This window comes from Periplaneta americana, chromosome 3 (assembly GCF_040183065.1).
Source record: "Periplaneta americana isolate PAMFEO1 chromosome 3, P.americana_PAMFEO1_priV1, whole genome shotgun sequence".
In the NCBI taxonomy this organism is placed as follows: Eukaryota; Metazoa; Arthropoda; class Insecta; order Blattodea; family Blattidae; genus Periplaneta; species Periplaneta americana.
Genome location: NC_091119.1, coordinates 172,184,864 through 172,256,952, shown reverse-complemented (window position 1 = coordinate 172,256,952; position 72,089 = coordinate 172,184,864).

Genomic DNA, 72,089 nt, shown 5'->3' with positions numbered 1-72,089 from the left:
ATTCAACGGTTTTCCCGGTAGATCTAGCGTTTTTCAGTGTTAGTTTAGCGGGTAAAATTTATGAAATTTGTATTGTTGATACAGGGATTTAGCGGGTATTTTAGCACTCACACAGTGGCAAAATAATCTAAATTTTACATTGACAATATAGCAATTTAGCTGTTTCTGCACGGTTTCATGGCGAGTTTTTAAGAAGCGAGTTGGCAACACTGCTCTTGACCCATTGGCTATTGTTGACATAGATTAGTACGATAATTGCCACTGTTGAATAAGCAGGACTTGACTGGTTATTATGATGTCATTTGTCTGTATACAGTTTCACTTAACAACAATCTGGCCACCCTGATCTGTAATTCTGTGTATTGTATTAAATTTTTCACTATACCTAGTTACTATTTGTTTTTGTTTTTTGCTACAATTCGCAAAATAGTATTTGTCGCAATGTCCAGGTCTGAACACTACTTATGACTTCGTTATTCCTGTGTCCTAAATATTTTACCAACTTTACCAACATTTGTATGATCATCAATCTATTCCAATTGTGTATTGTTCGGCAATGATTGTAATTAATATTAAAATACTAAAATAAAGATTGTGAGTTTTTAAAAAATGTTTTTGAATTTCTTTGTTAATAAAACATGTTTGCAGATACATGTATTTCTTATTTTCGTAGCCTTCTTTGTCTATGCCAGGTCTATGTAAATGTGTTCATGTTTTTTTTTTCTATATTTGTAATTTGAATAGGTGTCTTCACGAGATAATTGGGCTGGTACAATTTTGTTGTTGTTGTTTTCTAATGCCAGGCGTCATAAAGTCATTTAACCTCTTGTACTCCAATATTTTTCAAATATATTATTATGGTCAGTCACTGAAGCACAGATTTTGAGGTGTTCCGAATCCATTTCTTGGTTCGAGTTGCACAATGGGCAGTTAGGGGACTGATATATTCCAATTCTATGCAGGTGTTTGGCCAAACAATCATGGCCTGTTGCCAATCTAAATGCAGCTACAGACGATTTTCGTGGTAAATAGGGAATTAACTGTGGATTTTGATGCAGAGAGTTCCATTTTTTCCCTTGGGATTGAGTTATCAAATTTTGTTTGTTGAAGTCTAAGTATGTAGATTTAATAAATCTCTTCACACAGTAATACGTAGATTTAGTAACAGGTCTGTAAGTAGCAGTGCTGCCCTTCTTTGCTGAAGCATCCGCATTCTCGTTGCCCAGGATTCCACAATGGGATGGTATCCATTGGTATACAATTCTTTTATTGAGTGATATTAATTGAGAGAGAATTTTAGTTATTTCTGCTGTTTGAGATGAAGGTGTGTGTTTAGAGACTATTGATAGAATAGCTGCTTTGGAGTCTGACAATATAACTACATTCTTAAATTCATTGATGAAAGGTACAATTTTGTTACAGTATAGAAAAAATCTGTACAATCTGGTGCAATTTTTAGAGAAATTTGGTACATTTTATTTTCGGGCAGTGGCAACACTGCCTTAAGTTACAATAAAGTTTACAGTGAAGAAAGTTCCAGACACAATATTTTAGTTACCGGTACTGTTATTTTTTTTTCATAAAACATTTAAATAAAATTACTCCGCTACTCTAATCCAACATTTCTTTCTTTCTTTATAGAAGTTCCAAGGAGGAGATGATGCTCTGAGATTCAATTAGTGTTTTGTTCTTGTTTTCTACTTTTCTAATTGTTAAAAATTAAGTCAAATATAACATCAAGACATGGGACGTTACAGGAATTATGATTGGGGCTAGAGGCACAATCCCACGGGAGTCCTTAGAAGTCTTCCGAAAATTAAAAGTTCCTGACAGCACCCTGGACATGATATCCTCCACTGCACTGAAGTCTCGATTAGCATAATTAATCATCACTTATATTCTTTATAAAATGTAATTTGTCTTGTAGCCTAAATCGTTTGTTGCATTTCCAATAAATTTCTCAATGATAGTCTACCTACTGTACTCCAACCACGAGAAAGTCTTCGGGGACTGAGACGAAGCGGGACAATGCTGTGAATGAATGTTAATGTCATAAGATGTCATAAGGACACACACGTGGGTACTCTTATCTCTATTGGCTAGCTCTCACAGCACAAATCATAACATTGATCACACATATTGATACTACCCTAGTTACAAAATTAGATCACGGTTAATCTCCTGGTCTTTTAATCTCTCCATACAGGAAATAACATATGGAGGAGAGCGCATGATTTTTAAACTGACGTTATAACGGTAATATCGTCTATCTACTTCGTTCTAATAGATGACGCAATAGTAAGCAAATTCCTTTCACGATTGATCTCCTGGATGGAGAACAATAACTAGGGTTTCTATTAAAGAAAAAATTGAATTAAATATAAATATTCATTTAGAATTGATTAGGAGGCCGATTATTATACCCTGGTTGGGACGACTATCAAATATCTAGCTATCTGCCTACTAATTCAATAAACTTTACTCTATAACTTTTGTACAGTAGTTTAATATAAACAGTCATTAATTAAAATTAAAATTCCAATTTTTTAGATCATTTTTGTAATTATTAGGTAATTTTCATTAAATTTTAGAGTCATTCTATAAGTCATTTTTCAAGAATTTTTAGGTCATCAAATCCGGGCCCTGATAATTAGACTGTAATATAAACTATTTGAAATTATTAACAGAATTAAATTTATATAGAAACTAGTGGCTTGTGCAGCAAATGCTGCAAACTAAGATCATTAGACGTTCAAATAAACATTTTTCAGATTTATTTTCAATGAAGAATACCAGACATCCTGAAAGATATTTGCTTCTATAATAATGAAAGATACTCTCTCTCGAGCCAATACTGAAGAGAACCACGCATATAAATATCTACACCACACCGCCATTAAATATATGAAAAAGACCCAACCCCACTTGATTAATAATTATAAAAATATTTGATTTTTAATAATATTATTATCTTACGTAAGTTTTATAGCTTTCAGTAACATATACTATATATACTATATAGCCGCCACTCAGTAAAATATAGAAATCAAAATCTAATTTAAGTTATTCTCTACATCTACTTATATAACCTCAAAACGTTTCACTTTCATATCATCAATATAGCAATAATATGTATAATTAACGAAAATAGTCACATCATGGCATTAACTACAATAATATTTCATTTCTAATGGTAATAATGTCATCAAACCACCTCAAGTTTTGTAGTTTTTAATATCCAATACACAGTGGTACCCAGAAAATTACACACCACAGAATCGAACCTGTAAATTATTTTTAGTAAGTTAAGTTTTTAATAACCAATTTAATTTGAGCTCTAAATATGTCAGCATTCTTGCAGATCATGGCCTTCGTGTAATATGTTTACTGTAGTGTGTGTTTTGTTTTATTCTGAAATGCAATTAACTAGTTCTCAAAACTGACGACAGATGAATTTTGGAAAATAGGAAAATTGTGTTGAAAAATTGACATTTCACTGAAAACTGCTATTTTTTCGAAAAACTTTGAGTTCTAAGCTTCAAAATGAGAGGTCATTTATTAAAATCCGTCCAGCCGTTTTCCCGTAATTTCCATTACCAGTTCAAATTATATAGATTCTTATATAAAACTTCAGTGGGGATGCTTTTGTTGTTATGCTCATCATCGCTTCAATTAACTAGCTAGTCTAACCACTTATATTACCAACTGAATCTCCTAATCGCATAATTAAATCCAGTCACCCGTGGAATACATTCCACATACAGCCGGCATCACATTCTGCTCGTTGCTGTGAGTGTTCCATAACCGAGGGAACAGACAAATGCTCTTCATTTGAGTAAATGAAGCTTACTGTTGTGGTGGTGGGCCTCGCAAGAAGTATCACGACGGTTTTAACCCATATTCGCCACGTATTGAAATTTACTGTGAATAATGGAGCTGGATTATAGAATAGCCCGGACTTCTCTCTTAGCAAGCCGGCATGGGAAAATTTAATCATACTGGAGGCTTCATGATCACTCTGTTGGAGCTCCTGCTGCAGGCTTTTTTTTTATTCTCGCCAGGGTTGCCAGATGATTCCAGACCAATGTTGCCAACTATACATCAACAAGGCGCCAGAAAGTAGCCAATTATCTCTGAAGTTGATAGTGAAAGGAGTAATAAACTTAAAAAAGAAATTCTACAGTGTAATCGTGAACATAACCATTTATATTCATTCATAAATTTGTAATAATTTTATTGTTAATACTAGCCGTACCCGTGCGCTCCGCTGCACCTGTTAGAAATGAATATAAAGTAATTACATAATTAAAATAGGACGGTTGATCCAGGGAACAACTTTTACAACAGCGCAAGATAATCTGCTACGCTCATTACCCAATTTTTTTGTATTGCGTTTATTGCATATATATTTTATGTATTTTAACACGATTCAAATCAGCATAGTTAAAATTTGAATTATAAAATAATGGATTGCTAAGCTAACGTACTATTACTGCATATTAAATCAATACACTCTCGTTGTTCGTTAATTCTCTGAGATTAAAATGAGTGTACATAAACAAATAATAAAAGTGGTCACTCTTTCAGGGCAAAGAAGATCCCTTTTCAACTTCAATTTTTACTTCGATTTCATTCTTATTATGTGTTGATATGTATTTCTATGTTTTCTTGCTATGAATATTAGACGGAATTACTATGTTTGAAGTCTTGTAACAATAAATGAGAATTTCATTTGACTTTAATGAATTTTTCCACAATTCTTCTACCTCTCACGAAATTATCAATGCAATATCACGAAATTACCAAGGTTATCACGAAATAACCAACCTTTCAGCTTAAGTTGTAAAAGTGGTTTTTGGCACATATTCAAGAACGTATCCAATCTTTTATGTCTCCAGATTTGTACAGCAAATTATCGTCTTTTAGATGAAAAAATCGGAATAAGGATATATTTACACATTTGCATTTTAAATTAGTTTTCATGAAATTATCACGAAATTACCAATGTTTACCCTATACCCCTTTATAATCACGGAGGTTCTTTGTGGACACTCTGTATTAAGGGTGTCAATTTTTATTTCCAAAGAACATAGATTCTGATGAGGAAATTGTTGAAATATAGTACCGAGAGATGTATCTCCTTCCTTGCAACATTCCTAAATGATTAAATTTTAAAATGTCAAGCTTTAACTCTTAAATTGACAAAGTATCCTATAGGATACAACAGGTTAATAGGCTATTATGCTATAATCTTAATAGAACAATAGAAAGAAATATTGGTAGGAAAATTAAAATTTCACAATACATATAAAATAAGGACATTGCGATAGTTGTTTTCTTTACGGTCCGGCAAGGTTTAATAAACTAGTATGAGAAATGAAGCTTTGCCAATTTAAGGGTTAAAATGTGGTGAGATTATAATTGCAACATTTTTTGCATTTTCAGTTTAATTAGTAGATAATTTATAATGATTCTTTCTATGCATTCACATACATTCCTCTTGAGAAAGCCACAACAATGCGATACTAACATGTATTTAGAAATGTTAGTAACACAGGGCGGGAAATTCAGAGTTGCCAGATGTGGTTACTTGTCGCCATTCTGACGTCTTTTATGTTCCTTGTGGCGACGAAAATTTCCACTTATCGACCTGGCTACTTTTCTGGCGCCTTTACTATTAAAATTATAAAAATAATTTAATTAAAACATTTTTTTTTTCACAAGACAGTGATCCACAGTATATGTAATATTCTTCAGAACGTAAATATTCGTCAGTTATTATAGTTATGTTAATTTTCAATATATGGCAGTTGCGTACGAAACTTCCCCAGACTTTGACACAGGTATCTCCAACGTCTCCAACGGGAGACCTCGGTGGCCACTTGCAGAAGACGTCTTGATCTTAAATTATCCCAGTACACCGTCCTGCCAGTTGTTTGTTAAGACGTTCTCGAACATTTGCTACAATGCAATAATAACAAATTGGTGGAGTAATTTGTTTACCTGATAACACAAAAAGGACTTAAGATATTTTAACGAAACTTTGCATATGTGTATAGTTCTCACATGTGGACAAGAATGTAGAGTTTATTTTTTAATAATGTTGATATACTTTTTAAATGTATTATGAAAGCAATATTTTTTTAATTAATCCCATACATTTTGCGACTGATTCCTAACCTAATGGAAGATGCAATATTAAAGATAACTAATCAACGTTTAGGCTATAAAAATAAAAAAATACTGACCGAAGAATTGCCTTTTCAATTCATTTATAAAACTATTTTTAGTAGGTTATTTTACGACGTCCCGCACCATGGCGTCATGTCTAAGGCATCTTGCCTAGAAGTCGCGTTGCGGAATGCGCGCTGGTTCGAGTTCTCGTGGGGGAAGAAATTTTATCATGAAATTTCGGCCAGTGTATGGGATCGGTGCCCACCCAGCATCGTGATGCACTTTGGGAGCTACGATAGGTAGCGAAATCCGGTTGAAAATACCAGCTATAACGGCTGGGGGGATCATCGTGCTAACCACAAGATATCTCCATTCTGGTTGGACGATAGTCCACCTCTGCTTCGGCATGTGGGAGTGAGGCCAGCAGCCGGCTGGTCGGTCTAGGCCCTTCACGGGCTGTAGCACCACGGATTATTTATTTTACGATGCTGTATCAACATCTTAGGTTATTTAGCGTCTGAATGCTATGAAGGTAATAATGCCGGTGAAATGAGTCCGGGGTCCAGCACCGATAGTTACCCAGCATTTGCTCATCTTGGGTTGAGGGAAAACCCCGGAAAAAACCTCAACCATGTAACTTGCACCGACCGGGATTCGAACCCGGGCCACCTGGTTTTGCGGCCAAATGCGCTAACCGTTACTCCACAGGTGTGGACTTTATACAATGAGTCTGATATCCTTTATCTTTTAGGATTTTCAATAATTTTGGACGTAAGACCTTAGCAAATGTCTTTAAGTAATCCAGCAACAGCATAAGAGTTTCTTGGTTATAATTAATTAGGCTACAAAAATCAGGGAGGCTATACGTTGAGTATATTTTAAAGTGCAACTACTATTTGTCACAAGCGATGCAGTTGTCTCAAGAAGTAGAAGGCAGCAGGTGTAGTAAATACCTGGTGATAAGGTTTGATTCACCTTCGCTCAACACCAGGTCACATACAAGTTATAATTGGGTGGCACATGTTGGCAGCCGTGTAAAGATGTTGAGTCACGGTAGTGCACCATGCTGCACAATTATAGCATACCACGGGGAAAGGTTCCCGAGCTTTCCCATCAAGCCGTAATTCATTCCAGACGTTTGGGCGCATGGTCGCAACATTCCGGACATGAGCGATATCTCAGCCATCAGCAATAAAACTCCCATAACCTTTTAATAGCTCAGCTAGCAAGAAGTGGCTACTGTTTCGCGTCAAGAATCTTGTGGTTTGTCTCTCTGATACATAACAGATGAACATTGTTCTGTATTCATCTCGTTCAAAGAAAGGGTCTCGGATGTTTTCGATACACAGAAGTATCAAATAAGATACATTATTATACTCGATGTTTTGGTGTACTGACTACATTTTTGGATAATTTTTCGAGTTTTTCCTGAATGCGCAATGTTCGGCATATGTCACGTAGTCCCATCGCTATCTCTCGAGGCATTTCGCCATAATACCATCTTTCTGTAATCGATGTCAACACGATATAATACGGTTCACGAAAGATTAGTTCCTTTGAAGCTAATATGGCCGTCTTTTCAATGTTGCCAACTATTACCAGAAAACACTAGATAAGATAAAATCACAATTATATGTACTGAGACAAAATAGTAAATATTAGTAATTGATTAACTAGCGGACTTACTCGTGTTAATTATGTAAGTTTGTGCGGCTTACAGCTGTTTCGGTGCTTCATCACACCATCCTCAGAATCTACTAGATCTCGGCGTCATCTCGAACTTCTCTGCCTGTTATGTGGGTGCCTTTGATTGTTGAAAGGTGTTGAAGAGTAGAGGCAAATAGTGTGTGTGTACTGAAATTGATCTGTGTGTTGAGAATTTGATCAGGGTGTGTTTTAGTGTGTTTGTATATTTCGTATTGCTCTAGTGTTTTGAGTTTTTGGTTCTTGGGTTGTATGTGTAGGATTTCCATGTCCTCATTTATGTTACTGTATGTATGGTTAGCATTGGTTATGTGATCGGCGTATGTAGATGTATTGTGTTCTCCGGTTATTGCTTTAATGTGTTTTTATAGCGTGTTTGGAATGATCTGCCTGTCTGTCCAATGTAGAACTTGTCGCAACTATTACATGTCAGTTTGTATACACCTGTGTGGTCGTATTTATTTGTTTGTGTTTTTTGTGTGTTAAGATGTCTTTGTAGTGTGTTTTCTGTTCTGTATGCTATGTTGTATTTCTGCTTTCTGAATGCAGATGCGATCTTATGTGTGCTTTTGTTTTCATATGTTACTGTGATGTATTTCTTGTGTTCTTGTGTTTGTGTTGTGTTTTGCGTGTTTTTGTGTTTGTTAAGTTTTTGTTTTGTCTTTCTTATGATGTTGTCTATTATGTTTGGATTGTAACCGTTTTCTTGTACGCAAGATTAAAAATGGATAATAAATATTATTTGAGTCCTCTAGAATCGTAACTCACAATGTCCAAAAACTTGATTTTCGGCAATTAAGCAAAAACTTACATCTCATTAGTTACCATTTGGCAGAATTATTTTAAATATAACAGCCATCGTAATTCTAAATAGTAATGACTGTTTGGTGGGGGGGGGGGGACAAAAACTAATTGGGGTTTCCCGATTTCTGATCGGTTCAAAAACGCTGATAGAACTGATATTTAACCCTTGCGGTTAATTTTGGTGAAGTTCGGAGGGCCTAATTAGTCAAATCCACTCTCCTCACCTCCACGCTGGGCCCCCATGGAATCTTTTAAGATGCGAAAGAGACTGTTGTAGTGTGCGGAAAACGATGGGAAAACAATGGGTGAAGAAAGTATAATGCTGAAACTGATCAGGGAGAGAAAAAGGAATTGGCTGAAAGAAGAAGTAATTGCCTAATGAAGGTTGTACTGGAAGGAATGGTGAGCGGGAGAAGAATTCGGAGCAAAAAAAGTTGTCAGATGATAGACGACATTAAGATATATGGATCATATGCAGAGACTTAGAGGAAGGCAGAAAATTGGAAAGACTGGGAAATGCTGGGTTTACAGTGAAAGACTTGCCCTTGGGTAGAATACTATGAATGAAGGATTGAATGTTTTAAAGTAAAATCGTTTGTTTTATATAAGTTTATGAATTATTAAATAGTAAGTAATTTTAAGAATATTGTGAGTTATGTCTCTAGAGGACTCCCTTGTTTATTTATTTATTTATGACTGATATAATAATAAAATTTATTGTGTCTGGTATCATGAAATTAACTGGTTTGACGAAAAAGATTATGACTCACGAGACCTAACCTAAATAGGTATTTTGTTTGATCACATGAAATAATTAGTAGGCTACTAATTCCGAAAACCGAATATCACTTTAAATGTACAGTATGTGCACTGTTAATTAATAAATTAATTATTGTTGTATCATTTATTAATATTATTAATTATTAATACGTTCAAATTTCGCTGATACTTTCGTTTCATGAATTTTGATAACTTCTCCAAAGGCAAACAATGCTGTCAACATAACAGTTAGAAAGTAACTGCGAGCTGTGTAGTACTTGTCAGCACTTAAATTCTAAATAAAGTTGGCAAAAGAAAATTCAACCTGACAACTAGAACACCACTATAATTCACTAGCATATGTAGTAAAAGGGAGGAATTTGATAGGTTTTCATTCTTAGGGCATACATGGGCACAATTTTCGGTTACATGAGGCACTCGATTTGAAATAGTTTGTGTACTAGGAGAAGAGACTGCAGAGTAGGATGGGAAATATAAACTGCTGTGACCTGCGTCACCTTATCGTAATCGCTAAGGCGGTCAGTGGCGAATTATTAGGAAAGCGCTTGGTTAACGTGAGAGACTCGAACACTTTTATTCAATTTGACAAATTAATTCGGCAGCTTTAATCATAAACCTCTTTACTATTTCTCCATCATTGAATTGATTTAAATCACAGGCGAGAAATTGCGTAACTAGCCAATAATATTCCATCACGTTGTCTACGTTTATTTTATTGAATATTCTGGCGTTTATCAAGATTACTTAATAGATTTGCACGTTTCGACCTAAAATAATTTCAGAAAATCATATTTCGTTTTCTACGCACATTTGATATTTTTTTATAAATTTCTTTTGGAAATAATACGTACAAACAACATTTAATTCCTCGTACCTTTTAATGCAGCGCGTTTAAGTTATAATGTCGTATTTAGTATACTATGCAAATGTTAAGATCATAAATTTTCTTTGGAATAGCACGAAAAAATAGCATTTAATTTGTCTTACCTTTTAATTCAGCATGTTCTTTATGACGTAAGGAGTAATGTCGTTGTATATTAAATTTATTAATGCCTAATAGGATTTTCGAGCATAATATACATCGTATGTTCTCCCCTTCTAAATAGCAAAAAATCTCTTCCTCCCTTTTCTCATGAAATAATCGTTTTCTAACGCGTACACACTGCTTTGATATGCCATTATGCCACCACTGATATTGCTTATGAAACTGATATAGAACCTGCCCACGCCTAGGAGCTACGTGAGGGAAGAACGGGGACTGTGAAGATGATGTCACTCAGAGCGATAAGCTCTGTGAAAGTCAGTGAGGCACTAATTCTCAAGTGAGGCACGACGCTCATGTTTGTCTTAGGGTATAAAATAAGATGACCTGGACTATAGATTAAGCGTTCCTAAGGACATATGTCAGAGTTTGCCAAGTGTTCCGTATATTTTAATTTACCTCAGAATAAACTGAATTTTCTGTATGTTGATACAGTAGTCACTTTCAGACTATAATATATTATCTTAACTGCACACACGACCGATCGATCTCGCAACTTACAACCACAGAGATGAGATGACATCTCTACATGTAATTAGGCATAGAGTGTCCACGACTGACCCGGACGTACTTCTACGTTGAACTCAAGAGCAGATTATCTTGCCAACCTCCGTCACTGCCCTGCAAGTCAGATCCCATCATTCCAGTAATTGGAATCTAAAATTATCACCTCACTGTCAGGGTATGCTGAGTTGGCCTTCCAGTTTTCTCAGAAAGCTACTTCCGAGCGTCGTCAGTGTGTATTAATATGGTGTGTAGCACGCTAAGTGATTGACATCACTTAATTAGTTGTGGTAGAGAATAGGTGAACAGAAAAAGCCTAAGCCCGATTGCAGATACTTCTGGAGTTTTATATTTAGGCTTAAAACTTCATATACAGAAAGGTTAAGTTGTAGCTTTAATTCTGGGTGAAAGACCTCGGTTATTGGTTAGAAAACAGATGTTTATTAGTTACCAATGTCTTGTTTCATCTTAAGCGAAAGTATGAAATCGTAAATCTAGTTCAAATGGTTTAGGAGGGGAAATATTTTAGCATTGAAATATTCATTTCACGTCACTGGAAAAAGAATTCTCTTCGAACAACTCTTAAATCTATTGTTTGTCGACTTAAGAAAGGCGTATTACAGAGTGCCATGAGACAAATTATGGGGAAATTTGAAACACTATAAAATATGCAGTATCATTATGCAAGCTATTAAAAACCTTGGTAAGTTATATGATTGTATACAAAAATTAAAATGCACACTTTACTGGAAACATATCTTTAAATGCTCTCGCAGTTTGAAAAAAAAGATCGCAAATGAGATTATTACTAACCGATGACAATATAATGTATTCAATGTTATTTGCTGATGATCAATTGGTAATTACAGAAGGATATGAAGATATGGAGTATATGATAAGGAACTTATTGGAGGAATATGGGAAATGGGGTCTGAATATAAATCTCAAGAAAACACATTACATGACAATGGGTGTAGATTCAAAGGATTTGTCAAACTAGTTGGCGAGTTGGTATAGCGCTGGCCTTCTATGCCCAAGGTTGCGATTTGGATCCCGGGCCAGGTCGATGGCATTTAAATGTGCTTAAATGCGACAGACTCATGTCAGTAGATTTACTGGCATTTAAAAGAACTCCTGCGGGACAAAATTCCGGCACATCCGGCGGCGCTGATATAACCTCTGCAGTTGCGAGCGTCGTTAAATAAAACATAACTTTAACTTCAAAAGATTTAATTTCGGAAAACGGAAAAGGAAACATAAATCATTATGATGATATATAAAATATATTGGAGCCAACGAAACTAAAAATGCAAATCACGAAGACAGCACTAATAGGAGAATTAACATACACAGTTGAGCAATTTCAAAATCAAATAGCATTCTATGGAATAAAAACGAACGGTGTTTCAGAAATACTTTGACAAACCTTGAGGGCATGTTCCTCACACCAAAACAAGAAAAAAATTTCATATAAACATATGTACGAAAATCCTTAGTTTTTTAGTTATTAATGAAAGAACATAATAAAACATCTGTTAGATATTGTCAGCTTGGTAGCAAGTGTTGCAACTTTAATCAATTCAGAAAATCATAGCAAAAGTTCAAAATGTTCTCCTCTTGCTTCCACTTTCATTGTTATGAGTTTCTGAATTGATTAAAGTTGCAACACTTGCAACCTAGCTGACAATATCTAACGGATGTTTCATTATATTCTTTCATTAATAACTAAGAAAACTAATGATTTTCGGACATATGTTTATATGAATTTTTTTCTTTTGATGTGAGGAACATGCCCCCAAGGTTTGTCAAAGTATTTCTGAAACACTCTGTATGACACAATTGTTAAAACCACAATATCATAGGGCTCAGGAACATGGCATTTGAAGTCAAGGACAGTAGCAAAACTACATTCCACAGAGATGGATTTCTGGCGAAGATCTGCAATACACAATTAGAAATAACGTTATAAGAGAAAGAATGAAAGTGTGAGGATCGCTTGTAGAATCTATCAAGGCAATTCAGATGATTTGGTCATATGAAGAAGATCACTGGAGATAGACTGGCGAAGAAGATATGTGAATGGATTCCAACGGAAAAAAAGGAAGAGGGAAGACCGAAACTGATATGAACACAAGGAATAATAATTAGAACGAGAGAAATAGGATTCGAAGATGGGGCATGGGGGAATAGACAAGAGAAGAAAGGCTACAGAATCATGAAAATGGGTATACGAAAATGTCTTAGGACATTGTAAAACGTATTAATAATAAAAAATAAAATATTTATATCATAACTTGGCAAAATTTTCTTCATATTGTACTGTCTGCATATAACTATTTCACTAAGGGATTGGAAGATGGGGCATGGGAGAATAGAGAAGAAAGGAGAGAGGCTGTAGAATCCTGAAAATGGGTATAGGAATTTGTCTTAGTAACATTGTAAAAACTGGTAATAAATAAATAAAATATTTATTTCATATTTTGGCAAAATTTTCTTCATATTGTACTGTCTGCGTATAACTACTTCACTAGGGGATCGGAAGATGGGGCATGGGGGAACAGTGAAGAATGAAGAAAGGCTATAGAATCCTGAAAATGGGTATAAGAAGGTGTTTTACCTGACTTTTACACGTTTACTACGTCATAATACTTTTTACCAATAAAACGGCACGAAAGGACGTTTTTCAAGCAATCATGGCTACTTATCGCACAATTTTGTCGCTTCACTAGCATTTGTTTAATTTTATCGCTTCCCTAGCATTCGTTAGTTTTTATCACTATCCTAGCATTTGCTTCTTTATTTGCCAACATTTCAAACTGAAAATTCTTTACGGTACTATAAAACATGCTTTGCGATCGTAATTTGTTTCCCGCATAGATAGTGGACTGAAAATGGCGGCTCCGTGCAAACATTTTGGTGGAGGTAACATTAGTGAAATAGAATTTCAGTAACTCAGTATCTATTTTATCGTATTGGCGTACTTTATTTCTTCTAATCTTTATATTTTTTCTTCTATCTTATCACCTCCTTACCATTTGTTTCTTTATTTGCCAACATTTCAAACTGCAAAACTCTTTACGGTGTCGGTACTATAAAACATGCTTTGCGATCGTCATTTGTTTACAGCATAGACAGTCAACTGAAAATGGCGGCTCCGTTCAAACGTTTTGGTGAAGCTAACATTAGTGAAATAGAATTTTAGTAAATAAATTAAATTTCATTGTATTAGAGTAGGCCTACTTTACTTGTTTCAATCTTTATATACTTTCTTCTAATCGTGTAATAGTCAATTAAATCTCACTCGAGTTTTGATTTTCTCTAGATAAATCAAATCCTCTAGTGAGATTACTGCTGATAAAATAAATAATATATTTACTATATTTAACAAAATTTTCTTCATATTGCACCGGACTCCGTATAACTACTTCACTTTAATTTTCGCCATCAAGAATGAAGTCAGAATCCGTTACCATTGAATCAGTGCAGCGGGTGTGAATATGAGGGATAATCGCAAAGGTGGACCGGAGTTTAAACGGCTACATAAGTGCACTTTATGGGACTGAAAGCTATTGGAATGGCTCCAACCAAAGCGAGCGGCTGTGCTCGATGAAAAAGAACTAAATAAATTTGAAATAGTTGGAAGCTACTCAAACTTTTAAGACCAATGTTAGGAGTAACATCGCTGCCAGGTAAATTACCCACCTCGAATACATCGCGAGGATTATCCACGCATCGCACGTTCATGCTTTTGACTTTCAGTGCATATTCACAGAGGAGAGAGTACAGGTCAGCCTGCAAAGATTGATTTCACAAATTATGTATACTGCTGAAACGCATCTACAAGTCTTATCATTATCATTGTTGTAGTAGGCCAAATTGCCTATTTCTTTTATTCTTATTTTTCTTGAACAACAACCTAGTCGATAAAAAATTTAACAGGGATTTGATGAAATCTCTATCGATTTCGTGTAATGTCTACAGGAAATGATTATGATGATATGAGTCCATATAATCCCTGAAAGGCAAGGCCTTCTATATAGGGTGTTTCCGGGCTAGTGTTACAAACTTTCAGGGATGATGGTGAAGGGCACATGTATCAATTTGAGATAAGGAACCCTGGTCTGGAAATGACTGAGTCGAAAGTTATGAGCAAAGATAGTTGTGTGGAAATGGAATTGTAATTTCGCATCACGTGCCTTCCTACCCTTAACATTTGGAACAGACGTGGAAAGATGGTATGGGCCGGATGTATCCTACGTGGGTACTTGTCCCGATACAAGCTGTGAGCTTGTCTACTGTTCCCATTGGCTCATCCGTATTCGAAAATCAGGTCTGCATATTCCGCTCTCGTGTACTCCATTTCACTAGGACTGATCGACTGGACACTGCAACTTGTACACATACAGGTACACTGCTGTCTACAGACGTGCATATCAGGACCGACCATATCCGTTACACATTACGCTATCTGCATTGCTTTAGTGTAGTTTCCTGTCCCCACCCCTCAGACAGCGCACTGAACGGAATACTGTAGGTAGACAACGTAAAAAACGTCAGATGAATACAGTATGTGTAAGATGTAGGCCTACAGACAAATACACATAAATAAGGTGTACAGAGGAATAAAATTATTTAATTTCGACACAATTATTCTTGCTTGTAACTTTCGACTCAGTCATTTCCGGACCAGGGTTACTTATCTCAAATTGGTACATGTGCCCTTCCCCATCATCCCTGAAAGTTTTTAACACTAGCCCATAGGCTACCTTCTTTAGAGTATCTACAAGAACCCAAGTAAATCACCCAATTGCATATCGATTTTGTAATTCACTGAAACAGAAGATAGTTACGCAGTGAGATAAAAGAAATGACAGAATTGAAACTGATCCATTCCCGTTATACGTTTTGCAACATCAGGATTTTTTTATAATGTTAATAATAGGTCTAACAGTCTTCATTAAACACAAAATTCACAACTTTGTGTCATTTTTATTTGTACTGCGGGCCTGGTTTCGGGACCTTGCATAGTAACGAGGAAAAACGAGAGAACTTTGAGAAAAGACCTAGACGAGCGCATTGCCCACCACAAATTCTTTCCTGGTCCAGACGGGAATCGAACCTTGGTCGCCACGGTGTAAGGCAGAAATGCTAACTTCTCGATCACAGGCGTCATATATAATGATTATTAGAGAAGAAAAATTCGCTCCGGCGTCGGGGATTGAACCCGGGTCCTTGGTTCTACGTACCAAGTGCTCTAATCACTGAGCTACGTCGAAGTTCAATCCACAGCACAGGATCAAACACCTCTCCTCTAATGTTTTTCCCTTTGTGGCTTGACTCCAAATTCGACATATGTTGACATTTAGGCCTATATTAAGTAATGAATAGTACAAATAAATTACATTAGTTATTCTTCTTCTGCCAATACACAGTTTTGGGTTATTTCCCGTCTGTGAACTACGAATGGAATTGGTCCGTCCAACGTCGGTGAGATCTGCATAAATCTCTTCGTCCTCGTGGATGGCAATACAATAGTCTCTTTGGTAAACGATGTTCAGGCATCCTAAGAAGGTGGTTCCTCCATTTACGTTGATAATGTTGGACGTCTGCGGTCATCTCCTCAACTTCCCACTGATATCCTATGTCTTCGCTCCTAATGCGGTCTCGCAAGGTAACTCCTGTCAGTGTTCGTAGAAATATCATTTGTGATGAGTAATATCTAATTACATTAGGTGATTTATACCAGCGTTTCTCAAACTTTTTTGAAGTGGGGACCACTTTTTTTAAGTCAGAACAGTTCCGCGGACCACCTTACTCTTGTTCCCTTCAAAAGCAAATTTAACCATTTTTGTAGCATATTTTAGTACCAGTATACTTATATTTTAAAATAGAATTAATTAATTCAAATAAATTAAATTAAATTAATTTTACATTATTATGAACTAATAAGCTAATGTTAATAGAAGAAAATCCACTTTTGTTTCTTTAATAATTCAAGGTTATTAGAGTTTGGATAATCTTTAACTTATTAAATAAAAAAAAATAAATAAATGTTGGTACTCATATTAATGATATGGATGAGCCTACCGATTCTTACATAGTTCTATATTTGGATTGTGTTGGTAAGCTTAAGTCGGAGATTGTCAGATACATCGAGTCGATTTCGGTAGCCTACTGTGTTTTTATTACAGTTAATGACGAAAAGCCTTTCTCACACAGATACGTAGAAGCAAACTGAAATATAATCTGTGAAGAGGTCCAGAAATTAACCATACCTTCCGCTTGGAATTTCATTTTAAGTCCAGTCTTATTCGAGAGTTCAATTAACTGTTCTCTTTCACTCAATGGAAGTTTGTTAGTTTCAATGTAACAATGAAAGTGATCACGAACTCATGAAAATCGTCATATTTACTTGGAAAATAAGTTTCAAATTGTGACATCAGTGTTGTATTATTGGTGTACCACGTACAGTACGTGACCATTTCAATGTGCAGACAATGTGGGCAAAAATATTAAGAAAACCATAAATACATGAAAAGGTTCGGTCCTCTGTTATGAATTCGAGTGGTCCCTGCTGGGTTACAGGGGTGGCGCCAGATGTGCAGGGAAAAGATGGCGAGAAACATCACATTCATAGACCTTTAAATTCTTCTTTAGTTGTTGAGAGTGGAGTGGGAAATCGGTAGACGGATGGGGTAATAAATTTCATAAAATATCATTACTGGGAGAAAAAGTGAAAGGCGATTGCCATGTGTCATTTCAAAACTCTGAGATTTTCAGCTATAGAGTGATACGAAATTCGTTTGAATTTTATTTTTTCCTCTGCCTTTTTTGAAGGACCACAAGGCAGACCATAGTTTGGGAAACGCTGATTTATACAATTGAAAAACATGACAAGCGCTTTCGCCAAATTAATGGCATCATCAGGTCAAAAGACAAATGATAGTGATACTGTGAGCATAAAGAGAAGAATACTATTGCAAAACAGTAAGATTTTATAAAATGCATAGTAATCTATACTACTAATAAATCTGTAGCCGAAATGTTTCTGGAAATTTTCGATTTTCCAAAAATAATTGGTCCTAACATATATAATTAACCACCCTGAAACCGAAAATCGCTTTTTTGACATTTTTGCTTGTATGTCTGTCTAGATGTTTGTTACCTTTTCACGCGATAATGGCTGAACAGGTTTATATGAAAATTGGAATATAAATTAAGTTCGTTGTAACTTAGATTTTAAGCTATATGGTATTCAAAATACTTTATTTAAAAGGGGGATTATAAGGTGGCCTGAATTAAATAAATCGAAATATCTCGTTTATTATTGATTTTTGTAAAAAATGTTACATAACAAAAGTTTCTTTAAAAATGATTTCCGACAAGGTTTATTCCTTAGAAAATTTTGATAGGACTGATATTTAATGAGATAAATGAGTTTTAAAATTAAAATAACGTCATACACCTGTGGAGTAACGGTCAGCGCGTCTGGCTGCAAAACCAGGTGGCCCGGGTTCGAGTCCCGGTCGGGGCAAGTTACCTCGTTGAGGTTTTTTCCGGGGTTTTCCCTCAACCCAATACGAGCAAATGCTGGGTAACTTTCGGTGTTGGACCCGGACTCATTTCACCGGCATTATCACCTTCATATCATTCAGGCGCTAAATAACCTAGATGTTGATACAGCGTCGTAAAATAACCCAATAAAATAAAAAAAATAAAGACGGTGCAATGAAATAAGAACAAATGACTTCGTCTATAAGGGGCTTTGGAAAACAACAATACAATACATTTTCACCGCCGTCTCAGATTGTAGCGTTGTTGTTCCTACAGTAATTCCTATGTGCAAAATATAAAATTTTTGAGTAGGAAGGAAAAACACATTTATTCATTCCGGGGCAATGGTAAATAGGAGATCGTGAATTCTTACATTTTCGAAAGAAAGAAATATAATTACATATCACTGTTTATGCTGTATCACTATTTAAGTTATTTGAAGGGTTCAGAACCATAGTGGGCTAAGCGCCTTTTACTGAAGACGTAGAAAACAATGGTTAAAATTAAGTTATTACCATAATTCAATGGAACCATATAGCAAGTAATAAAAAGTTTACACATTAAAAGTAAATGATATGTCAATCTTCATTAAACTATGGTTGCATGTAATAACAAATAAGAAACGTGTTAAAGGAATTGTCATTGCACCAAATGAGTGCCTCTGGACCAAAATGATCGGATTTTAATTATTTAAATACAATTTCAATTAAGTAACATATTAAACGATTTATCCTTCTAACAAACACGAATGTTCCCTGGATCAAACGTCCTATTTTAATTATGTGATTACTTTATATTTATTTCTAATGGGTGCAGCGGAGCGCACGGGTACGGCTAGTCGTAAATATAAAGATGATGGGTTAAAACATATTACATAAAATGACTGTACGAAAATATTCCTTAGGTTAAATAAGACAGTTATTTGAAGGATCTCTATACTTATTTTATTAATTAAAACTACAAGGGATAAATCATTCCTCATCAGTTTCTTTAATAATATGAGTAAAAATTAGAATTGTATGCATAGCACTTATCGAGTAAAACAGTGTTAAAATTTAGTTCAAAATTATTCTTTTCTCAGAAGAGTATTCATTTGGGACTGACATGGTATTAGAATTTTTATTGTTGTACTCTATCGAAGTAATAAACAGTTAAAATCTTCCACCCTGTATAATTAAAACATATACAATATGGTCTTACAAATAAAAACTCTATATACAGACGTTTAACTGTCTTATATTTATCCAATGAGTAGCTCTTTTATAAGTCGTGTGTAAATTCCTTACTAATAATCACTACATACGTCGTGTATAACAGTATAACTATTACACAGCTATGTCATAGTTTCGTCATTACTTCGTTACGAAAGGTAATAGAATATCTGAGGTTCTCTATTGCATCCGGCAGAACGCTCTAGTGTGGCGTGTTAAATATCGATAGTACAACTGGCTCTAATCGATTACCTCACTACATTTTGGTCAAAGAGTACAAGCTACAGCAATATTATCACAGTCTACTATATACAGTCGCGAAGCTTGAGGTGATTTTTTTGCAAATCTCGTGATAAAGCGCTCCAAGCGGTTAGCAACTAGAAACAATAGACTGTCCACGGTCGACTTTGGACTGAATCGTATTTCCATCGAGTGCTAGCTAGTTGCGTATTTCACATTGATGCTTGTGAAATTTTCGTTATTGGTTGTAATGAAAATGTTAATGGCTAAAATACAATAATTGTAATAATTATATTTTACTAGAGACGTATAAAAATTAAGTTTGTTTTAATGAAATTTATTGATCACGTTTTATTTTCAATTCTGGTGGGATTATTATTGCTTAGCCCTACTTTTTTTTTTCAAAGGATATGTTTTTAATTATAGCTGTTAATTTTGTTATTTTTATTTGTTACTTTATTTGAGACGTAGAAAAAAGTCTGTTACAATAAAATTTATTAATCACGTTTTATTCCCAATTCTGGTGTGATTATTATTGCTTAACCTCAACTACGTAAGCCTATAGTAAAAGTACCGGTACACGTACATAAGTTAATCCATTAATTCATATTTCCATTATTATTGTTGTAAAGGGAAATGCAAGTTAATATTTATTGGTTTCATAGTTAATTATCGCTATAATCTTGAATGAGTGAAGCGATTATAGTAAATTTCAGTTCGTTTTGTACAAACAAAAATAATATTAACCTATTTCTTGCAGGTATCTTCGAGTTTATGGTGGAATTTAATATACTTCATTAAAATAATAAATTAACTTTATGCATTTAATATTTCAATAATGGAAACACTACAACGAAAGTGTAACATATTTTGTCGGCTGCTAGGAGAGAGATCTGCGATGATGAGGCGATAGTAGCGATCCTAGTGGTGGGCAACTATCCATGATTGCATTTTCACTACATATTGAGCTTCGCGAGTGTATATAGTAGACTGTGATATTATTCTAATAATTCTATGATCTTTGGTTTGTTCTTCTGTGGTTACAAGGTAACCATCATCATAAAATTACAGTCGATACGAACAGCTGTTAGAGGGGCGGCCATATTTTCTCTATATACAACGCTTAAACAAGAGTTTCTGTGTATATAACTACTGCAAAGCAATTCCCATTGTATAGTTACAGTCTGTTTATACGTCCATAGCTTATTCACGGTTTATTAGTAACGTTTTCTGTCTCAACTCTGCATAAGTCTCGTATGAAACTATACAGGATTTATTAGTAAGACTGATACAATACAATACAATGCAGCACGATAAAATACATATACTTTTAAACCAGGGGCGTATACTGGTTAAAGGGTTTGGGCTACCGCTGACCCTATTATTACACAAAATATATCTAACAATTACTTTAATTTTAATTACTATGGTAAAACTAATAATACAAAATTATTACAGTATGTTATATTATAAACTTTTTCTTTTGTAATTTCCTTGGGCTACCGCCGGTAGCCCGCAAAATACGCCCCTGTTTTAAACAGATTTTTTTAATCAGAAATAGAGAATAGAATGCTTGGAAATTGTGCATTACAAAACCCATATCGAGGCTGGTGGGTGTCGAAGTAGCTGGTAACGCTGCTCGCTAAGTGAGATGCCGAGGAAAGAATTCACTTTCTTCGCATGGCGCGACGAATTCTTGAAATTCTAAACATTTTTAACGGACGATAAATTGTAACGGAACATTCCATCTGCGTCTGAAACAATTTTACTTCATCCAACTCTGCATCCGCGGAACACAATTATCATTGTTTTCTCTACCAGTTCATCATATTTCTCCCACGTTATGTGTTTCTTAATTAAACAACGCAACCTTAAGGGAATACAAAACCAGCTTCAATCTTTGAGAAAAATTCATTATTAACACTTCCATTGCCTTTAATAATTTTGTAACATCTCTGTTTGATGAGAATAAAGCTGTGTTTTCTTTTTTATGGAGATATGGTTTTAATTTTTCAGTACAAAAAATATAAAGACAAACAATTGATGGGTTCAGAACCATAGTGGGCCAAGCGCCATTTACTAAAACCGTAGAAAACAAGGGTTAAAATGAAGTTATTGCCATAATTCAATGGAAACATATAGCAAGTAATATAAAGTATACACATTAAAACTAAATGATATGTCAATCTTCATTAAATTATGGTATTCACTTAACTTTAACCCTTGCTTTCTCCGTTTTTAATAAATGGCGCTTGGCCCACTATGGCTCTGAACCCCACAATTGTGATCCTGGAAAATGTCCATTCATTACCCAACCGAAATGTTGTTTAAACATTTCAAAGTTTTCAACATTAAACAAATGTATTATTTTATTTTATTAAAATATTTTCATAGAAATTTTAATAACTTTGAAAGGTATATACATAAATATAGAACTAAAAATATGAATTCTCTGCGTTTGTCTGAACCAAAATGTAAAACCAATGCAGCTTTTTATCATAGCATGAGTCAAGGTCCCAGATTATTAAACAAATTTTATTCCAATAATATTTCAACCACGAATCCTCTCCAAATTAATAATAAAAAAAATTGTATTGGATTTATAGTTTGGGTTTAAACATATTAAACACTATTTAATCTGTATTCACTCTCAATTTTAATTTTATTTTTGTCTGTATTATAATCCCCTCCTGAGCACGAGTCTTACTCATTCAGGAGTGGGCTAAATTATCTGTCATTGTATTTTTTAATTTGTATTCATTTCAAACTTACTAGCAACAATAAATAAATAAATTCCAAGATGCTATATTGTTTGTCTTTCTTAGTGTTTTAAATGTCATTTTCCTAGAGTAATTAATATTTATTTTTAAAATGTATTAATATGTTGAAGTGCAATGCATTTTTGACAACATTAAAGAAATGATTCTGAGAAAAGATCTGATTTAATTTGGTAAATTATTCCATCTTTTCTCTTATTTAAAGCATGTGCTACCTAAAAAAAAGTAATAAAATTGCATATTGTAATCAAACTGCACTTGTTTAGAGTCAAATTGCATTTTATTCACAGCTATACAGCAAAGTGAACTTTTCCTAACAAAAAAATCGCTTAAACATTTTCTGTGTATCAAGGAAATAGGAGTTTTTGCACTTTAAGTACACTTTTGAAGCTTGTACTTTAGATTGGATATATATGAATTTAATTTCTTTAAAAAGGTCTTAAATCATAATTTTTTACATTTTCATTTTTATCGTAGTTTTGAAAGTACACGGATAAACCCATCGTTTTTTGCTTGAAAGGGCGCCAATAACATTGTTCGTTGGCTTGTTAGAGGCAAGTTAAAAATCACACTTTGGTTTAAATGGACAGTAATCAATGACATGCACCGTTTTAAAATTGTTCAATTGGCAGTAGTGATTGAGTGGGAACAGCTGAAAGCAGAAGAAATCTTACAAAAGACTGCTGTTTCTGAAGAAAGAAGGAACAAACAAAAAAATGAGATAATCAATTTTGCAATCTGTACCTTATTCCAATTTGAGTAGGTATACACATGACAGAGTTGGATATATCAAAGTATCTAGCAGTATCAATGAATTAGTAAGCCACTCATTCTTCATGGCACTTCTGGGAGAATCCATTCCTCCACCAGCAAATATAGCCTACCCAGCAGGAAAAGTGTCAATAAAACAGAAATAAGTGCAAGACTTGGAAAAAATGAAGCAATACATCCCAAATGAGCATAAGGCACTTTATGAAGAACTTTTCAGCTGGCCTAAAGACCGTAATGCAAGTACGATGACTGGAAAACACTACAGCCCAAGTGAAAAGATTGATTTCTCTTCATCATTCTTGATATTTCCTAATAAAATTATTATGGGGTAAAGATTGGTACAGCTCGCGCAAGAAACGATTACCGAAAACCAATGGTGGCGTTGCTGTCTGTTTTGACGTGTGTATGTAGGAACGCCTGGGGGGGGGGGGGGGAGGTGAGAGCCGATGGAAGCACTGTCTCTTCCAAGAAGATGAACAAATGAGGACATCGCTGTGGAAATGAAGAACGTAGCAAGAGAAAAATTCGAAGCTAATCAAACGCACAACACATGTTTACGAATGAAATAATAATACCGTGCGATACAAGACACGCATTTCACACGCAATGGAACAAACTAAAGTCGTAATGTAACTATGACAACGCAAGACTGATTCTATCGATGTCATTTCTCTTCCGACTGTACTCTTGAATATCATTCAAGTTATCTCGTGACCTTTCCTCTCGCCCTCTCTTCCTCATCGCAGTGTTTGATTCGCATTCCTTCCGTCGGTAATCCGTGCTTGCGAGACCTATAATATTGTGATACTAATAATAATATGAGAGTTCTTTTTGAGAATTTTTTACAATTTTACTGAGCGAGAGAAAGATCGTTTTTTTGCGTCAACGTATCAAGGAAATGTTCGTGAACAAGTTACTGTACAAAACCGGTCCTTCTCTCGCTCAGTAAAATTGTAAAAAATTATCAAAAATTACTATCATAATATTATTAATATCACAATATTACCAACCTTTACCCTACATTCTGTTTGTTGATTTTGTATGATTCCCAGTAAAGTAATTCAAGAATAGCACGAAACTATCTAAAAATAACAACATTTTATTTTATTTTACTTGTTATAAAATTGATTTTTTTTAAACGACGGTTTTTTTTCATACTTTAAATCACACTGAAACCTTAAGCATACGCATATTGTGCATAATTACTTTAAAACCCAACAACTTTAATCTAGACTATCATCCCACATGTCCGGAATTGTATATTTCCAGATAGTTTTCCTCTAACATAGTTTTTTTTTTCAATTTTCCACAAATTTACTTTTCCTGAATTACGTCGTTTTTTAAGTCAATTTATTTCTTTTTTCCAATAACTTTCAGACAAGATCGAATTAGTTTCTCGTCTTTCCTGAAAAATCGGATGTTTGGATAAAGTACAGTTTGATTTTAAACGAATCAATATGCACTTTTAGCTCATCAACGCAGTTGTTACCAGTATAGTTGTTAAGCGGTGTTGCGAGCTTTTGTTATAACTCTAAAAGCGAAAACTCATTTAAGGATGATGGAAGAATTAGGAGTTCGTTTGACGTCAATTATAACTTATGAATGATCATACTTTCAACGCGTTCCCCCTCCCCCCGTATTTAAGCTATTTTCTCTTGTAAATGTTGTACACTTTTTAAATGCAGTTTAGTATTGTAATCTGTGTTATTGAACAACATGATGTGCAGTATTACCACATATGTTCATTGATAATGAACAAGCCATCAGCAAGCTAATATTCAATTTTTGTTTTAGATTATCCGCTCTCTGTGTTTAATGACACATTTACAGTTTTTACATTAGGCTTTAAACCGATTACTAACAAAACATAATATATTACGTAATTAAAGTGCATACACAAATACACACCGGGATAGATACGCTCATTATATAAGTAAAAAGTACATACATGAATAAAAACGTAATTATTACAATGATATAATTATGAGCATCAGAGTCGTACATTATAGGCGCTATGTCGAGTATGGTGAAGTTCGATATTCGCTGATGTTCGCTCTGCAGAAGTCGCGTATCTTGTATGCTCCACCTTGTTGTTGTTTAGCGAACTGTCTGAAAACAGGTCTGAGCCTCACAAGTGATGCCAAGAAGGCATCACTTATGAGGAAACTAGGCCAGAAGATAATGGAGTAGGGTGGCCAGTTCCTTTCCCCCTCCATTGCATACGTCGCCGACCAGCTACATAATATTACACTAGTCAGACTTCAGATGCATACAAACAATTATTTTTCCTCTGACACATACCGTCAAGTGAGATATACTGCCTGATAATAGATGTAGCCTACAGTAGTGGCAAAAAAAAAAACCGGACCGACCCTTATAGCTGATATTTCAGAGCCTTGTTCACTCCAGAGCACGCTAGACTGGTAACTAAGACTTTCGTGGTTCGAATCCTGCCTGGGAAGGAAACTTTTTTTTTTTTTTTGTTCCTTATTCAAATTTATTCCCAATACTTTTCGATTGCTGGTAAAATTCATGTTCTGGGAATAGTAAGTTAATTAAGTAGTAAAATATCGCTCTGGAGTGAACAAGGCTTTGAAATCAGCTACAAGGGTCGGTCCGTTTTTTTTTTTTGGCACTACTGTACATATCAGCCAGAGCATCAATTAGAGGACTGTTTCACTTTGTTATAAAGATATTCACTGTCCTCCACTCCCACCCCTTCATTTTTAACCGCTTAAGGATTTTAGCACAGATCTTATGATTAGTTTTTCATACGAAATAAGACGAAGTAATGTAATGTCTTACTTACCTCTCTTATGTTCGAACATTGCAGGACATTAATAAGCACAGTACATGCATACATAGATACACAAATACATTTTTAAATTGGTTATTTAACAGCGCTACATCAACTACGAGGTTATTTAGCATCGATAGTATTGTTGATAGCGAGATGAGGCTGAGGATTCGCCATAGATTACCTGACATTTGCCTTACGGTTGGGGAAAACCTCGGAAAAAACCCAACCAGGTAATCGGCACAAGCACCGAACCCACGCCCGAGAACAACTCCGAATCGGCAGGCAACCGCCTCAGCCGACTGAGCTACGCCGGTGGGTCACACACACATACATACATACATACATACATACATTGCTCATAACCAGGGAAAGGATTTATATGTAAATACATATTTACTTATAAAGCTAATATAATTTATATTTTGCATTATCTTTATGTTTCACAATGTGTAGGGTTGAAAAATCCTACTTTTATTTTCCATATTTTTCCATATTTTAGAGTTTAGTACATATTTTCGTTAATTTCCATATATTTTCCATATTTCATATAAAACAGTCCATATTATATTAGGTTTAACAATAAAACAAAACAAAATTCCATTAACTTTTAAAAATACATTTCAACAATAGAGATTTAAACACATGTTCAGTAATCCCTTTAACATCAGAGTTATTTGAAAATTAGCAGTCCTATCAACAATGGGAAAGTAAGTTACAAAACTGTATTAATTTAATTTAAAATTTTTAACAGACTTCAGTTGTGCAGCTCAACAGTTAAATGCCAGTCAGAGTACACATAGGTTCAGTTTTGTAAATCATACTATAAAGACGGTAAATATGCCAAAAGTACGTCATTCAGTCAATTTAAAATCAAAACTAACAAGTTACATTTCAGAATTTAAAGAAGATGGTTTATCAACTGACAATAAAATATTATTTTGTAATTTGTGTCAGTGTGCAGTATCATCTACACAAAAGTTCCTGGTGCAACAACACATTACAACTAGTAAACATCAGGCCAACAAACAACTAAATTCCAAGCAGAGACAATTGTTTTTAACACAACCAACAACATCGAATGTAAGATCTGAGTTTAACATCGACCTGTGCCGTTCTCTCATCTCTGCTGATATTCCTCTCTACAAACTAAAGAATAAGGTCTTCAGGGAATTCCTTGAAAAATATACTCAGCATACAATCCCGGATGAGTCAACACTTAGGAAGACGTATGCTCCATCCATCTACGATGAGACAATACAGAAGATAAGAGATGAAATTAAAGATAGTTCAATTTGGGTTTCCATTGATGAGACTCCCGACAAAGAAGGTAGACTTGTTGGTAATGTAGTTATCGGTTTGTTAAGTGAACAATATTCTGAACGAATTCTTTTACATTGTGATGTTCTAGAAAAGTGCAATAACAAAACTATAGTTAAACTGTTCAACGAAGCTATGGGTATCCTGTGGCCAAAGGGTATTATGTACGATAATGTGTTATTCTTTATTAGCGATGCTGCCCCTTATATGGTCAAAGCTGGACAAGCATTATCTGTTGTATATCCTAAATTGACTCATTTTACTTGTGTGGCGCATGCATTTCATCGTGTGGCAGAAGTGGTCAGAGACAATTTCCCTAAAGTAGATTTGTTGATTTCATCAGTGAAAAAAGTATTTCTCAAAGCTCCCAGTAGAGTTAACGTGTTGAAAGAAATGTACCCTGAAATTCCATTGCCACCAAAGCCAATTTTAACTAGATGGGGTACATGGCTAGAAGCAGTTGAATATTATGCCGAACATATAGACTCTATTAACAATGTTCTCCTTGCATTGGACTCTGAAGATGCAGTCTCAATTGATACTGCGAAAACAGTTACCTGTGACATAAGTGTGAAGAATGACTTAGCTCACATTCAGCATACATTTTCATGCATCATAAAAACGCTCAAAAGTCTCCAAAATAGGCACCTTTCACTATCTGAAAGTTTTGAAATTATAAATAGTACTGTGGAACAACTGAATCGTGGTAGAGGTAAAGTTGCAGATGCAGTAAGAGCTAAGGTGGACACTGTACTTTCAAAAAACCCTGGATATGAAGAACTACAAAAGGTTGTTGCTGTGATGAGTGGTGAATCAACAGTGAAGATTAACTTGGACTTATCCCCAGCAGACATTGTGAAATTGAATTATGTACCAGTTACTTCTTGTGACGTCGAACGCTCTTTTAGTCAGTATAAATCTATCCTCAGAGACAATAGAAGAAGATTCACTTTTCAGCACTTGAAAGAAATGTTTGTAACCTATTGTTATGGTAACAGACAATAAAAATTGTGTTTTGTTGAAACTACATTGGAAGATAAGGTACGTCCATTATATTTTTTGTTTAGTTTGATTAAAATGTACCAATATTTAACGTACATAGTCATTTTTTTATAATTTTAAGTCCATATTTTATTCCATATTTTGGTAAAAATCCATATTTAATTCCATATTTTGGTAAAAATAACTACATATATATTTACATATTTCATATATTTTTAGTCCATATAAATCCGTTCCCTGCTCATAACATTTCATTTGAGACCATTTTGTAAATTATATATATATATATATATATATATATACTCAATTAACTTGTAGATACACAATAATGGAACCAATTATAAAATAATATGATAAACAAATTGTAAATATAGAATATAAGAAAACAGATGGTTAAGCAGATATAAAATTCAGGTAGTCGGTCTTACAAACAAATATAATCTAAGGGTAAAAATGATAAAATTATACATACGGTTCGCTTTAGGTATAAAATAAATATTTGAAGGTTTTAGGTACGCTATATGATAAAAATTGACTAAGATAAGATGTATTTTATTTTCATATTATGGAAACATATAAGATAATCATCAGGAATAGTTATTATAAACAAAGTATGGCACAATATTGTAATATTAAATGTAAATTAACCAAGGCATGTATATAGACATTTCAAGCTTATAAGTATAGGATTAAAATTAGTTAAGGTGATGTGTAAATTCAACTCTCATATTATTATGAAAAAGCAAATTGTAGCATAATATTGTAATTACACACGTAAATTATTCAGCATAATGCATGTAATATTACTATGTAATGGGGCATGCAGTTGATGTTCTCAAAAAAAATACATACATTACATACATAGGCTACACACATACATACATACATACATAGGCCACACACATACATAGGCTACACACATACATACATACATACATACATACATACATACATACACACATGCATACATGCATACACATACACACATGCATATATACATACATAGGTCTACATACAAACAAACATACACACATACATACATACATAGGCTACACACATACATACATACATACACACATACATACATACATACAAACAAACAAACATACATACATACATACATACATACATACATACATAGGCTACACACATACATACACACATGCATACATATATACACATACATACATACATACATACATACATAGTCAAACCTAAGAGATCGGCACTTCTGCCGTCCCTACACACTACTGTTTGGCAAGCAGATCACCAGCTCTCGCGGATAACGTTCTTGCCTCTCTCGGCACTGCAGTTTGGCAAGTGATCTTTTGCGTGACTAATGAATCAGTTATTTACCGAAATGGAGAGAAGCTTACGTTTTGCTTACATGACGATAATACATAGCTTCCTCCGGGACATAAACTAAGCCGTGAGTCTCATGTCGCATAATAACAATATGTAAAATAACTCTGTTCATGATGGAGAGCTTTAGCAAAATCTGTCGACTATTTCTCTTCCACGTTGAATTTTGAATCTGAATAACTCTCCAGTTGAAAAAGTCGTTAAATAAAATACTAACTTACACCTACCTAACAAGAAATTCACCCCAACTTTCCCCTGCAATTGTAGATAAAATATGAGCGGATCAACTCTACTAACACTTGCATAAGATAATCCATATATTCCTTCATTAATTCATATTTCAGTGTTGAAAAGTTTAATTTTTAGACAGCCATTCTTAAAAGCATATCTTTTAACACTAGGCAAGCGTGTTAGAAATTGAATATTGTACTGTAGCGTGCGAAATAGAGATGAACAAAACTAACTGCCGCTCTCGCTCGCTGTGTTCGGTGCATTTGTCTTTCGAGTCTCATCTCGCCTCGTCTTTCTCGTGCGCTTCTAGTCAAGCTCATCATTCTCGAAATAACATTTGGTCTGGGCGGAAAGATTTCGTAACTTTGAATAACACACAGCATTGAAATAAATAACATTATAAATGTTTAAATGAGACAAAAAGTCAAAACAGAACAGCATTTTAGTTATCAAAATGTTCTGGTTCTATTATATGATATTATCTAGGTTATATAAATAGAAAAAAAAACGAATTATCAAATAAATTTGCATTTCTAAAAAACATAAAACATAAAATTAACATGTTTTTACTTGAGATTGCATACTTGATCTTAAACATATGAAAATAAATTTCCTAGCCTTTTAATAAGGGCCTTGTAATTAGATAAAGACTGGGGAACGGATTATTATACACTGAAAGGTAGAGATGTTTCAAATAGGCTACTTGATTGTTTATACATATATAACAGTTGCCAAAGCAGATAAAAGTTCAGTCAAGTATAAACAACTGTGGCGATTTAAGGCTGCTTGACTTCGGGACTTCGAGAGTCATCAATCTCGAGTCTCGGAACACTCACAACCAGTCTTTACGTCAAGGACGCGACGTAATACAACATTGTCGTGCGGGTTTTGGACTTTCCGGGCACTGTTATAGTCTGGCTTTCTCGATCGTTGTTCATCTCTAGTGCGAAAGTAGTTTTAACACCCTTTGCGCCGAATGTCAATTGTTTCCCACCTCATATTACAATGTATCAATCGAAAACGATCAATAAAGCGAACGTGTTTTTTTTTCTTTTTTTTTTTTTGTTAGGTTAAGAAACGTGGAGAGTGTTAGTAGAATAGTAGAAAGAAAAGGGAATACTCTAGAAAAAAAAAACTGCAATGTCTGCTTTTTTCACCACAAACTCAATCACCTGGTCGGGAACTGAGCTAGGGCCTTTTGGATGAAGACCAACGGGTTGCCATTTGAGCCACACACGCTGACAAGCACCTAAAAGAAAATTAGTCTAAAGAAAGACAATTTTAACGATATATAAACCTGTTGCATTTTTGCCGGTAGTTCCCTGTCATATCTGTATTAGTAGGAACGGAAATGCGTAAAACGTTACATCCCGCACATCAAAATTCATGCAGCCATAAAGTCACGCTAATGGGCTCGGATATGAAGCTGATCCGTAATCAGCTTGTCCACCTGTCGCTGGAGCAGGAGGCTGTAACCAATTCCCCGGGGCGAGGCACGGCTGCGAAATCCGATAGATAGAAAGAATGATAGATATAGAGACCGCAACCAAGATGACGAGTCACTCTCACGCTGCAACAGTGGCTCAAAGAGCCTGGATAAACGCTTTTCAGTACTTTTCCTTGAAATAATACAGTGCCATCAGTTATGTTTCGCCCTTGGCGGGCAGTTTCAACACCTCATTTCATAATTTGATAAGTAATGAGTCTCTTAAATTTGTTTGTGTGTTGTTGTATGGATGGTTTGTTTTAATGTTTTACCCTCCTGCTAATCACCGAGACCCGGCTAACTGGCCAACGAGCCCATAGGCAAAACATTCCTGCGGAAAGTAAAACTGATCGCATTGTACTACAGAATGAAGATTTCCACAGATTACCTGAAGTTCATACTTCATTTTCGCGGAATTCTTAAAATGTTTTGCATTAATTTAGGCCGATAAACATGTTCTACATATTAACTATTTGGATAATATAAGAAATTATAGATATTTAAAAATTTAATTGCGAGAAAAGGAGAACAAGTAAACTACAAGGAGAACAAGGGGACTACAAGGAGAACAAGGGGACTACAAGGAGAACAAGGGAACTACATGGAGAACAAAGGAACTACATGGAGAACAAGTAAACTATAAAGAGAACAAAGGGACTACAAGGAGAACAAGGGACTACAAGGAGAACAAGGGGACTACAAGGAGAACAAGGGAACTACATGGAGAACAAAGGAACTACATGGAGAACAAGTAAACTATAAAGAGAACAAAGGGACTACAAGGAGAACAAGGGGACTACAAGGAGAACAAGGGAACTACATGGAGAACAAAGGAACTACATTGAGAACAAGTAAACTATAAAGAGAACAAAGGGACTACAAGGAGAACAAGGGACTACAAGGAGAACAAGGGAACTACAAGGAGAACAAGGGGACTACGAGAACAAGGGAACTACAAGGAGAACAAGGGGAGTACAAGGAGAAGAAGGGGGCTACAAGGAGAACAAGGGGCTACAAGGAGAACAAAGGAACTACAAGGAGAACAAGGGGACTACAAGGAGAACAAGGGGACTACAAGTAGAACAAGGGAATTACAAGGAGAACAAGGGGACTACAAGGAGAACAAGGGGACTACAAGGAGAACAAGGGGAGTAAAAGGAGAACAAGGGGACTACAAGGAGAACAAGGGACAACAAGGAGAACAAGGGGAATACAAGGAGAACAAGGGAACTACAAGGAGAACAAGGGGACTACAAGGAGAACAAGGGACTACAAGGGGAACAAGGGGACTGCAAGGAGAAACAGGGGACTACAAGGAGAACAAAGGGACTACAAGGAGAACAAGGGGACTGCAAGGAGAACAAGGGGAATATAAGGAGAACAAGGGGACTACAAGGAGAACAAAGGGACTACAAGGAGAACTAGGGGACTACAAAGAGAACAAAGGGACTACAAGGAGAACAAGGGGACTACAAGGAGAACAAGGGACAACAAGGAGAACAAGGGGAATACAAGGAGAACAAGGGAACTACAAGGAGAACAAGGGGACTACAAGGAGAACAAGGGGACTAGAAGGGGAACAAGGGGACTGCAAGGAGAAATAGGGGACTACAAGGAGAACAAGGGGACTACAAGGAGAACAAGGGAACTACAAGGAGAACAAGGGGACTGCAAGGAGAATAAGGAACTACAAGGAGAACAAAGGGACTACAAAGAGAACAAGGGGACTGCAAGGAGAACAAGGGGAATATAAGGAGAACAAGGGGACTACAAGTAGAACAAAGGGACTACAAGGAGAACTAGGGGACTACAAAGAGAACAAAGGGACTACAAGGAGAACAAGGGGACTACAAGGAGAACAGGGGACAACAAGGAGAACAAGGGGAATACAAGGAGAACAAGGGGAATACAAGGAGAACAAGGGGACTACAAGGAGAACAAGGGAACTACAAGGAGAACAAGGAGACCACAAGGAGAACAAGGGGACTATAAGGACAACAAGGGAATTACAAGGAAAACAAGGGAACTACAAGGAGAACAAGGGGACTACAAGGAGAACAAGGGGACTACAAGGAGAACAAGGGGACTACAAGGAGAACAAGGGGACTACAAGGAGAACAAGGGGACTACAAGGAGAATAAGGAGAGTACAAGGAGAACAAGGGCTACAAGGATAACAAGGGATCTACAAGAGAACAAGGGAACTACAAGGAGAACAAGTAAACTACAAAGAGAACAAGGGGAATACAAGGAGAATAAGAGAAATACAAGACTAAGAACAGGATTACAAGGTGAAAAAAGAGAATAGAAGAAGAAGAAAAAGAAAGGAATGCAAGGAGAACAAGGGGAATACAATATAAGTAAGGGGAATATAAGTAGAACCAATTAATACAAGGAGAGCAAGGAGGAATATAAGAAGAACAAGGAAATAAAAGAGCATAACCGGCAGCTGCCATTCGTATCTCGTTTGATTCTGTATTAATACCTCTCTTCAAGGGTATTTCTAGTATCTCTCCGCGTCTCTTGATGATTTGCGAGCAGTAGCTGCGAGATTGGGTTGCATTTTTATGTGACAATAAATTCCCAAGCTCCCTCCGTCTTCGCCAGTATTTCTCTTATGCTCCTTGTATTCCCTTGTTCTCTTTTTAGTTTACTTCTTCTCCTTGTAGTCCCCTTGTTCTACTTGTAGTTTTTTTGTTATCCTTGTAGTTTTTTTGTTATCCTTGTAGTCCTCTTGTTCTCCTTGTAGTCCCCTTGTTCCCCTTGTAGTCCCCTTGGTCTCCTTGTAGTCCCCATGTTCTCCTTGTAGTCCCCTTGTTCTCTTTGCAGTTCCCATGTTCTCCTTGCAGTCCCCTTGTTCTCCTTGTAATTCCCTTGTTCTCCTTGCAGTCCCCTAGTTCTCCTTGTAATTCCCTTGCTCTCCTTGTAATCCCCTTGTTCTCCTTGTAGTCCCCTTGTTCTCCTAGTAGTCCCCTTTTTCTCCTTGTAATCCCCTTGTTCCCCTTGTAGTCTCATTGTTCTCCTTGTAGTCTCATTGTTCTCCTTGTAGTCCCCTTGTTCTCCTTGTAGTCCCCTTGTTCTCCTTGCAGTCTCCTAGTTATCCTTGTAGTACCCTTGCTCTCCTTGTATCCTCTTGTTCTCCTTGTAGTCCCCTTGTTCTCCTTGTAGTCCCCTTGTTCTCTTTGTAGTCCCTATGTTCTCCTTGTAGTCCCCTTGTTCTCCTTGTAATTCCCTTGTTCTCCTTATAGTCCCCTTGTTCTCCTTGCAGTCCCCTAGTTCTCCTTGTAATTCCCTTGCTCTCCTTGTAATCCCCTTGTTCTCCTTGTAGTCCCCTTGTTCTCCTAGTAGTCCCCTTTTTCTCCTTGTAATCCCCTTGTTCCCCTTGTAGTCTCATTGTTCTCCTTGTAGTCCCCTTGTTCTCCTTGCAGTCTCCTAGTTATCCTTGTAGTACCCTTGTTCTCCTTGTACCCTCTTGTTCTCCTTGTACCCTCTTGTTCTCCTTGTAGTCCCCTTGTTCTCCTAGTAGTCCCCTTTTTCTCCTTGTAATCCCCTTGTTCCCCTTGTAGTCCCATTGTTCTCCTTGTAGTCCCCTTGTTCTCCTTGTAGTCCCCTTGTTCTCCTTGCAGTCTCCTAGTTATCCTTGTAGTACCCTTGTTCCCCTTGTAGTCCCATTGTTCTCCTTGTGGTCCCCTTGTTCTCTTTGTGCTCCCCTTGTTCTCCTTGCAGTCTCCTAGTTATCCTTGTAGTACCCTTGTTCTCCTTGTATCCCCTTGGTCTCCTTGTAGTCCCCATGTTCTCCTTGTAGTCCCCTTGTTCTCTTTGCAGTTCCCATGTTCTCCTTGCAGTCCCCTTGTTCTCTTTGTAATTCCCTTGTTCTCCTTGCAGTCCCCTAGTTCTCCTTGTAATTCCCTTGCTCTCCTTGTAATCCCCTTGTTCTCCTTGTAGTCCCCTTGTTCTCCTAGTAGTCCCCTTTTTCTCCTTGTAATCCCCTTGTTCCCCTTGTAGTCTCATTGTTCTCCTTGTAGTCTCATTGTTCTCCTTGTAGTCCCCTTGTTCTCCTTGTAGTCCCCTTATTCTCTTTGTAGTACTTTGTTCTCCTTGTAGTCCTCTTGTTCTCTTTGTAGTCCCCTTGTTCTCCTTGTAGTCCCCTTGTTCTCCTTGCAGTCTGCTAGTTATCCTTCTAGTACCCTTGTTCTCCTTGTATCCCCTTGTTCTCCTTGTAGTCCCCTTGTTCTCCTTGTAGTCCCCTTATCCTCCTTGTAGTCCCCTTGTTCTCCTTGTAGTCCCCTTGTTCTCCTTGTAATCCCCTTGTTCTCCTTGTAGTCTCCTTGTAGTCCCCTTGTTCTCCTTAGTCCCCTTGTTCTCCTTAGTCCCCTTGTTCTCCTTGTTCTCCTTGTAGCCCCGTATTCTCCTTGTAGCCCTTTGTTCTCCTTGTAGTTCCCCAGTTCAGACACAGTTCTACGTGAATAACAAACACTTAGGTGAAATTTTGTAAACAAACTTCTTAATTATTCTTCAGATCAGGACGTGGTAAAGCACAAAACTCTGGACACGTTGGGCATAGCACCGATTGCAGATTACAGCGAAAAGCCAATACTTCCTTTGTGAACAGGAACAACGGCTGTACGTAGCGCGGCCGGAAGACGAATTTCGCCCGCTCTTTCTGGGGCGACTTCTGCAACACAACACCTGCCTCTGTGTGAACTCTGGAGGACCTTTTTAAGGAAACATTAATAATGGAGACAGCCTTAAGACTTCCCCTATCGCAAACATTACAGCTATCTCCAAGCTATCGATTTTAAAGTACAGTCGTTGCTTGGACTCAAAACTTATGTTCTTATCTCCTTCGATATTCTGTGTATATGCTTACCACGGAAGATTAACTTCAAACTTGTTGAAATTACGTTGCAATCTAGATAAAATACAGAGATAGGACAGAACATTCCGCTTGTTTATGTTGTAAATTTAAATGGAAATCTGGAAAGGATACAAAACGTCTCAAAGATTTATAGCATAGAGGTCTGTTCAATATAAATGGGACGAACATTTTCAGTGTTCTGAAACACATTTCTGACTTCACAATCGAGGAAATAGAACCATTGCAAGTACAATATCAGCTTGAGGAAGACGCTTACTTAATTGAATCGAGTGTATCAAGTTAGCTTCGATCTCCTGGCTAATTTGTCAGCTGGATTTCTTTCTCTTTAAACAGAATTGAATTTTTATTCCAATCTGATATGAAGAAAGGAAATTCTGGCGTTATATCTTAAAGTAATGTATATTGCATATTCATGGCTGAAGATATGATATGGCAGCAGAGGAACGGACGTACAATTAAAGCTGCAAAAGAAATATACGTTCACGAATAAACCATAACCGTTCTTGTGCTACAGATCTTTTTATGTGAAACCCGTTAGCAGGTTAATCAATGGGCGACCCACTTAGGGGGACTGGGTAGTCTGAGCGCTTAGCTTTTGTGTGTAACTGAAATAAGTGAAGAAATTGTGCTATTATTCTTCAAATTTGTAATCTATCAATTTACCATTTTTACAGTATACACATAATATTTGCAGGCACATTTAGATTTTTAGATTACCTTTCTACCTCATATACCTGATTTTATAAAAAAAATTGAAGCTGAAAAATATTAATTAAATTTAAGTTAAAAACGTGGGTATTTTAGGAACATATTTTTCAGAAATTACTGGGACTAGGAGGCTGAAATTTTGCATACTCCTATTTCATATGATAGTGAAGAAGCATGGCCACTTTCACTTAATTATGAAAATTAATATGGATTTTACAGCCACATAAGTATTTAAAAATGGATTTTTTTTTTCAGGATGGAATATAGTTTTTTTTCCTATTGAACGAATATTCATATTGTAATGAATTTGGCGGTAATTATAGTCATCTGCATTGAAAATATGCTTGAATTTCTAGGAATCTGTACTGCAAAGAGTTTCTGAGAAACAAGTTCCTAAAATACCTATGTTTTTAACTTAAATTTAAGTAATATTTTTCAGGTTTAAAAATGTTTATAAAACCAAGTATACTGTATAAGGTAGAAAGGTAATCTAAAAAACAAAATATGCGGGAAAAACGTAATACGGCGAACGCAAAGCTCCGCCCACGTCCCCTTTCCACTTTTCCCCTACAAGCTCACCACACACTCTAGCGGGAAAGAGTGGAAATAGGGGTTTAGGGTGGGGTGACATCTAGTGTAGGAAAGTGGAACAAAAAGAGCAACGACATCTACGAAGCAAAAGAGGAACTTCGTCCTGTCAGTCTCTCTCTCTCTCTCTCTCCAGCCTCTCCTTCTCTGTTCCTTGCTTCATGTCTCTCTCTTTTTTTTTCTTACGACTTCGCAGGAGGGGAGATTCGATCCGAGAAAGTTCGTAACTAAACCTAAACGCACGCTTTTTGTTCACGCTTTAGACCTCTCGGCTACCGAGGCGAGTTGGGGGTAGAAGGGAAAATGAATCTATTTATGTTTAAGGGAACTGCCATAACGTATTGTAGAAGGGGACAATGACCGAATAGCGTGGGTAGAAACTGGTGGGCTTGTGAATGTCGCTTGGTAGGGGTTGACTACGGGGGTGGCATAAGTGTTAACGCTCGGAGCTTCATTGTGTCCGTGTCCAACTTCGTGTACAGACGTAACCACGTGTAGTGATGATCCGTACCGAAGACGTTTACTTCTTCCTGAAAATGTCCAGGGAGAATTTGAAGGCGGATAAGGTAAGGTACTGTGAGGAGCATGGACTACTTGCTAGTCATTACGAGTGTCCAACCTGTGGGAAAAAAAGACTATTGTGTTACTTCGAGGATGTGCAAAGTTAACAGGTGAGTGTTGTTTAATGAAAACCACATTACATTGTATTGTGTTGTGTTGTGTCAGTACATGTTGTGGACAGTTGTCTAATGCGTATTGTCTAATGCGTATTGCATTGTGGTTGTGGTTGTGGACAGTTGTCTAATGCGTATTACATTGTGGTAGGCAGTGATCCATCGAAGCGGGACAGATAGTAAAGAGAGACAGTAGAGACACAGTGTAGAGAACATACAGTAAAGACAGCTAAGCCATTTCGTGGGAACAAATTCTGAGTGCGCATGTCACGAAACCGGGTGTATTATCTGGAATCTCCACCAGATGGATCTCCATCTACGACAGGCTGGCATAATTTAATATCAACTGAAAACATTCATTACTCATCTTTTAACAATTTTAAAGACATGAGGCAAAGGAATGGCACTATAACCATAATAATAATTACTTCCGTATGCAATCATCATGAAAATATTCACTAATTGACGCTAACGTTCAAGTCACTGTTTGAGTCTTATGTTGGTAAAATTGATCCAAGTACAACAGAATACATCATGGCGTCCGTTGCGGTGAAGTGCGAACATGAACGTCAACAATGGATATAAGTATTTTGACTTCCTAGCGACATAATATTAATGATAGATAATATACATACAAGATTATTCGTATTACTGACCAATAAAATAAAGAAATAAATATTTTACTAATATTTTGATGGTGGTTTGATACTAGCGACATAGTTGGATTCATTGAAAACTAGACCTTACTGAGCTTGAATTTAGTACCAACAATATCAAAGGTGCCGACAAGAGTTGTCCCTACTGATTCTTCTTATACTGTGGTAGAGAGAGAGAGAGAGAGAGAGAGCATGAGAGCATGAGAGCGAGGTGCCGAGCGGCGCGGGTGGGGATAACTTCCCCCACTGGCGTTCGCCGTAATACGTTTTTGCCGAATATGCCTGCAAATAGTGTGCGTATGCTGTAAAAATTGTAAATTAATAGATTCAAAAGTTAAAGAGTAATAGCAAAATTTCTTCACTCATACACAACAGCCATACGCTCAGACTACACAGTCCCCTTAAGTAGATAGGATAAATAGCACATTTATACCTTTACAAACTTGTTAATATAAACCAGTAGCAGTGAGAAATCAAAGAATAGTCGGCCATTTTATGAATTCGCACCTTGGTACAACTCAACCTGGCAGTGAAGAAGCAATCCGAGGGCTTGAGCCTGCAGTTCTACTTCCAAGAACCCAAGTTCCCCGCGTTCTCTCTCGTTTTAGTTTTATTGATGCCATGGCGTTCCCCTTAAAAGCAAGAAGTATGCAAAGAATGAATGTCGACATGTGCATATGCAACGTACATTCTTTACGACCTAAGAATACAAAATGGTCTCAGCTTTCAAGTATATTAAACGGGTATATTACTGTTGTATGACTCATACATCATAGGGATATTATGAGTTATTATGAGATGGCAAAATATAAATATTTATATATTATTAGACGGACAGTAGATAGCATATCTGAGTAAATTTATCTGTGTGCAGCGGGCAGAAATTTTTTTATTATTATTTTTTTATTTATTTGACAATTTTTGTACATTAGTACTATCAACTGTGCTTAAATAATTAACGTTACAATAATATGAGACTTGTGGAGAGGGTGACGTCCATTAACATTCCTCAAAGCATCAATGTGTCTTTTCTTCTTGAGGCGACGACCAGGCTGTGCAGGGGGCAAGTTCCGAGGAATCTGGTTGATTAAGTTGTTAGAATGTGTTGACAATGTTGCAAATAATCCTTTATAGGAAGAATGAAGTACAATTTCTATTTTGGCTAGATCTAGATCTAAATGAAGTGTTTCATTTCTGATGTACCATGGTGCTGATTATCCTTAGTACACGATTTTGGAATGTTTGAATACACTTGATTTGGCTTATACAAGCCGATCCCAATAATGAATATCCATAGAGCCAAATAGGTTTAAGAAGCATTACATATATTAACCTTTTGTTGGAAAGGGAAAGACAAGAGCTGGAAAGTATTGCTTTCAATCGATGAAGTCTGTATCTTAATCTCTGGAGGGTGTAAGCGAGATGTTTATTCCAGGTCAAGCGACTGTCTAGGATGAGTCCAAGATATCGTACTTCTTCATGCTGTGGTAATGGTGAACAGTTGAGGTATAATGGAAGTACTTTTTCTTTTTTGAGGTATGTGAATGATACTGTTGATGACTTATTTGTGTTCATGACTGTTCTCCATTTTTTGTTCCATATTTTAATTTCTTGAAGAAAGTTTTGTAGAATGGTTGTCACTTGTTCACCAGTATCTCCTTTGCTAAGGACAGCAATGTCATCAGCGAACTGAGCTACAGTTAGAGAATCTGATTTAGGTGTTCGCATATCATGAGTGTAAATTAAATAGAGAAAAGGAGCTAGAATACTCCCTTGAGGTACACCTGCAGATAAGTATATATCTAATCTGAGATTGTACACCTACGTACGTATATTACTGAATAAGTTCGTCTTCTAAGAAATGATTGAATTAAACGGTAGTATGTGTCAGGAAGATGGTTTTTTAGTTTGAATAAGAGACCATTACGCCACACTTTATCGAACGCCTTTTCTGTATCAAGGAAAAGGCCTAAACAGATTTGTTTCTTTTCATAGGTGTCAAGAATTATGTCAATAATCCTGTGTAATTGTTGCGGACAGGAATGCATTTTTCTGAATCCAAATTGAGTATTTGGTAACAATGATTCTAGATGCGTTAATAGTCTTGGTAATAAAAGACGCTCAAATATTTTTGAAAAGAGATGCAGAAGACTTATAGGTCTGTAGTTAAATGGATCAGAACGAATTTTATTCGGTTTAGGAATCATCACAATATTAGCGGGCAGAAGTGAAGACTAAATTCACAGTACCTAAGGTACTCTGTTATAGAGTACGTATAGAATTATTACAACATGAGTTACTGGTACGAAAGACGAAACCGAGAATTGGAATTAGGTACAACAGGCTGTAGTGTGATAATATGCACAAAATAACTGAAGCCTCTATCGAAATGAACAGCCACCATTTTTAAGAATTTGTTTAAGTATCCAGATTTCGATTATTTTTTAATTTTAATGCACTCTCTATATGTAACGTATGTGCTACAAGACAGTATAATATACACTGCATAATGAATACGTTCGCATGGATAGTTCAATTCGTAAGTAAAAACACGTATTGTTAATACAGTATTGTACTTTTATTAAATAAAAACCTAACGAAAATGATCAAACTAAAAAACGTAACATTTCCAAATTTAGATACGTAACTGGATGCACTAATTTTCTTTCCTCCTATACCTAGAAAAGGGATTTATTTGTGTTTTACACCAGTATCATCAAACTTCGGTCGTGGAAGGAGGTAATAAGCAGTGTTTCCGGTTCTCAGCCGTTAATCCAAAGATATAGTCAGATTAATATTAGAAATGTTAGTGAAAACATAATGATGCCCTGTATAACTAAAGCCTGTGTGATGTATCTTGTCTCACTGTGAAAAGAGAGAGAAAGAAGATAAGTCTTACTTCGTCTGTGTTGTTATGGCGAGGGGGGAGTGGAGCGGTGCCGTCCATCCATCCAGTGGCGGAAGGGACTAGTTGATACATTCTGTAGCGCAAAATAAAATAACAAAATATCTCTCTTCGTACTGTGTAGTTCCGTCACTGAACTCGTCTTTCAAGAAAGTGAGTTCCGGTAGCCTGTACAATAACAAGATTTTGAAAAGAATCCTGAAAATTTACAACCCTCCTGTAATCTCCACCCTCATTTGAAGGGACTTGGTTTTATTGCCACTGAGACAAGATAAACCTTACCAGGTATAAAAACAGAAAACTTCAAATATTTAATGCAATAATAAAAGGCATTTTGATTTAATCTGAAGAAGTTTGGCAAATCCCAAACACACTTGAGAATTGAAACAAACAGAAATGGACTTTCCAACGAGATCTTAGGAATATCTAGAGCAGTGGTCGTCAGCACTCGCTGAAATGTGCAAAGGGTAAGCGGTGCCGTCCCGTGTGCACCGTCGTGTAGCAGGAAGAGATAGAGAGTTTACCCGCTAGCAGCTACCAGTGCACCATGGTGCACTGCGTTTTCCGCGGGTAATAGACGCTAGCCCCAGGGTGCTCTGCGCTGACAAGAGGGAAAGTGGGCGTGCTAAATAAAAAGGGCGTCGTAGAAGAAATAGAGATCAAAGAGCTGAAATTGTATGGATATGTTCTTCGTATGATAGATTGCCATTTTGGTTTTCTTACTTCTTTACGCAATACTAGTCTATTAACGTAATTAACAGGTGCAGAACACTGAAGCGTCACTTGTGACACTTTTGCATTGCCCACTGGCGAGCGGATGTGCTTCGCTCTGGGAAATGGAATAAGTGAAAAAAGAAGGCGGGACGTGAGATATTGGAGCAGGTAGGAGAGCAAGGGGTGCCACATCTACGCGATCCGGAATCAGGTCTATTGTTCGCAGGCTCAGGAAAATAGCATCTCATTTTGACATTTCACTCCCAAAGACGTCTCAAAGGGACACGCTCGTTGTTGCTTTATCAAGCTGCATTGCAGGATTAAGGACAGAGCAAAGGTCGCCGTCACTGTAATACAATGTAGAGAGAGAGAGAGAGAGAGAGTAGCGATAATAGAGCAATGAATAGAAAAAGGAAAAAGTAGAAGAAACATTGTGCAAAAAAAAATAAAAAGATCGAACACTGAGGAGATAAGAAAAGTTTAACAAAGAAAGAGGAGATAAATAAAAAGAAAACACAAGAAAATAAATAAAAAGAAACAAGGGAAAAGAAAAAGAAAATAAAGTAGATGAAGGTAAGAGAATGCAGACTAAAAATTTGATAGAAAGAAAAGAAAGGGGACTGAAGCCGGATGATCTATGGCGAGTCCTTGGCATCAACCCCTTTGATTAGATTACCCCCCTTTGATTTGATTATCTGGTTGGTTTTTTCCGAGGTTTTCCCCAACCAAAAGTCAAATGCCGGGTAATATTTTGGCGTATCCTAGGACCTCACCTCATCTCACTACATCTCGCCAAGAAAATTGCACAAATTGTAAAAATTGTAGAAAATTACGAAATTGTAAAACTTAAAATTTGTAAAAATTGTAATTGTAATATTGTAAAATTTTGACTTGTTCTACATCTTAAAGCTTCATTGCTCATGTAAGATCTATGGAATAAAATAAATAAATGAAAAAAATAAAATAAAATAAAGGGTATGAAAACAATGTAAAGGAAGAGAAATAAAAGCTTAAAGAGAACAAAAGAGATATCGGTAAAGTTACTACAATGAAAATAAATAATAAACATAAGAATGCTATATATAGCCTTCTAGTGAAAATTGAAAGCAAAACACAGGAAGAAGGGCAAGATGAAGAAAGAAAATAAGATAAAATTACATAAAAAATAAACTAGATAGATTTATCGAGTAATATTATACATACAGATGTTATATTATCACAATTTTCTCTAAAATCCAATGCACGGGTCTTCTGACCGTACTGTATTCCAACCACGAGAAAGACTTCCGGGACTGAGACGAAGCGGGATAATGCTGTGAATGAATGTTGATGTCATAAGATGTCATAAGGTCACACACGTGGGTACTCTTATCTCTATTGGCTAGCTCTCACAGCACAAACCATAACATTGATCACACATATTGATACTACCCTAGTTACAAAATTAGATCACGGTTAATCTCCTGGTCTTTTAATCTCTCCATACAGGAAATAACATATGGAGGAGAGCGCATGGTTTTTACACAGACGTTATAACGGTAATATCGTCTATCTACTTCGTTCCAATAGATGACGCAATAGTAAGCACATTCCTTTCACGGTTGATCTCCTGGTTGGAGAACAGTACGTGCTTTATACCTGAAACAAGTCCTACTTTGTAGGTTTCACTCCCCTCACCTATGATTATATCCAGCCAATCTCTAAAAAAACACACATATTAAAATGAAAATGGCACAACAAAACACATTGTATAATATATCCTAACCTAAAACAGACATAAAAGTGTATAATTGGGTAGATACCATTATCCCTTCGTCAGTTCGTATCACAAAATTCAACAGCTGAAGTTCTAATCTGTCTCGCCTTCAAGAGGAACGATCCAGTATTTTGTTCGTATTCTCTATTCCCCATGATGTTAAGACATGCAAGCGAACTCCTATTCTGACTTAGCATCGAGGGTGGTAGATATTTTCTCCGTACATGTTCCAATTCGACACACTGTAATAAAATATGTCTATAGGAGTCCTTTTCTCTGCACAGTGGACAAAGGCGCTCTCCTTCTTCGTTGGCAATTTTATTACACTTCCATGCCCCCAATCTTCGCCTCGCTAAACCTGCTCTACTGTCTTTGTTACAAGAGTTTATGTAGTCACACCTGCCCCCGTTAAACGTGAGATCTGATTGTAGATGTAGTGAGGACTTTTCCGAACATTGGAGCTCAATCTCTTGTCTCTTGATATCAATAATCAAGAAAGAAGAAAAAGTAGATGGGAAAGGAAGAAAATATGAAAGAAAATAAAAAAAATAGAATTAATGAAGAAAAACGAAGGACGATAAGGAACGAAAAACAAGGAAAAGAAAAAAATAAAGAAAGGAGTAAAGAAGTAATGAAGAAAATCAAAGAAATGGCGGGCTTATGAGAGGACGGCAATGAACCTCGGAGTTCCTTAAAAGCCATAAGTAAGTAAGTACAGTGGAAGCTCTTAAGTTCCACAGAAAACAAGTTTGACATCCTATAGTTCGACTGCTTACTTAGGAGAATTAGACACGCCCCTATACGGGCACAGAAATGGGTTTGCCATTTGAATGGGAATTGGTTCTGTGTCTTGTAATGATACTTTTGTTAAAGGAAAACAGAATATTTTATTGATTAAGACATCCATATTTAATCACTGAGTTTAAATGAACAAACTCTTCTCTTTCTATTTGAGAATTGTGCCGTTTTTGAGACGTAACTGTCGAAACCCACTGTGGTACTAGAAGCGCATACCCAAGTCTCGTGGCGGGCAAGAAATGCGAGTACAGTACTGTATTCGTTGATGGATAACCAATAAGAATTTGTATTCATTTCACCTGCCACACCCACTATCATTATTGGACTGAACTTTCAATTCTGTTCAGTCGAACTTAGGAGAGTCCATTGTAATACATAAAGCATATTCATTACAGCCTTTGATACAATCCTTTCTATCTTCCAAAATAAAATCATCTCCTGTTCCTTCTCCAAATTTGAAGCCTTCATAAAAAGTTTATAAATAGTGTATACAGATTTTGTGTGTATTTTATCCAGGGACAGAGCTCAGAGCATGAAACAGGAATATAGAATTGATTTTTGCGAAGACAGAAGTACAGTCGCAGTATTTGGACACAGACCAAGAATTTCGCTCTGTGGTCGGATCACATCAGATTATGGCTCGCCATTCAACCGAAGAAGCCTCTGCTGATTGATGTATAGAGACTCTCTCATATGAGGTTGTAAATTTCTTAAACACTGGAAGGCTTCCAGAACGTGAGCATCCCTTTGGCGTTCAAGAGAGATTTCTGACAGATGGTTGAGACTTCCGCCGTCTTGTCTAAATGGATTAGGTACTCACTCAAGGAGCGAAGACCCTGGGATGGGGAAAGTGGGAGTCTTCTTAGGACCTGTGTGTGCATGGCGAATAGAGTTAATAAGAGGCAAATATATAAGAGTACTCGCACTTTGAAGACCATAGAGAATGGTTGTACGGTGATGTTAGCATATAGTTTAAAAATAATAACACTTTTCTAAGTCAGGACCTGGGATGGAAGATAAGATTACTTACTTACTTACTTATTGGCTTTTAAGGAACCCGGAGGTTCATTCCCGCCCTCACATAAGCCCGCCATTGATCCCTATTCTGAGCAAGATTAATCCAGTGTCTACCATCATATCCCACCTCCCTCAAATCCATTTTAATATTATCTTCCCATCTACGTCTCGGCCTCCCCAAAGGTCTTTTCCCCGCCGGCCTCCCACCTAACACTCTATATGTATTTCTGGATTCGCCCATACGTGCTACATGCCCTGCCCATCTCAAGTGTCTGGATATAATGTTCCTAATTATGTCAGGTGAAGAATATAATGCGTGCAGCTCTGCGTCGTGTAACTTTCTCCATTCTCCTGTAACTTCATCCCTCTTAGCCCCAAATATTTTCCTAACCACCTTATTCTCAAACACCCTTAATCTCTGTTCCTCTCTCAAAGTGAGAGTCCAAGCTTCACAACCATTTAGAACAACCGGTAATATAACTGTTTTATAAATTCTAACTTTCAGATTTTTTGACAGCAGACTAGATGACAAAAGCTTCTCAACCGAATAATAACAGGTATTTCCCATATTTATTCTGCGTTTAATTTCCTCCTGAGTGTAATTTATATTTGTTACTGTTGCTCCAAGATATTTGAATTTTTCCATCTCTTCGAAGGATAAACCTCCAATTTTTATATTTCCATTTCGTACAATATTCTGGTCACGAGACATAATCATACTTAGTCTTTTCGGGATTTACTTCCAACCCTATCGCTTTACTTGGGAAGATAAGATTAGTGAAATTATTATTAAAATGTGACATATAAAAAATCCCTATCTTTTATCTTGGAGATTATGCTGCTTAACTCCTTTCCGCATACTGGGACAGATACGGCACACTGTCAAGAATTGGATTTGACCATATGTGACATCAGTTGGGAAAGAAAGAACTACTTAAGTTATTTGTGGACAGTGGATGCGGGATGACTTAAGGAAAAGTGAAGTTGTTTCGTATCAGAGTATATGGCACGTGCCGCGTCGTCCGTCTTTTGTGTACCTGGCGAGTACAGCAACAAACAAAACGAAGGAACCTCGGTCCTGCTCAAGTATTTAGTACGAGTTGAATAGTGTAGTGCTTACCCATTCATAATGTCGAAGTCAAAACGTTAAATTCGCTTAGATACGAAATGCAATTAAGAAGTATGAGAGTGACATTTTATGTATTAACGAAGACAATATCGTGTGTAAGGTATGTAAAATTGAAATAAAAACCAGAACAGCTCAGGATATAGAGAAACATTGTAACAACAGTACATCGCACAGGAAATGCGTTGAAATGAAATCGGAGAAACCGTCTACATCATCGGTCTGCAGTCCCGGGAATCTGTAAAGAAGAAAGACGAAACAAGACCTCTGGGAAAGTGTTATGTGGAAGGGCTAGGACCAATGATTGCTCTAGAAGGAGGTGTTGGTTGAAGGAAGATAACAATTGCTTGCAGGAATAGGTTCCTTTCTATCTGAACTCTACTCTTACCTTCTACCACGAGCACCTTACTTTTAGCATCCCACCACATCCGTGATACACGTTCACAGCATAACCATGTTCTATCAATTCCATTCCATCAAACATCTCTCTACTCTGCTCCTTCACAATACAAACAGCTCGTTCCTGGAATTCCTTGTCACAGGAAATCAGGAGCAGTCGGAGTCTAAAATCTTTTAAGTACACACTACTTAGAAGTGTTTTTAATGAACAGAACTAGACTCTTGCGGAAGTTTCTAAGTAGTCTTAAATGACCAAGTTGTTATTTTTTTCTCCTCTCTCTTCTTCTTATTTTTTTTTCTCTTTTCTTTTTTTATTATCTTGATATATTTCTTAATCATTTGTGTTTGTATGCCATTTAGTACGAATTTGCTAATCAACATTTTATGTTTTGTAACTCACATGTATTCTCCTATTAGTATATTAACTGTATAATATATCTCAAGTGAATTAATCGTCGTATTTATCTCGGGCATTTTAGGTCTTATAAATTGTATGTTTGTGTTTGTGTTTGTGTTTGTGCGTGTGTGAGAGTGTGTATATTCCCCTTTATATTATGTAACTGATTTTGATTATGTGTAATTTTCTACTTTATTTTATATATTACATAACCGATCTTGACTATTTGTAATTTTATATTATGTAACTGATCTTTTCTATTGTAATTTTCTACTATATTTTATGTAATTTCTAAGGTATTTTCTTTTGTGTTGTTTTGTAATCAAATTTTGTATTTCATGTATATTATTGAAACCTGGTTGAGTGGAAGAGAAGGCCTCATGGCCTTAACTCTGCCAGGCAAAATAAACCTACTACTACCCCTTAGCGGCCTCGAGGTGATCCTGGCCGCAATACACTTCGGCACAGATAGACTCCGCTCACATATGCGTGAAGTTACTCTACAGATACTGGGACCATAGGTGACCGAATAATGTAAGGCATTTCCCATATTTATTCTGCGTTTAATTTCCTCTTGAATGTAATTTATATTTGTTATTGTTGCCCGAAGGTATCTGAATTTTTCTACCTCTTCAAAGGATACATTTTCAAGTTTTATATTTCCATTTCCTACTATGTTTTGGTCACGAGATACAAGCATATGCTTGTTTTTTTTCGGGATTTACTTCCAAACCTATCTCTTTACTTTCTTCAAGTAAAATTCCCGTGTTTTTCCTAATCGTTTGTGGATTTTCTCCTGACATATTCACGTCATGTGTATAGACAAGTAGCTGATGTAACCCGTTCAATTCCAAAACCTCTCTGTTATCCTAGACTTTCCTAATGCATATTCTAGAGCAAAGTTAAAAAGTAAAGGTGATAATGCATCTCCTTGTTTTAGCCCGCAGTGAATTGGAAACAGTTGTTAAAATTACAGGCCCTGTTGCAGTACCTCATTATCATTACATCGTCGCAGTATTCATCATCCAGCTCTCTCAAGCATAGCAGGGTTGTGTTGGATTTGTTGGATTATAAGATTACTGAAGATACACCACACAAAGCAATAACAAACTACAGCATTGCAGCAAAGATCATAAACATGCAGAATGCGCTTTTAAAAAGAAGACTTATCCCTTGAAGGATGTGTCATCGAGCATATGTTCCTTAACAAAACATTATCGTCCCTGTGTGATCTATCATTCCTCAAAGTTTGTCGGTGAGGTCCCGTTACACCCTGTGCAAGAATAAAACTTTGGGATTGTAATGGCTTTAATTAAATTCTTAATCTCAAGTAATTTGGAATTTCCACTACTTCGAAGTACGAAGCACGATAATCTCTATGAATAGAGTTTGGAAATAATTGTCTCTGAATTCCAGGGTTAGACCACAGTCTGTTGCATCATCTCCCCTTCTATTTCTGTACAGCATTAAAATTCCCTACTTGAAATCCCAACTTGTCGAGGAGATGTGAAATGGCATTTCTGTGTTTGCACCGCGGCCTGTGGTGTCCAGACACTCGGATCACGTGGGGCTCCGACCGCGACGACAGGATTACCCATAATGCAATCAACACCCCTGACTTCTGTTCCTTCCTGTGTGAATGCCCGATCGAATGTCCGTCGGTTTTATTACTCTTCTAACAATGTCAGGATTAAATGCTGTAATCCCCACTTGGCATGGTTCTCAGTAACTGATTACCGAAACACAGTGGCTGCAGTACGAAGTTTCTGGAGTATTTGTGTCTGAGGTTGTACGTGCGATACACTAACATCATGTTAACTGGCATAATAAATTTAATACTATTCTTTTCTTTGACGCAACCACTACAATAAGGCTAATGGTAGTCTTCATATAAAGACAAGAAATAGCCAACTGAGCAATTTGAAATAGAGACAAAAGCAGGCCTTTGATGGTCAATATTATTGCACAATTGCATTGTATGAGAATAGCTACTAGCTTCAGGAAAGGAAAAGATACGAGAGATGAATTGGACTGCTGCAAACAGTCGGCGAAAACTGCCTAGAGAAAAATAAAGAAGTGTATGTAACAGTGGCGGCTGATTGGCTAAAACAAGTGAGGCCGGCCCTCCTTAAACTCAAAATTTTAGTGGTTTTTTGTCGTATATAACACATTATATTAGTTGTTTCAATGAAGCGTATAGAGTTGAAGTAGAAAACTTTGTGATGTACATAGACCTGTCTTGAAGTAAAATTTGTTCCTGAGGCCAGGATCGCTCGTGCCGGGTCTGGCTTCTGCATTTCGTATGTTTCCACGGGTTTCAAGGTTGCACTCGGAAAGCTGAAACTGAGGCACATTTCTTGTGGCCTAGCAGGTATTCCCCCACCCATCAGTCTTCACTTCTCCCATTCAGAACCCGGTCTCAATGCGTCTCAAGTGTCTGTTGGGATGAGAATAACAGTGGTGAATCGTCGTGTGGTCCAGTGTGGTTATGTGTTTCGGGAAAATAGAAATCGAAAGAAATGCGAGAAATAATGATGATAATTGTAATACATTCATTGTTAGAGTATCGTTATCGATAGGAAATAATATTGAAAAAGGAAAGTTTTAAATTAAGACAGACCTACGCCATCACTGACAATTTTTCAGAAAGATAATTTTACAACGCGAGCTTTCAATGCATCCTGGTGTGAGTAACATAAATGGGTCTTTGGTAATGTGGTGCGAAATAAACTTTTCTCTCAGTCGTGCTTGTTGATTTCAAGAAACAAAAAAAAAATAAATAAATAAAATAAAATAAAAATAACAAGCAAAAAAAAAAAAAAAAAAGAGAGAGACCAGAGAGAACAGTGTGTCTACTGAAACTTCAGCGATCTGAAAAATATTTCCAGGGGAATTTCAACACATGCTTATTCAGTTGAGCATGATATTCAGTTGCTTTATAAAAATTAAATAGTTAAGCCTACTGAAATCCGCTCACCGCATAGAAACTTATTTGGAGATTGACATATTATTTTTCAATAATAATAATAATAATAATAATAATAATAATAATAATAATAATAATATAGTAATAATGTCAATCATAATAAAGTATCATCAATAATAAACATTTTGTACGGAAAGCAGCCTGCATAAAATACTTACTACAGGCATCACAGAGGATTTCGGTCACCAGCCGCTACTGGTATGTAATATTTCTGGATTTGAAAAAGCTTTTGACAAAGTGAATTGGAATAAACTTATGGGGATTCTGAAGAAAACTAGTTTGGAATAGAAAATAAGGGGGCTATTAAGTAATCTTTTTATGAAAAAAACATTACAATACGATTATTGGTCGATTTCATATAAAGACAAGTATGCCTATTGAGCAATTTGAAAACGAGATCTAAGCGGCCTGTTGACGGCCAATATTATTGCACAATTTTATTGCATAACAAGAGCTACTGGCTTCAGGAAAAGAAAAAAAAAATACGAGAGATGCAATTTGACTGCTGTGTACAATCGGCGAAAAATGCCTAGAGCAAAATAAAGAAGTGTATGTAGTATTTCTGGATTCAGAAAAGGCTTTTGACAGACTTGATTGGAATAAACTTATGGGGATCCTGAAGAATATTTTGTCGAGAATTGGAAAGAGAGGAGACTATTAAGTAATCTTTTTATGAATTTAGTATTTTAGTAGGTTATTTTACGACGGTTTATCAACATCTTAGGTTATTTAGCGTCTGAATGAGATGGTGATAATGCCGGTGAAATGAGTCCGGGGTCCAGTACCGAAAGTTACCCAGCATTTGCTCATACTGAGTTGAGGGAAACCCCCGGAAAAAACTTCAACCAGGTAACTTGCCCCAACCGGGAATCGAACCCGGGCCACCTGGTTTCGCGGCCAGACGAGCTAACCGTTACTCCACAGATGTGGACCTTTTTATGAAAAGAGTCAAAATCAGGACAGAAGAAAAAATGTCAGAGGGAATTGAAATAAGAATAAAGATGCCCTTTACCACTTACGTTGTTCATCTACTTGGACGGCTTAGTGAAACGGCACAATTCTCAAATAGAAAAAGACGAGTTCATTAATTTAAAATCCGTGATTAAATATGGATGTCCTAATTAATAAAATATTCTGTTTTCCATTAACAAAAGTATCACTACAAGACACAGAACCAATTCTCATTCAAATGGCAAACCCATTTTTAGTTCTCTTATATAATAATAATAATAATAATAATAATAATAATAATAATAATAATAATAATAATAATAATAATAATGATGATTTATTTTAGCTGGCAGAGTTAAGGCCGTAAGGCCTTCTCTTCCACTCAACCAGCAAAAAGTGTATATACATATGCATGAACTTAACAAAGAATTCAACAATTTGATTTAGATGAGAGCTACATGTATACAAAAGTTATTTACAAATTAAACAACAAAATACTATGAACTATTAATTAAACACTGAAATAAACTGTGTAGCAGAATTAAACTAAAATACATAGAATGTTAATATATTTCAAATAATATTAGATAATAGAAAGAGATTATTATGGTACAATTAAAATACAGCACAATCAGGATGATGTCTAAAGAAAAAAGTAACAATGTAGTCAGTGATATTTTAAATCAGTATGATTGGAGTGAAATGCTAATAAGGTTATCTTTTAAGCTGTTCTTAAAGGTGTTTGTTGTCTTGCAGCCCCTAATACTTTGTGCCAAGGAATTCCATTGACGCGAGGTGGATATTGTAAAAGATGATGAATAACAAGATGTTCTATGAAGAGGTATACTTAGCGTGCCACAGATAAGTGATCTGGTATTTACGTCGTGGTTAGAGTATAGATAAGAGAAACGAGACGAAAGGTAATTTGGTGTTGAAGTGTGCAGAATTCGAAAGAGTAAAGACAAAGTGTGTAAAGTTCTACGTTCTTTAAGTCGGAGCCACGAGAGACTTGCGAATGACGGTGATATGTGATCATATCGTCGGATGTTGCACACGTATCTGACGCACATATTCTGAGCTCGCTGTAACTTGACTGACGCCGCACTTCGATTATTGTGACGTTACTAGGGTTTGTACTAGGGTAAGTTTTAGTTGCTGGGGCAAGAAGTTTCTCAAGCGACTCAAACAGTGAATGGAGGAACAGATTTTTTTTTATCGTTTCTTTAACTTGAAAATTCCAACTTAGATTATTATCAAAAAAACAGCCAAGATTTTTTACGACAGATGAATAAGGGATTAGCGTGTCTAATTCTCCTACGTAAGCAGTCGAACTATAGGATGTCGAACTTAAGAGCTTGCACTGTATTACAATATATGTTATACATAAATTATGAAAAGATAAATAACTCTAAATATTGTGATACAGAAATGCAATACAAAATAGTATTGATTTTAGCTTCAATAAATAGGTATGCACTTACATTAATATGAACTTGCTCTGTGTGCTAATCAATAAGGAAAAATGAAGCTTTGTGTAACATATGTCTTCGAGTTAATGAGCGGACTACAGCGTAACACAATGACGCAGAAATTCCGTAAAATACAGAGGCTTACAGGGAGGGCGAGACTATAACTTAATGTACTTTGTGATGTGGTTAATGGAGGCTTCGTCTGCACTGATACAAACACGCGGAATTTAATGATAGTAAAACCACGGATTATGTGAAGGTGAGAGCGACCCAGTACAACGGGCGGACTATAATGTCACGTAAATTTTCCATATTCGTAAAAAATGTGAAAACCTGTATGCTAACAACTATTTAAAAGCTACGGGAAGCAAACATTACTAGTAATTTGCATGTGTAGTTGAAGCTACGAGTGGAATTACGCTATACCTGCACATCTAAACCTGTTATAATGCGCTCCCGTAACGACTATCACAAATACAACCAAAAACTTCAAATAAAAATAAATTAAATACTCCACAGTTTTACGTATTTAATGACGTCGGATTAAATGCGGTGCGCATAATTCTATTCTATACACCTGGAAAAACTGAAGGCGCCGTTTTATGAGCACCACGTGTCGTTAGTATTCTGGTGACCTGGGTCTAATCCGGAGTAGTTCAGCCGAAAATGGAGACAGCATAATTGAATCGGTGAGTGGAAAAGGGGTAACATTCCAAAATCATGCTTTCGAGATAATAAAAGAAAACTGTTTTGTGGCTTTATTTTTAATGTCACTTATATTGGTCACATTTACTACTAGTTACAAGTATCTCAGCCTTTATATTTGTTTGTTAATATATAAATTGGTTTTTTAGATTTGATTGTTTAAAGTTTTGAGAATGTTACTCTTTTTCCAGTCAAATGGAATATTGGTTAAAATGAACAGAAATATTTTGAACAATTAGTAAGTTTTCTTTATAGCGTAACTGTCAAAAGAAGTGTACAAATACTTTTTTCAAATGTGGAAAAAGAAAGAATCATAAAAACGGTGTTACAATGTTGTTTTTTTTATCTCGACTAATACACCTTTGTAGATTACAAACTCTTCTCCCCTACTCCTAGATATTTTCTCTATTTCTTTTGTATGTGTATTCTTGTTCACTTTTCCTTTCTTCTCTTCTTGGCTCATTATCTTCATTTTCTAACGTTGCTTTTTACTCAAAGACACTAACTTCAAAAACTATTTTCCAAATATTGCAGACAGAATACCGATAATCAAACAGTCCACACCTGTGGAATAACGGCTAGCGCGTCTGGCCGGAAAATCAGGTGGCCCGGGTTCGATTCCCGGTTGGGACGAGTTATCTGGTTGAGCCTTTTTCCGGGGTTTTCTCTCAATCCAATATGAGCAAAACTTTCGGTGTTGGATCCCAGACTCATTTCACCGACAGTATCACCTTCATCTCATTCAGACGCTTAATAAACTAGATGTTGATAAAGCGACCTAAGTAACCTACTAAAAAGAATGATCAAACATAACCTGGAATACCTGTAATAACAAAGCACTAAAACAGTTAAGAAACTAAACGATTATTACAGTGCTTGTCAGCGCTCCAAGCATACCGTACGAAAACTAACACAATAGTGCTCCAGTACTGAGTGGAATAAAAGTAACATTCCTGGAATGTTACCGTTCTTCTACTCAACTCCAAAACACGAGTCATGCCATTGGCATTAGGATCATAGAAATATTACTCTTTTTATACTCAATAGACAGGACTATGATATATGAACAATTTTGCTATCTCAGTTTGTTTTCGCATTTTTTGGAATGTTACCCCTTTTCCACTCACCGATTCAATTATTATTGACAGGAACGGCTCTAACCGCATCTCATCTCGCTATCACCAGTTTCATCGACGCTAAATAATCTCGTAGTTGATACAGTGTCGTTAAATAACCAAGCAAAAAATTAAAAAAACCGTAATTGCAATTTCTACTAAAGTAAAAATCTCCGTAATTTTTCAATACTAAATTTAATTACTGTATTTTTTATTAGGAAATTCATTCTGTGGCCGGGAGGAAAAAGGTCTTAAGTCAATTTTTTGTGGAAATAAGATTTTTATATATTCTGAAAGCGGAATCAATTCTCTACAATCTGGTAAAACGGTTAAAGTCAAATAAGACTCCTGACTGGATTTATCGAGCGTTACCAAATGTCCTAAGTACTTTTTGAATCGAGAACACACAGAATAAAGGACTTAAGAATATTTAATACTTTATTCCTTACAAACCATCACATGTTTACATTCCATGCTTCCCTATTAGAAAGGTCAAACTTGTATTTTAGCCATTTTACCACATACTGATGCCCTTTCCTTTTAAAACTTTAAGCACCAGAGTAAAATGTCCTATAATTGTTTAAGACCCATTTTGCATTCCTAATAATTTACATTTCTCATTTATTTTGACATGAAAAAGGTCTTATGTGTAAATAGTCCCTTCTACTCACAAGCAAACGTTCTGATGGGGGCAGATAAAAAAGTTAATTTTTTTCTTCCACCATATTAATAACGTCAAAAAAAGTGCTTATACAAATTTTGGCCACTCGACCGAAATTACGAGGGCCGTAAAAAAATAAGTTCGCCAGGGGCCGTTAATAGAAAAGAAAAACGCAATTTAATTGGAAATATTTATTGAAATAGACACAGCAATTGTTGAGCTACTTTTCAACATATTTTCCTTCGAAACTGAGACATTTCTCATTTCATGGGATCGACAGAAAGAGGTGCAGACGCAGTCAAACGCTGGTTCCGATCTGAGGCGGCTGACTTCTACGACACAAAAATTGATGCCATGGTATGACAAATTTCTCAATTCCAATGGGGGATATGTTGACAAATAGCGCAACAATTGCTGTGTCTATTTCAATAAATATTTCCATGCAATTGTGCTTTTTTCTATAAATGGCACCTGGGAAAATCACTTTCTGGACGGCCTCGTAATTGCGGTCGAGTGGCCAAAATTTGTATAAGCACTTTTTTGACATTATTAACATTGTGGAAGAAAAAAAATAACTTTTTATCTGCCCTCAACAGAACGTTTGCTTGTCAGTTTGGGTTGTAGTCTTAAAAGGGCTTAAGTGCGGCTATTTTTGGAAATAATCAAGAAAATTTTTAAATGAGCGACATTATCTATATTAGAAGAAATATAAACAAATAATATCCAAAAAAAAACATCTTAATTAATAAACTCTATAATTGACACCAATTTCAATCTTTCTACTGCTCTCCTGAAAAGTATATAGTACATTATGCAACGAGCCTATAATGGTAGTAATTAAGACGCGAGTATGTTTATGTAACGAGCGCAAGCGAGTTTCATAATTTTCATACGAGCGTCTTAATTACCATTATAGGCAAGTTTCATACGACATTTTATGCTCGACCATATTTCTAACTTGAAATTTATTCATAAGTAAGCTATTCATGCTATCTGACTGGGGAGCGGAACTGACCTTGTGCAATATCTCGTAAATTGTGAGATGTGCGCAGACGCGAAAGTATTGATTTTTCCTAGAAACCAATGTCATTGACCTTGATATAATCTAGAGAGTAAATAAAGATTAATCTTGATATAACCTTGAAATTGATTTAGACATTGAAAAACGAGATGACAAATTGAATTTATTTGAATGTCATTTACAATTAACGCTAATTATTATAGTAACAGAATATAACCTTCTGCGACAGTATTGGATTTCCAGCCTCCGTGACGTTTCGCTAGTTGTCTTTCGATTGCATATCCGAGAATAATCGATACTTGCGCTTTCATATTGCTACAATGGTGTTTTCTGATTGGTGGAACACCTGAACTTTAATGAATAGGCGTACTTTAATGAGGTCCATTAAAGGGCTGCTACCAGGTGTATAATTACTACATTTCGGCATGGTCGAGCATAAAAATTTTTACTTAAGACCTTTTTCCTCCCGGGCACAGAATTCTTACGTTGTTTCTGGGACTTCGTAGTTGTACCATTCGCAAAATAATAACATCACTAAATTCCACGAGTATGCTTATATTATAAAAATAATCTACTACGTAACACTATTTTTATTATAGTTCATCGTTTAACAATTGAAATAAATTTAATAATTAAAATATTTTCTACATCTCCTCTGTAAACAATTGAGCTTTTATGAGTGGATTTGGCTAAATAGCTACACTAGAGTATAAGTATTTTATAAGTATGTCTGCACGCATAAAATTATGGTATTTTGTAGTCGTGGCAATAGGCTCCTAGAATGCGAAGCAATTTGCATAAAATCGGGAGAGACCCAACAAAATAATGCCCGTGGCAACCATACTGCCACGCGAAAGGTTAAAGATTGCGTCGTTGGTTCTATACGTCGTTGTAAGATAACAGATAGTAGAACAGTCTTTTTAAGTGTGATACTCTCACTTTCAACAAGATCTTTGTGCTAAAACACTGGCACGAATGGTAGCTATTAAAAATAAGTGGCTCGAATGTCTTTCCAAGCTGGATGTGCCAGATTTTCTTTAGTCGATTCCTTCCTGAGTTAACGAACTGTGTACTGTACGAGAAACTGTCTCCATTACAGTGGATTACACCATCGTCGTCTTGTATAGAGTCTCATTTCTAGATTTTCTTATTAACGGGTTTCGTACGATATTTTAACGAAGCTGAAAGCTATTCCATCCTTGCACATCGGTGTCTTCATTCCCTTAACACGCCACGTTTAAAATGTACCCAAAATACTTTACTTAACGCTAGAATAACTTAAATGATTCCACTTTCGCCAGATTTTCACTTTTGACATTCTTTAGCTCTTCCTGTTAGGAACTTAAAACATTTAAAACCAGACTAGTCATAACTTGAACTAGATGACTTCTTCTCCTCGAAGTAACATTTTTTATTTTTATTTTAGTAGGTTATTTTACGACGCTTTATCAACATCTTAGGTTATTTAGCGTCTGAATGAGATGAAGGTGATAATGCCAGTGAAATAAATCCGGGGTCCAGCACCGAACGTTACCCAGCATTTGCTCATATTGGGTTGAGGGAACACCCCGGAAAATCCTCAACCAGGTAACTTGTCCCGACCGGGAATCGAACCCGGGCCATTTGGCTTCACGGGCAGACGCGCTAGCCGTTACCCCACAGATGTGGACATTTTTGATCCCCAGTGAGTTTTATATCAAACAGTATAAATTTGAAGTGACAAAACACCATCGTTACCACAAAAATTATTTACAAGCTCATTAAAATTTATAATTAACATGGCTATTAACGAACTCATTGGTCTCAAAACGATCTTTATAAAATTCATCACTATCAAGGTCACCTAAGTCATAGTCATCCTAGTCAAAGACGTCGTTGTCAATATCATACATCACTGTCAAAGTCTTCATTGTAAAAAATCATCACTGTCATAGTCATCGTTGTCTGAGTTATCTTCCTCAATATCTTTGTGAAGGTCATCTTAGTCAAAGTCGACTTAGTCTAAGTTATTCTTGTCAATAGGTTATATCACTGCCAAAGCCATCAGTGTTAAAGTCGTCGTTGTGAAAGTTATCCTACTCTAAGCCATTACTGTCAAAGTCACCATCTTAAAAATCAACACTATCAAAGTCATCAATGTCAATTTCATCGTTATCAAGGTCATCGTTGTGGAAGTCATTTTTGTCAATATCGTTGTAAAAGTAACACTAATCAAAGTTATTTTAGTTGAAGTCATCACTGTGAAAGTCGTCGTTGTAAAGCTCATTCTATTTGAAGTCATCGTGTTCATCACCGTCGAAGTTATCGTTTTTTCAAGTCATTGTCAAAGTCATCACTGTCGAAGTCATTGTTACCAAAGTCGTCTTGTCAAAATCACTGTGAAAGTCATCCAAGTCGAAGTGTGTCAATGTTATCACAGTCGTAGTTATGAATGTCAAAGTCAGTGTCAGTCATCACCTCAAAGTATCAGTTCATTACTGTCAAAATAGTAACTCTCAATTCACCGTTTTCAGTCATCCTTGTTAATATATTTGTGATAGCCACCTGAATCAGTTATCGTTGTCAAAGTCGACTTATGAATATCATTGTGAAAACAATGCTAGTCGAAGTTGTTCCAGTCAATATTATCAATCATAGTTATCAATGTCAATCATCACTCTCTGAGTCATTACTACCAAAATACTTACTATTACTGGAAAAATTTAGTAGACAAAATTCCATTTTAAATTTGGGGTTGGACACTGCAATTTGTACAGTCGATCAGTTCTAATGAAATGGAGGAGTACACGAGAGCGGAATAAGCAGACCTGATTTTCGAATACGGATGAGCCAATGGGAACAGCAGACAAGCTCACAGATTGTATCGGGGCAAGTACCCAGGTAGGAGACATCTGGGTCATACCATTTTTCCATGACTTTTCCAAAAGTTAAGGGAAGGAGGGCACGTGGTACTAAATAATTACAATTCCATTTCTACACAACTATTTTTGCTTATAACTTTCGACTCAATCATTTCCGAACCATGGTTCCTTATCTCAAACTGATACATGTGCCCTTCGCCATCATCCCTGAAAGTTTATAACACCACTTCGGAGACATCCTGTACATTCGGTGAAGTCACTTTCATTGTAGCGGTTATAGAAATAAATTAAAATATACCTGTAGACAATTTTTAATAATAAATTAATAAATAAGAGATAAATAATCAAATTAAGGCAAAAAAGCATTTATTTTGTAAATTAGGCATTTATATTAAACAAGGCAGAAAAGGGCAACATAAAACTGTGACGTTTAAATCACAAAGGTATAATTCGTATAGATTTACTTTCAAAATGAAGATAGATTTAACACATTTAAAAAGGCATCCTGCCAAAATTCCGGTCTCTGCTTATGAACATCGTTTTCGCCATCGTCATATCATCATCTCATCTCATTATAAATTCTGTAATTGAAATATAACATTTATTGCAACCCTGTACATGACAACAATACTGCACCACAGTACCTGTTTATTTATATGGCACTTGGGAGACTGCAACAGAAAAACCAGAGCAAACATTTCATTAACGCAATTTAAATTTGTATTGCCAGGCAATTAACGCACGTTGAATGCCAATTCACACGAGTGCTGTGTTCTGTGACGCATCGTCAGCAGTCGCAAAATGGAAGGTGTAGAAACTGTTTGTTTCGCATATCTTGCATTACAAATGCTGGCTCTTACGGTAGTGGCTAGAAACACTTTTGTTTTATAATTTCAATTTGTACTCAATAAATGAATGAATGAATGAATGAAAGAATGAATAAATGAATGAATAAATAAATAAGTAAATAAATATATAAATAAGTAAATAAATGAGTAAATAAGTAAGTAAATAAGTAAGTGAATAAGTAAGCAAATAAGTAAGTAATTAGGTAAGTAAATAAGTAAGTAAATATGTAAGTAAAAATGCAAGTAAGTATATAAGTAAATAAATAAGTAAGTAAATGAGTAAGTTAGTAAGTAAATAAGCAAATAAATAAATAAATAAATAAAATAAGAAAAGGAAAAGAAGTGTGCGAAGGTCGTGGGTTCATTCAGTCAACAGTGAAATACATGTACACGGTACTTTCTACAGGCATCGCAAAACGTCACAAATTCATGACGCAATATAAATATTACCCGCTACACACAGAAAGTCAAGGCCGAGGGTGGGGATCATCGGTCGCAGTAAGCTAGACACAGAGGCGGTTTGTAATCGTCACTATCTCCCGTGCTCATAAGAAAGAAATAAGAGAAAGAAGGAATGGATATCTTTTTATGATTGTATTATTTTCATCTGCATTCTTTTATTTTATTTTTATTGCAATATTTCCATTCCATAAGATCTCAAAATTTGTGGTTGCCTCGTAAGTACGAGACGGACATTGTTAAGCCTGTCCTTTTTGAATTTAATATGTTTAATTTTGAAACAAAAAAATTATTCACAAATATACGTAGAACCGAACGTAGCTGCGATTGTGGCAGCAAATAATCTAAGACATGGATATTTAAAGCAGTCAATATTTTTAAATACATCTAAACCAACACAATCCTTATTCTTGCTTTTCATAAAATTGTCATTTTCGAGATCAGAAACCTAAAACTGTAAGCCTGGTCGTACCTTCAGAATGGGTGTGTTAAAAGGATTTGCAAATAGGGAGAAACCATTTTCCATTTGTTTAAAATCACAAAACCTTCCATCCCTAATTCTGAAAGTAATGTTTCCAGGATGTCGCAGTATTTATCTATTCCTACATCAGAAACATTTAAAAGTAACTTCAGACAATAAAAATGGCGAAACTCATTTTCTTTCAATTGTACTTAAACTTTTATCATCATGGAAAAAGATTTCACAGCGTCATACATGTCAACAATGTCCTGATCACGCCCTTAAGTCGGCAGTTTAGTTTCTTCAGTTGTTCAAAAATATCTGTTATGAACGCCAAATCACTATTCAGATAGTACTGGATAACAGAAAGAGCCACTGCTGAAAGTACAGACAACACTAGAGGAAGGAGTTCAGCGCGGAGAGGGTTGTTGTCACGTGGAACTTACGTCAGAGTTCAGGCGCGTTTCACGAAACACAGTTTTGCGATGCGTACGTTATATTCTCAACTCAGTGAAAACGATAACAAATTTTTTAATTACTTCCGAATGTCTAAAACTTCGTTTGATGAACTTCTGTTTAGTATAAAGCATCCTATTATTCATAAAAACACAAATATGAGATTGACAATTGAACCTGTACAAATGCTAGCTTTTAACTTAAGGTAAGTTAAGTAGAAGTTATAGGTATATTTACTAAAAACCAAGACCTACTATTTGAACAGAGAAATTTTAATAATGTGAAAAAGTATAACAACACAGCTTAAGCCTTGGTTTTTCTGAACCGACGCATGGGAAGTGCGAGGCCTGCGTCGCAGAAATCCGGACTACACGAGAGATAGTGAGTGGTTTCTATAGTTGCAGTTCACTATCTCTCGTGTAGTCCAGATTTGTGCGAGGCGGGCCTCGCACCTCGCACGTCGCGTGCGTCTGTTCAGAAAAACCAAAGCTTTACAAATTTTACGACATTTTAGCTTCATACATGTAGGCCCAATTACTGTAACAGTTTCCACGAAATCGTTTAAGGGGTTAGGTACAGCTTACAGCAGTAAAATTTTGGAAATATTAAATTTTTTTTCTCCATTACTGTTTCTTATACAATAATGAAAATTAGTATGTGTAAAACACTGTCCTTCTGTTACATGAATATATATATATATATATATATATATATATATATATATATATATATTTAGGATTAAAAAAATTATTTAGATTTCTTTCTTTCTTTTTTTTTCAAAATTCAGTTCACTGTGAAGTGTTGAAGCATTTCCCACATAACTAAAAACCTTTTCAACATTCTGTGATTAACTTTTTGTGTGTATTTATGCATATCATATCTACAATATGATGGAAGATCACTTCTAAACCTTTGACCGATTGTCTAATAAAAAATAAATTCATTTAAAAAATGGTAAAATATCAGTATTTTCTTCTAACACAAGATAAAAAAAATATTTATTAAGGAATGTAGTTGAAAGAGCACGATATTGTAAATGTGAGTTTCAGCAATAAACTAAAAGAAAGAGAATATGAAAAAGTTAACAAGTTTATGAGTTATGAGGGAAACGCTTCATCACTGCACAGTGAACTATCACCATTATGAATTTTGAAAAAAAAAAAATCTCTTTTAAATCGTAAAAATATTTTTTTCATATAGCAGAAGGACAATGTTTTACACATACCAAATTTCATTATTGCATAAGATACACTAATGGAGGAAAAAAATTATTTCCAAAACTTTTACTGCTGTAAGTTGTACCTAATCCCTTAAAGAAATAATAGAATTATAGTTTTGACGTCAGTCTTTATAAAATTCCACCTTTTTCCACGCTGATTTTTTTTTCTTATTTTTGTCCCTGTATATTCCTTAGAGGACTTATTCCACAACATTGGTCTTTTGTGAATTTCATTAATTTAATGTTTCCACAACTACATATCTTGCAAATCAACACACATCACAGAAACATGAAAATACCTTGTGTACGTCTTACCAACGAACGTGTTCTCTGCTCCATATGAAAGTGGAAATGCTACGACGTACGTTACAAGCGCACAACGGACGTTGTAGCGTGACAGCAAGTCAAAATTGCGACGGACGTTAACCGTGTGTCTCGTTTCATATAGGCCTAGTGTCTAGTTAAGATATAACGCACGTTGCAACGTACGTTATAACCTTGGTTTTTCTGAACTGACGCATGCGACGTGCGAGGTGCGAGGCCCGCCTCGCACAAATCCGGACTACACGAGAGATAGTGAGTGGCTTCTATGACTGTGAGGTGCGCAGACCTCGCATCTCGCAGTTAAACAGGGACATCATTTTATTTTTACTTCAATTTTTATTGTACCTGAGTTTTTCAATGTACTTCACTCCCACCCCTCTACTAGTAAACTCCAAACATCCTCCACACAACCAAGGCCGCGTATGCAGTACTGAGTTAGTGAGTATAGTGCGTTCCAGAAAAATGTTCACGTTTTCCAGTTACGAAAAAACTTTCAATATTGAATCATATTTTCGCACAGAACTGTCGTCCGTTTGTCTACGTCGCATCCCGATTTCCCCCCACCTGCTTCTGTTCGCCCCTCTGTAAATTCTAGTAGCTGGGCTGTCTTAGCTCTTTTCTGAAAACATTAATTTCTGTTAGGAATTGGACGTCTACGTAATATTATAAAACTATTTAAAATAACTTAAATAAAAGGGCGTCGTTAAGTAATTAACTGTCACGTGATTCCCCCCCCCCCTTTCTACAACCCTGCGACAAAACCACTTGAACGGACAGTAGATAGCATTTCTGAGTGATTTTATCTTTTCGGATCGGGCAGAAGTGAAGATTGAATTTACAGTACGTAAGGTACTCTTTTATAGAGTAGGTACAGAATTATTTCAACATGAGTTACTCGTGCGAAGGACGAAACTGGTAATTGGAATTAGTCCATAGTGCGATAATATGCACAAAAGAACTGAAGCCTATATCGAAATGAACTATTTTCAAAAATGTGTTTAAATATCCATATTATGATTATTTTTCAATTTAACTTCATTCTCTACATTGTACGCTAATGTGCTGTAACAGTACGATATACACTGCATAATTAATATGTGCGAATGGATAGCTCAATTCGTGAGTAAAAACACTAAGTATTAATATAGTACTGTATTTTCATTAAACAAAAACCTAATGAAAATTATCAAACTCAAAATTGCGATATTTCATAGTTTACATAAATGGGTGAACTACTTTTCTTCTCTCCTATACCTAGTAAAGTGATTTGTATTTTACGCCAGTATCATCGAACTCCAGTCTTGGAAGGGGGAGCAAGCGGTGTTTCCGGTTGTAGACCTTTAATCCAAAGATATAGACAGGTTGATATTAAAAATGTTAGTAAAAATAAAATGATGTCCCTGTAGAAACCACTCACTATCTCTCGTGTAGTCCGGATTTGTGCGAGATGAGCACGTCGCATGCGTCAGTTCAGAAAAACCAAGGCTTAAAACGTCCGTAAAGTCAATGCTCTTGTGTCCCAGAATGTGTCGAAGCTTGTAGGTGAGTTTGTCTAGCTCCACTACTATTTACGTGGTAATCTCAGCATGAGATTAATGTGATATTTCAGCTGTAAGATCATATTTAACCCGTAAGTAGGCCTACTCATCAGTTCCACGTTAAGGTAAGGCAAGGCGTGCATTCCCATGCAGACGTTCGTTTACAATTCCGAGAGATCGATAGGCAGGCGAGTAATGAACCGTGAGAAGGCCAATCCTGTAGAGTTCTCCCAACTAACAAATCACTCCTGGAGGAGCGATCAGTCTTGCGCTGGTCATCTGAGACTAGGGAAGGCTCGGACATCTGAGAATCCTTGTTGTGAAGAAAATGGGGCATCGGCGCAACTCTCTCCGAATCCCATCCGTCTGGCTGACTGTCAAATATCTCTTTTTCAATACAAAATTCTTGCGGTCTAGAATTTTGTATTCCTTTACCATCTCTCTCTCTCTCTCAGTTTAGTGCCATCTCTATCTCTCTCTCTCTCTCACTGCCACGTATTCTCGCCCCATTGACCCCAACAAATCACTTGCTTTCTGTCATCCCGCCCACAACCTCCCGCGTTTTCCGACGGCTTTTCCAGAAGTGCTTTTCACTTTGGACTATTTCATGAAATATTTACCATGTGCGAAGATCTCCGAGGACCGATATACCGGGGCCGTTGGGATGAGGTTTTTTTTCTCGAGAACATCATAAACCGATATTCCATGAAGGCAGCGAATCCTACGGAAACTACAGTATAAGTTCCCAACTTTTTATGAAAACTGTCTAGCTGAATTTAATGAACTGTCTGAAATATTTGCGAAACAAAATGGTCATGTTGTTTACATAATTTGGACATCATCATTATGTTCGTCAACAACATTTAACTGTGCATGTAAGCAAGCGAATTTCTCTTGTATAGCTATCTAATTTCGTGATCAGCATAGAACATAAACAAGATACACCCATTAGGATCAATTGCTTACCTGCTGCTGAACTACACAATGCCAACTTCAAGTTACCAGGTTGTTGCCTGCCAGAGAAGAGGGGGAAAAATGTACTAGCTTTCTCATTTTGTCAAAATTCTCCGCATTACTAATAACTCAGTTTAGTATTTCAGCTACGTCTAAGCTGGAATACAGTTGCCTACTCTCACACTGTACCTGACGTCACAGCCCAGGGATACGTCCCGTCTGATACAACATAGAACCGCATCTTACTCACGCTCACTCTACTGGGTGTTCAGTTCAAAATGTGTCTTGGCTCGCTGTATGCCGTCATGTGGCTAGCTGATGAGCCTAGAGAATTCAATCTTCCTACACTTCCGCAGCTCAGGTGTATAATCTAAGAGGCAGAGAAGTTGGCTAGCAAGTACGGCGTTCATTCTGAAGAGTACGTACCGATACGTACGGTAACGCCGGTAGTGGCAGGAATGTGAACTGTTTGGAAATACGTACTGTCGGGATATGGGGAGAGGGTTAAGACGATTACTTACGTATTTGTTGACATTAACTTCGACGGTCAACATGGACACGGAGCATTTGATTTGTGTTGTGGAATGTTACCGTACGCAACCGATGATAACAAATACCCTGCATACGACTTGCCGGCGCAAAACACAGTTCGAAAGAGGTTATGGTAGCACACAGACTGTACAGACCGCCATCTGTTGCTACGACGTTCAAGTTATACCATACACGTTCTCAAGTTCAGAGTGAAGAACGCCTTAAATAATAGGCAACTTCTCTAACATATAAGTTGAAACTCGCTTCAAATCGGTGACTCAACAACAGTGACGTCATGACACACTTTGAAATGAACACCCAGTAGTTTGTGTTGAAGCCGGAACAGGTCATAGTGAGTGCTTTAAGCCAGTGAAATGTAAAAGTCGTATTATTTACTTAACGTAGCATTTGTATTTGTGACGATGTAAAATGCCGAAGACAAAATGTTCGAAGTATGAAAGGCTGGAGGACTTAATTCAGGAGTTCGGAGCCAATAATAATTTACATTATATGTAAGTTGTGCAAAGTAGATATAAAAGTTACAAGAAAACAGTGCATTGAAAGACACTGCAATACAAAAAGGCATAGAAATATGGTTGTACGTAACTCAAAACAAGCAGTACCATCAAACTCAGGGAGAGTACGATAAGAAATCCATGTTTTGCAGGGATCTATGTGCCATGATGGTCAATGCCAGTATACCGCATAATAAATTGAACAACAAACACTTTAGAGAATTTCTAGAAAAGTACAGGAAGGAACATATTCCAAGTGAGCCCCAACTCCGTCAGCACTTTGTAGCCATACTTTGTGAAGAAAAAATGTTTGTCACGCAGGTAGGCCCTGGCCAACTTCGGGCTGTTGCGCCGTTAGATTATAAAGTCAGTAGTTGCTCTACTTTTATTTCAGGTTGGATGTACTCTACGAACATGCAGTAAGAACATGTTTGTCTGTCTCTTTCTCTGCTGCATCACCTGGGTTCCACCTACTATATAGACTATTTGCCAGCAACTTGAGTCTTTTGGCAGCAGGAATACTAAGCTTACTAATAACTTAGAACTTCTACAGAGTATTTTTAATCCTGATGTCAACAAATGTATACGTTCCTATTTAAGAGATAGAGATGCCATTGGTAGAATACTTTATGTGAGCAACTTAATAAAAAAGCAAGTAAAACATAGCTACATAATATATTATTTTCGTTCAAGTACATACCTATTTTCATGTGTATTTCTACAGGTAAATAAATTTTACTTCAAAATATACAGGGTGTTAAAGAAAAGCATTCAATAGCTTGAGAGGTGGTAGTATTCATCAAAACAAGAAAATATAAACCTAATGAACATGGGTCCTAAAATTAGTATCTTCCGAGATATTAGTAGGCCTGCATGTTCATTAAGATCATAACAACTGTACAATGTAATTTTTAATAAAAAACATTCAGTATTCTGAGAGATGGTAGTAGTGATCAATAGAAGACAAAAATATGGGTCCTAAAATTAATATTTTCCGAGATACGAGTAGGCACACGTGTTCATCAACATCATGGGAAATACTCAATGTGATTTCCATTAAAAAAACATTCAATATTACGAGAGATGATAGTTTTCATCAAAACAAGACAAATATGTCTAATAAACATTGGTCCTGAAGTTAAAATCTTCCTAGATATGAGTATACTTGTTTATGAACATCACAGGAGAAAATCAATATGATTTCCACTAAAAAGCATTTAATATTCCGATAGGTGGTAATGTTGATCAAAACAACAGAAGAGTCTAATAAGCATGGGTCTATAATTAAATTTTGTGCTAAACAAATCATCTCCATCAAGAAGTACTCGGTTTAGTCCTTAAGATCTGTTCCGACTCCACATGGTTCAAAATTGGTCCTTCCAATGTTTTCTTGATCTTCAAATTCTTCGTTTTGAAGTAGTTGATACAGCGTCATTAAATAACCAAGTAAAAAAACATATCCCTTAGTATCATCTCTTCTTCTGCTAATGACACCATATTATCAACAAATCTTACGAACTTCGCTCTTCTTCCTTCAATCACCTTACTGTAACTTATTTATACTTGATATACACATACTGTATCTGTGTAATGGTAAATAAATATTTACCTACTTACTAACAACATTGAGTCTGTTATCAGAGCTATAATACTGGACCAGTGTTCCGCCATGGTCAATAGAGTGGTCACACGCATGTAATACGTTGTTCATAATGAAAGGAGAAATGTTGTTATTGTCCGATAATATAGCCAATCAAGCGTTCAAATCGATTCTTTCTTTCACTTACTTTTATTCTTTCGCCACCCACTCTATGTCTGAATATGTATATGTATTAGAGATGAACAACGATCGAGAAAGCAAGACAAACAGCGCCCGCAAAGCCGAAAACCCGCACAACAATGTTATATATGTCGCGTCGTTGATGTAAACTATAAAGTCTGCTTGTGAGTGTTTCGAGACGCCGAGATTGATCACTCCCGAAGTCCCAAAGTTAAGCAGTCTTGAATTGCCACAGTTGTTTATACCTGACTGAACTTTTATCTACTTTGACAATTGTTATATATGTATAAACAATCAAGTAGCCTATTTGAAACATCATCTCTACCTTTCAGTATATAATAATCCGTTCCCCAATCTTTATTTAATTACTAGACTCTTATTAAAAGGCTAGGAATTTTCTTTTAATGTGTTTGAGATCAAGCGTGCAATCTCAAGTAAAAATATATTAACGTTATGTTTTATGTTTCTTAGAAATGCAAATTTATTTGAGATTTTTTTTTTTATTTATGTAACCTAGGTAATATCAGAAGTTTCAACACAACCCGTTGTCGCCATCCCGGCTGCAACGAGACGGAAACTCTTGATCACGTGTTGGGATTCTGTCGAAAAACAGAGCTGCTGCGCAACAATCGACACCCTAAGGCCAGGACCGGTATTGCTGATGTCCTCAATCGTCGTGGATGGGAAGTATATGAGGAGATCCACTGCGTTTCATCCTTAGATTCGAACAGAAGAGCAGATATTGTAGCCATCCACAGGACTCAATCTAAGAGATTAGTTCTTGATCCTACAATCCGGTTTGAGAGGGATGCCCTGCAGGCACAACACGTTGATGAGGAGAAGAAATCCATTTATGAGTCCTGCATCCCTTAGCTAAGTGAGAAATATAAAATTCCCACTAGTCAGTGGAGTGTTTCTGGTCTTTCGTTTGGTGCACGTGGCACACTTCCTAAATTCACATGTGATCTTTTAAAAGCACTCGGACTCCGATTTTTTGAAATTCAAAGAATTTTGTTGAATATTCTTAAGGATTCAATCCAAATATTACATTACCATTTATATTTTGGGCATTGATGATTCTGTTGGGTTTGCATTTCTCTGAATTTTTTACTAAACAATTCTTATCTTTCTAAATTATTCTGCAGTGCTTTTATTCTGGATCTTTATGGTCACCCTCATTGAGGGCAGTTTATTATCTTTCAATATTTATATATAGAACCAGAACATTTTGATAACTAAGATACTGTTATGTTTGTCTCTTTGTCTCATTTAAGAATTTATAATGTTATTTGTTTCAATGATTTATGTTATTAAAAGTTACGAAATCTTTCCACGCCGACCAAATGCTATTTCGAGAATAATGAGCGAGACTCGAAAGACAAATGCAACGAACACAGCGAGCGAGAGCGGCAGTTAGTTTTGTTCATCTATAATATGTATGTGTATGTATATTTAATGTCATCAAAGTAATGTACAATTTGTGTATCATTCGTTAATGGTAATCCTGTTATATTTGTTTTCCAGGAAACCACTCTTAACTACATTTTACTATTAATAACTATTACTACATATTCCATACTACATGCAATCATTACAGTTATTTATTAACAAAAACTCTTTCCCTTTAATTAATATTCCTTATATAGAATATAATGAATAGAATAGAATGTTTTATTTTCGCTGGCAGAGTTAAGGTCATAAGGCTTTCTCTACCACTCAACCAGCCCTAATCAGTACAATAGTTACATACATATTTAAAGTATAATTATTTACAATACACTTAAAAGATTCTCCAGCAATATTCTTCAGTTAAGTTTTAACGACTAGTACATGTTTATTTAAATTGAGATAAAGCTATAAGAAAAAGTAATAAATTTATGAGCTAATTTAATTCAATTCAGTCTATATGCAATATGTATAGAATTGTAATTAAGTAGAGATAGCTAGTTGGTTAAAATGATGAGAATTAATTTAATATGAGTTTACTAGAACTATGTTATAGGGAGCAAAATATAAATCTAAAATATATTGATATAATGAGAATATTAATGTAATGAAATTTTGCCATTAGAGATTTTGTATTCTATTTAGAGAAATTAATTGTAATAATAAGAATTGACAGATGTTAGTTTCATTATAAGTAACAAATATTAATCAGTCATTAATGTGTTAAGTAGGAATTTAGGAATTTATGTCATTTTTATCTAAATGAAGTTATTGCCCAACAACCCCTTACATCACTCGGAAGAGAGTTCCAATTTCTAGCAACTGAAACTGTATAGGATGAAGAATGTAAAGATGTCTTGTGGTAAAGTATAATGAGTAAATTTTTATTATGAGACCTGGTAGTTAGCTAATGAAATGCGGATAAATTTTCAAAACGAGAATCCAAATAGATTGGGGTAGCGGTGTGCAGAATTTGAAATAAGAGAATAAGAGAATGTAGGGCTTGTCGATCGCTTAGCCTTAGCCAAGACAGATTGTGGAAAGACGGGGAAACATGATCATACTTACTGTACGAATATTGCAAAAATAACGGACGCACGCATTATGCACACGTTGTACCCTGCTGCTCAAATATGCATTTAGGTTACTTAATATAACATCGCAGTAGTCGAAGTTTGGCATCACGAGTGTTTGGACCATGGGCTTGCATAAACATATATTTATATATTTATACTTTAATTTTCCTTTCCCATTGCCAGACACAAATGGATGTAATTTCTGAACTATTAAAGATACATGCATGACATTTAGAACACACATTCTTTAGACTATTAGGAAACGTTTCTCTGTAACAGAATTTTGTTAATTGATTTCATTTTAAAAATAAGTCCGTTTGTTTCCAAGAAAGGAAATAA